At 32.2% G+C, this 72,089-nt stretch overlaps 5 protein-coding genes, 1 long non-coding RNA gene and 1 pseudogene across 6 annotated transcripts in view; 3 read left to right on the forward strand and 4 right to left on the reverse strand.

Moving 5' to 3' along the window:
• The window catches only part of LOC7485269 (probable LRR receptor-like serine/threonine-protein kinase At4g30520), a 4,990-nt gene extending 3,125 nt beyond the window's left edge, over window positions 1-1,865 (forward strand). The window contains exons 10-11 of the mRNA XM_002309336.4: window positions 460-839; window positions 1,227-1,865. Coding sequence (XP_002309372.1) covers window positions 460-839; window positions 1,227-1,625 — 779 coding nt within the window. The 3' untranslated portion in view covers window positions 1,626-1,865. The remainder of the gene's footprint in view (window positions 1-459; window positions 840-1,226) is intronic.
• A 16,930-nt stretch (window positions 1,866-18,795) lies between these two features.
• Window positions 18,796-20,422, forward strand: LOC7465982 (aspartyl protease UND). Its single transcript, XM_024602869.1, has one exon. It carries the CDS (start codon window positions 19,054-19,056, stop codon window positions 20,410-20,412), a length of 1,359 nt encoding a protein of 452 aa, XP_024458637.1. The 5' UTR covers window positions 18,796-19,053; the 3' UTR covers window positions 20,413-20,422.
• Window positions 20,423-22,758: 2,336 nt separating this feature from the next.
• LOC127905501 (uncharacterized) lies at window positions 22,759-24,613 on the reverse strand. The gene is made up of 2 exons (XR_008059601.1): window positions 24,517-24,613; window positions 22,759-23,597 (listed from the first exon to the last, which is right to left on the reverse strand). It is a non-coding gene; the product is annotated as an uncharacterized LOC127905501 (long non-coding RNA).
• A 10,497-nt stretch (window positions 24,614-35,110) lies between these two features.
• On the forward strand, window positions 35,111-36,749 carry LOC7465981 (anthocyanidin-3-O-glucoside rhamnosyltransferase). Its single transcript, XM_002309334.4, has one exon. The coding sequence runs from the start codon at window positions 35,133-35,135 to the stop codon at window positions 36,528-36,530; it is 1,398 nt and encodes a 465-aa protein (XP_002309370.1). The 5' UTR covers window positions 35,111-35,132; the 3' UTR covers window positions 36,531-36,749.
• Window positions 36,750-41,773: 5,024 nt separating this feature from the next.
• Window positions 41,774-42,864, reverse strand: LOC7465980 (NAC domain-containing protein 18). The gene is made up of 3 exons (XM_002308387.2): window positions 42,567-42,864; window positions 42,148-42,425; window positions 41,774-42,043 (listed from the first exon to the last, which is right to left on the reverse strand). The coding sequence occupies exons 1-3, from the start codon at window positions 42,862-42,864 to the stop codon at window positions 41,774-41,776; spliced, it is 846 nt and encodes a 281-aa protein (XP_002308423.2).
• A 3,787-nt stretch (window positions 42,865-46,651) lies between these two features.
• Window positions 46,652-48,881, reverse strand: LOC7485267 (AP2-like ethylene-responsive transcription factor At1g16060; annotated as a pseudogene).
• Window positions 48,882-64,426: 15,545 nt separating this feature from the next.
• Window positions 64,427-72,089, reverse strand: part of LOC7465978 (protein REDUCED CHLOROPLAST COVERAGE 2) — a 12,396-nt gene continuing 4,733 nt past the window's right edge. Inside the window, exons 12-23 of the mRNA XM_002308385.4 lie at window positions 71,753-71,815; window positions 71,562-71,663; window positions 71,098-71,418; window positions 70,910-71,002; window positions 70,736-70,837; window positions 70,537-70,641; window positions 69,237-69,370; window positions 68,432-68,615; window positions 67,535-67,666; window positions 67,327-67,439; window positions 67,114-67,192; window positions 64,427-67,015 (exon numbers count right to left, since the gene is read on the reverse strand). Coding sequence (XP_002308421.4) covers window positions 64,886-67,015; window positions 67,114-67,192; window positions 67,327-67,439; window positions 67,535-67,666; window positions 68,432-68,615; window positions 69,237-69,370; window positions 70,537-70,641; window positions 70,736-70,837; window positions 70,910-71,002; window positions 71,098-71,418; window positions 71,562-71,663; window positions 71,753-71,815 — 3,558 coding nt within the window. The 3' untranslated portion in view covers window positions 64,427-64,885. The remainder of the gene's footprint in view (window positions 67,016-67,113; window positions 67,193-67,326; window positions 67,440-67,534; window positions 67,667-68,431; window positions 68,616-69,236; window positions 69,371-70,536; window positions 70,642-70,735; window positions 70,838-70,909; window positions 71,003-71,097; window positions 71,419-71,561; window positions 71,664-71,752; window positions 71,816-72,089) is intronic.

The raw sequence follows: 72,089 nt of genomic DNA on the forward strand, positions 1-72,089 counted from the left end.
ATTGGCGAGCTTGATTCTAACTTCATGTGCAGGTCTGGAACATGTTAGAGTTGTTCTTATTTCTTTTTTGTTTTCTTATGAATGTTTTATTTGTTCAGGTTGAGACTGAAATGGAGTTTTGATATATTATTTTGTTGGATTGAAAAAGCAAGCTGAATTCCTCAAACATTTATTTCAACAATGGGAACATTAGATAACTCAAATTTTCATGTTTGCAATTTTTTCTAAATTAGCTTGATGTTATTTCTCAAATTACAATGGTCCGTGTCTTCCTATACTCAAATTGGATCTCTTCCCAACCCCACTGTCATTTATGTGGCAAAAGGTTGCAGGACGTGAGTTTTGAATGTATGATTACTGAATTAGATTTTGTTTTTGGTTCGCAATCTATTTATAGAACTACTGTGATTTATATTGGGCTGCTCTGACCGTTCCTGAGATGATGTATTCATCAAACAGGAAAACCTGCACTGGACTGGAACACAAGGAAGAGGATAGCAATTGGAGCTGCCAGGGGTCTTTTGTATCTACACGAGCAATGTGACCCTAAGATAATTCATAGGGATGTAAAGGCTGCTAATGTGCTCCTTGATGAATTCTGTGAGGCTGTAGTCGGTGATTTTGGTCTTGCCAAGCTTCTAGACCATGCAGATTCCCATGTAACCACTGCTGTTCGTGGCACAGTTGGGCACATTGCGCCAGAATACCTCTCCACTGGCCAGTCATCTGAGAAAACTGATGTTTTTGGATTTGGCATTCTCTTAATAGAGCTCATAACTGGAATGAGAGCTCTTGAATTTGGAAAAACTGTCAATCAAAAAGGAGCAATGCTTGAATGGGTAAATGCTCTTCTGCTGCTATATTAACTATAATCCTGAACTGCTTCAACAAATGTTTCATGACTTTCAGATTGTGTGCCATGACATGCCAATTTTGGATTCTAGATCTCTGAAATCTGAATAACTTCAATGGCATCCTAGACTGCATGGAGCACTCTCAGTTATCATAAAGTGTTTGAAAAGGACATCTCATGGATGTTTTTCATGTGGATAATTGCATATGACTGCTATAATCTACTTTCTTTAAAGTGCGGGACATGTCACATAGCCAGGCCCTGCATGCCAACATCTTCAAACAAGTTTCATTTTGTTTGTTTTCATTGCAACTCAATTATAGGAGATTTCAAGCTCATGTCCTAAAATTTTGATTCATGACAATGTTGACAGGTGAAGAAAATACAGCAAGAGAAGAAAGTGGATGAGTTGGTGGACAAAGAACTGGGGAGCAACTATGATTGGATTGAGGTGGAGGAGATGTTACAAGTGGCTCTTCTATGCACTCAATACCTCCCAGCTCACCGTCCCAAAATGTCCGAAGTGGTCCGGATGCTTGAAGGTGATGGTCTTGCCGAGAAATGGGCTGTATCACACAATCATAGTAATCCCACAATGAACCTCTCTCATCCGAAAAACGCTAACAGAAGCACATTTTACCCTACCACTGCTTCAAAGCATGATGAAAGTGGTCATAATCGATCGAGCAGCATGTTTGGAACTACAATGGATGAGGATGATGATGAACGTTCTTTGGATTCCTATGCTATGGAACTCTCTGGTCCAAGATAAACAGGAAAGAAATAAGAAAAACGAGATTTGAACGAATAGGGAAATGGCTTCTTCTTCCTCTTCTTCTTCTTCTTCAAGTAATTCTTTACAAGTAGAAGTTACCTTTATTTAAGAAATGTATAGGTTTAGTTTCTGCTTGTTAACTGTCCTTGTTTGAGTTACTAGCTGTATGGAAATGTAATGTAAATATCCCTTTCCATTTCTAGCCAAACTGAAAGAATCTCGATATGATTTGTAATCTTTTATATCTTAGAAGGAACTTGGTCCCGCGCTTCACTAAATAAAAATAAATTAATTAATCATTAACTTAAAATCTGATAAATATATTTAATAAAATATATTAAAAATTATATGTTGTAATAAATGTCAAAAAATAAATTCAACACTAATTAAAAACTAAGATATGGAGTTGACAAAAATTCAATTTTGGTTCCTCCACTTTTAATATTTTATAAATAATTAAATCTTATTCTTGGTTCCCTCACTTTTAATTTTTTTATAAATAATCAAACCTCAATCTTTTTGCAAAATTAAAAACTAACTTGATGATGTGATTTTTTTAAATCACAAAAACCTAAAAAAAAAAAATCAAAATAAATTATCAAGCATAATCACCAATAAAAAAAATATAAAAAAAATAAAATTTTAAACAAAATCCTACAACTAAAATAAAAGAAATTTAAATACCAATAAAATATAAAAATATTATGTAAATCCATAGTAATTTTACTCAAATCACGATGAAATTAGTTTTTTTCTTTAATTTTAATTTTCAGGGTTTTGTATCATATGATTTAAAGTGGTGTAGTTTAACTGGTCAGGTTCTATATTTGTTTTCTAAATGTCACTAGTTCGAGTCCCATAAATCTCAGGGCTACTGGAGATTTATATAATTATTAATTTCAAGACCCATAAGATTAGTTAAAGTATACATAAATACTAATTAAAAAAAAAGAAAAAAGAAAGATGCTAACGAAATTTTGATTGGTACTTTGATTTTGCCTAGGTGACCTCTACAATGTGCTGTTGCTAGCTCTTTTTCTGGATTTTCTTTTCACTGTCCTTTTCACATGAATCATCTTTTTGGTTATAATTGCTGGAAAATTTGTCATTTCATCAACGGCCTTTGTGTCATTTTCATTGAAATTCATGAAAAAAAAGGCATCAAGATTACTTGTTAAGCATAAGGGTAAATTGGTCATAAAATATGATCTATAATGTGATAATGACATTTTTGTAATAAAGTTAACATATTTTTATTGGAGAGGAGAGAGAGTGATGTAATAACTTCTTTTTTTAATTATATAAAAAATTATCTGATTAGTTAAATAATTTCTGTTTTTATACTAAGTTATATATAATTACATTTTAAATTTTAATTTTAAAAAACTAAAATAATATGTTTTTCATTTAAAAAGATATTTTTATTTATTTATTTTGCATGCAAAAATCTATCTCGCAGTTGTTTTAACCAAACATATTTTTAAAACCAATTTTTTTTAAAAAATAACAACTAAAAGTGTTTATTAAACCAACTTTTTAAATCTTAATCATAAAAGTTACTACAATACAAAATACATACTAAAACGGTGTTTGAGAGTATGATAGTAGTTGTGGTTCAAAATATTTTTTACTTAGAAATGCATCAAAATAATTTTTGATATCAGCACATCAAAATGATATAAATACAACAAAAAAATTTAAATTTTTAAAAAACATGGTGTCAACCGCGTTTCCAAACACTGTCTCATGTGAAAACAAATTTAAATCATAGGGTGTTAAGAAAAATGAATATATAAACTATGTAATTTTTTTTAAAAGTATAGGGTATGCAAGTATTCATTACTAAAATAGCTAAAAACATATGGAGTCGACAAGCATTGCTAAAATAGTTGATCCAGTTTGGTCCGTGAACTAATCAAGCATTGCCTGATGTTTCGACAGTACCATTACTAAAATAGCTAAAAACATATGGAGTCGGCATCGCCGTTCATGGAAAAAGCGATGCTGCTCCATTTTAGTTTCACTTTCTGCTATATTCTTTTCCTTTCAATTGAACTCCTTTTAAGTCTAATCTGATGAGATTATGTTTGAAGTTAGAGTAGAAAGACAAAAATAAAAGGTAGAGGACATAAATATAAATTGCAAAGAAAAATTGTGGCTAGTCTCAAATCCACAACAATTTTATTTTGGTTTATAAGTTTATTTCGTTTATTTTTCAATTTTTTTTAAAAAAAACTCACTGAAAAAAATGATAAAAAAATAAAATTGTTAATTGTCACAATTCTGCAACTCAAAATAATCAAGCTTGGTTTTAAAAGATTATATTCGAACAAGAAGAGTGCAATACTACTCTTGCTAAAAAAGATAAATTCGGGTCCTTTTAGATTTTATGGATTTAATTGTTTTTTTTAGTGATTTTTTTGGGGTTGTTAGGTGTTATGGAGGTTGTTATGTTGTTTTTGAGGTGATTTCAAGTAGTTTTTAGACTCCAAAAATTTAAATCCTGATTTTCCTATCATAAAAAATAATTGAAAATTAAACCAATAGGTGATTGGTTGCCCATTCAAAAAATAAAAAATATAAGTGAACGATGCGTCTTCTGCTTTTAATGGAAAAATAAAAAAACCGAGGTGCGCCTAGGTTTTTGCATCAAACTAGGCATGTGAGCTTAACCCACCAATACTTGACTTTTTTTTGTTTTAATTTTTTACCCTTTATAGTTAAATTGTTTCTATTTAAATATTGATTTATACCTTCCTTTTCATTTCTTTAAAAAATACAGGAATTTTGTTTTTTCACATAATGATTAATTTTTTTTATATATTTTAGTTGCATGATACCTTAAAAATATTTATTTTATTTTATTTTATTATATATTTATCGTTTTATATTTTATATGAATTAGTTGTATTTATATGGGGTTTTTATAAAAATAAAAAACAATTTTTACTACCAACAAAAAATATACATAAAAACATATACATAACATAATGATTTATTTTTTATGTCAAAGATTGACATTAGATCCTACATAAAGTGTAGTGTGAATAACATGTTTGCGTACATGTCATATTTGCGTGTTTTAATTAAAAAAAAAATTATTCTATTTAATTTAAAATGCATTCATAATATTTTTTAAAAAATTTATTACGATGGAAATCAACGTAAAATTCAACCCCAGTGAGGGTGAAAAAACTAGTTGAATAATAAATTATTTGGGTTTCAAGACATTCGGCTTTGACATTCATTACTAAGTAAAGAATACATTTTGGGTGATTGACGAAGTTTTTGTTGAATGATTGTTAAAGTTGTTATGAAGAAACATCCACCATTAAAGTTTTGGTTTGTAGAGTGGTCAAGACCTATTGGAACTCAAAGGATTCCGGGTGCCAGAGTGCTGAAATTAGGTGTTTTTTTTATTTGAAAGTGTCTAAGAAATAAAAATGAACATGAGAAGATTTTTTTATTTTTGCGTTGATTATGAGTTTTGATGCGGTTTTTTTTTTTTTAATGTTTTTAGAGATTATGGATTGATTTAGCAATGTTACGAGGGTGTTTTTTTAGATGTTCTGAATTAAAAATAAGTTTTTAAAAGAAAAAACCAGCTTTTTTTTTTCTGGTCATCATAGTAGCTGAAATCTGGAGATTCCAGATAACGAGTCGTTCATTTTTTAAGCTGAATTGACATGTTATTCATCCCATTAACTTACAAAAATAAAAACTATAAAGGCCAACGCCAGTTCTCATTCTTTTTTATTTATATAATTTTAATTTTTTTAATTTAAACATTTATTATATGTATTTTTTAAAATAATTTTAAGCTTGTATTTTACTTCTCTATTATAGTTTTTTTTGCTTATTTAGTCTTTTTTAAATAATAATAATTTTTTAATTATATTAAATAGGTTTAATTTTTGAAGTGATTAATATAATTAATATGTAATTTTTTATATATATTAAATTTATTTTTTTATAATATTTTTTGTTTTATTTTTTTTTTCCACAACTTTACTCAAGGCAATATTTTTTTTTAAATTCTTTTTTTAATTACAAGTTTATTTTTTATCATATTATTAAATTAATCAAGATTCAACTAAATTTTTCTCACTTTTTTTAAAATATAATTATTTTTTGATTTTTTTTTCAAGCAAAAAAAATTTGATGTGGGGCATGAATCCAGTGATCGATGTTCTCATGAACTGTCCTAGGTATACTTGCGATTAAAAAAGTAGTAAAGCCCATGAACAAAAAGATGCATGCCATCATCATAGATATATCCAACTCAGTGATTTTTCACATCATTGATGGAAGGATAACCGGTCTCAGACTCTCAAGCACTTCACCAACAATAAGATCATAGTGACGTACATCCGAAGTGAGCAGCTTGGATCGCTTACAAGCAAACCCCATATATCAAAAGCTTCTATTTCAACTTTAATGGTAGAATCTGGTAATCTAGTACGTTTCACAGGAGCACATATGGTGATGGTGTTGTTGAATACCTCTTCCATATGCTATCGCATTACTGAACTTCCTCTCATGAAGAAGGGACATGATTTTGTACTCGGCATCCCATAGAAATTAATTCGGTAATATATATTTTTGTAACTTCAACTTGTACGTAATTTTCACTTGGAGTAGAAGCAGCCAGGATCTCAAGTTTGGGAATCCTGGGGATTATAAACTTCTGACTGTAGGAGCTGGTAAGGTTCGGAGGAGGAGCAGGATAAGCAGAATCAAGTGGACAAGCTTGGATGACATGAGATTAAGGTTGAAGAACCTAATAGCCATCCATATCAAGATCTTGAAGATGGCAAAAACTCCATTTTTGTTACGACTGATGATGCTCTTTCTTATGACCATTCTTTCTGATCACGCCAGAATTTAGACTGCCAAATTGTAGCATCCAAGGTTGATAGAAAAGATTTTCAGTTCAGATAATGCTGTCGTTGGGTTGCCAACTTTTGATACCAAGGATGGATACGCCTATGGTGAGTACGTTTTATGCATTAACAAAGCTGAAATCACCAACTGGGATTATCTATGATGATGGACATGTGATTGTTCATGTGGCCAGACGCTTCTTTAAGAGAAAGATCGGCCATAATATTCAGCGAAGGCAAGCACACTACCGGAAATTCGCTTAATTCCAACGACATTACCAACGGAATAATTCTGTCAGTAATTTGCGATCATAATTACCGACGGCATATTTTTCATTTGTAATTCCGTCGGTATATACCAACGAAATTATAGACGGGATATTTAGAATAAAAAAAGGGCGGTTCGATAACGTGGAAGTTTTTGCGGGTGATTTTACCGACGGAATCACCGAGGGATTCAAACCGGCAGCTCCGTACAGTGACGTGACCGATTCACCGTCAGAATTGCCGACGGAATCACCGAGGGATTCAAATCGGGATTTCTGTACAGTGACGTGACCGATTCACCGTCAGAATGGCTGACGGAATCACTGACAGAAGTAGTCCATCGGTGATTCCATCAGCAAAACTTAATATATGATCACTCTTCTGACCCTCTCCTCCCCCATTTCTCCTTCTTCTTCCTCATCCTAACTCTCCCCTACTGCAAACAACCAGCCCCCCCACCCAAAAAAAAAATCTCCCTCTTCTCAGCACAAGTCATATTTCTTTAAGTTTTGTGGTCACAACATCCGTGTTCTGATTTGCCGACGGATTTTATAAGTTTTTGTTAGTAATTCTATCTTTTTAAATTTTAACATTTAAATGTCAATTTTATTGTTTTTTTAGTATATGTATTTTGTTAGTATATGTACATGTTTTATTGTTATTTCTCAAACAAACTTGTAGTATATGAATGTATAATTTTGTACTTGTTATGGTTTGTTTTAGATTTTGTAAATTGTATTTGTTTGTAAATTGTTGAAACTTTATTGAATTACCGAATTACATGTGTTGTTTTGAAATAATTAATAGCTTGTTTAACGGGTCCGTTTTAATTTTTATTAATGTTATTGCAGAGTTGTAATTTCCGTAAATTTATATGTATAAATTTGTATGGACGTTGATAATTGATAATGAATATTTAATATTTATGAGAAGTTGTAATTAGCTTGTTGGATAATCTCGAGGTAAACCAATATTTTTGCAAATTTATTTACCTAACATAGTTAATTAATACATGTTGTCATCATAATTTTATAGAGGTTTGATAGAAGTCATGGATGGTCGTTCATGGATGTATCGAGATTCACCCCAAGGATTGCGGAGGATGGATTATTGTAACGGGCTTCAGGGTTTTATTAATTTCGCAACATCTATTCCCAGAAATTTTACTGGAGGCGGTATTAGGTGTCCATGTAGGAAGTGTCAAAATAAAAAGTATTTACATCCAGATGTTGTAATGATGCATCTTCTACACAAAGGGTTTATGGAGAATTACCGGTGTTGGTATGCACACAGAGAAGTATTTGTTCGTAATAAGAGCATGGGAGAAAGGGTGGTTGGGTCAACTTCTAGTGTTAGCAACGTGCATGAAGCAACAAATGACAACACTAATCCTTACAAGAATATGGTTATGGATGCAATGAGAATGAATCAATGTAATGTCAGTCAATGTCCAATCGTAGAAGAAGAACCTAATGCAGATGCAGCTAGGTTTTTTGATTTGTTGAAAGATTCTGACGAACCATTTTGGAATGGCTACACGAACCACAGTAAATTATCGGCCGTAGCACAGGTGTTCACCATCAAGTTAGATCACGAGTTGAATGAGGCCGGGTATGATAAAATTATTGAATGGACGAGAAGCATTTTACCTGAAGGGAACAGGCTGAAAAAGAACTTTTATGCTGCGAAGTCCATGATGAAACCCCTCGGTTTAGGATACCAGAAAATTAACATGTGCCCTAACTTCTGCATGTTATACCACCTTGAAAATGCTAAGCTGACCGAGTGCATGACATGTGGGCATTCCCGTTACAAACCCAGAACTGGCAGGGAAAGACTCTATGACATATAAAAAACTTAGATACTTCCCAATCACACCTAGACTGCAGAGGTTATTCATGTCACCAAGGATTGCTGAGCATATGACATGGCACCAATCAGGCAATCACATGATGCGACTGATGGTGCATCTTTCTAATGGTGAAACGTGGAAACACTTTAATAGTGTGCATCCTCACTTTTCAGCTGAATTAAGGAACGTGCATCTTGGATTGTGTACAGACGGATTCAACCTATTCGGGTCATTTTCTGCTCCTTATTCTTGTTGGTCGGTCATACTCACGGTTTATAACATGCCACCAGGAATGTGTATGAGGCCGAAGTTCATGTTTTTATTTACTGTCATACCCGGTCCGAGTAGCCCGGGCTGGAATATAAATGTTTGTCTTCGATCGTTGATTGATGAGTTGGCGCAGTTGTGGTCCTCTAGAGCTTTGACTTATGATATATCGAGGAAATAAAATTTTGTTATAAGGGCAGCTTTGATGTGGACTATCAATGATTTTCAAGCTTATGGAATGCTTTCTAGTTGGAGCACGCATGGAAAACTAGCATGTCCATACTGTATGGAAAACAACAAGGCATTCACGCTAACAAATGAAGGTAAAGCTTTTTTTTTTTACTGTCACCGTTGTTTCTTGCCACCGAATCACAGGTACAGAAAGAACAAAAAAGATTTCTTTATTGGCAGAGTTGAAAAGGATGTTGCATCCCCGCGACTTTCTGGTGAAGAATTGCATGATGTTGTATCAGAGTACGATGACATTGTGTTTGGTCTTCAATCAGGTAAGCAGAAGTTTCCTGGTTTTGGTTTGACCCATAATTGGGTAAAGCGAAGTATCTTTTAGGAGCTTCCTTATTGGAAGACCAATCTGCTCCGCCATAACCTTGACGTCATGCACGTTGAAAAGAACGTGTTTGAGAACATTTTCAACACCGTCATGGATGTGAAGGGGAAGAGAAAGGACAACATCAAGGCTAGATTGGATATAGCTTTGTTCTGTAACCGTAAAAATATAGAGTTGGTTTGTGATGGGTCACGGGTCGCAAAACCAAGAGCAAGCTTTGTGTTAGAGAAAAACGGACAACTACTAGTCTACAAATGGCTTAAGAGTTTGCATTTTTTCGATGGACATGCCTTGAACATATCAAGGCTGGTTAATACGGAGGAATGCAGATTGTATGGAATGAAAAGTTATGACTGCCACGTGTTTATGCAAACACTCATCCCATTAGCTTTTCGTGATTTGTTGCCAAAGGGGATATGGGATGCACTCACGGAGATCAGTCATTTCTTTATAGATATATGTTCCAGCAAGTTGAATGTTGATCACATTGAGAGGCTTGAAACGAATATCGTCGAGACACTATGCAAACTTGAGATGATATTCCCTCCATCATTTTTTGACTCAATGGAGCATCTCCCCATTATCTACCGTTCGAGGCAAAAGTTGGAGGACTGGTCCAGTATAGATGGATGTACCCATTCAAACGGTTAGATATTACAGTTGCAATGTAATTTATATATAAAAGTAGTTGCTTTGTTTTTCTTAATTAAAAAATATTTGATTAATTCAATGCATATACTTGTTCAATCTCAAGAAAAAAGGTTAAGAACAAGGTGCATGTTGAGGCTTCGATATGTGAGGCCTATATTGTTGAGGAGATCTCAACATTTATCTCGTACTATTTCGAACCTCATTTGAGAACGAGAATCAATCGCGTTCCACAACATGATGATGGCGGTGAAGTGCTGTAAGATAAAGATATTTATCGGAAATAGAGTTCAGACAAGCACACAATTATGTTCTATTTAACTGTGATGAGTTGAGACCTTTTATTAAGTAAGTATATATATGTGTACTACTAATTAAACTTTGTTAATAATATACTGTTTATATATTGTAATATCATAAACTCATTATCACTTGCAGGCAACATCGACAATATTTGCTGTCCAATAACTCACAGCTGACCGAATCCCAAATCTTTCAATTACAAGATGAACAATTTGCCACGTGGTTCAGAACACATGTAAGTACTATCACAAACTCATTATCATTTGCAAAATTACTGTATGGATGTCATTACGAGATTCTCGTTTACTGTTCATTGATGTACATTACATACAAGGTTTATCAAATGGGAATGAGTGCTGCTAAGTCATTGTCTTCACTAAGCCTAGGCCCTGAAAGAAAAGTTAAGTGCTACAACGAGTATTTTGTCATTGATATGTGTTACATAATGAATAATACAGGCATGGAAAAAAGACATATAACAACGGTGTTTGTGTTAAAGGATCGACTAGTAGTGAGTTAGAAGTTGAGTACTATGGTAGATTAGAAGAGGTCATCGAACTGCAATATCATAGCGAGCAGAATAGAGTGTTTTTATTCAAATGCTATTGGTATGACACGACTGATAGAGGAATCAGAGTTGATCCGCACTATGGTTTGGTCGAAATCAACTCAAAAGCTAGACTCCGCAACGTAAACAATCGATCAAGAGTTGATTGGTTATCCGTTTTAAAAACGAAACCCATGAGTCGCGTTGAGGTTGTTCAGGATGAGAACGAAGACACAAGTGTGCGAGATGAAGTCTTTCAAGTTAGTGAGTTGGTTGAACCATATCGAGTTGCTCTTTCGATTGACTTGGAAGAAAATTCAAATTTTCGTGTTTTCGATGATAGTCTTGTTGATGTTGACGCAGAGGAGTTGAATGTTGTTTTGAGCTCTAGCGGACAAGCAAATGTCGATGAAGATGATGATATCCATATTGAAGATTGCGATGAAGGTGATGACTATTCAATTGACGACGAAGAAGAAGAAAATTCTGACTAACTATCAGAATGAAGCCATGTGTAAAACATTTTTTTTCATGTAATATCTATTATGGATGATATATTTTGTAACACGAAATATTTATTTTATAAGTTTGTACTGTTTAAGCATTGTTGTTATTGTTTTGTGCGATGGACAGTTTATCATTTAAGTGTTTGCAGAAAGGTAAATAGGCAATACAAACATCATCTTTCTTGCACACTACACTATCACCGACGTCCATACCGACGGATTACAGTTCGTCGGCATTTCACAGTAGCGTTACTGGAAATGCCACAACCATCACCAATGACTTTGCGGACGGATTCCAATCCATCGACATTTCACAGTAGCGTCGCTGGAAATGCCACAACCATCACCGACGACTTTGCGGATGGATTTCATTCCGTCGGCATTTCACAGTAGCGTCGCTGGAAATGCCACAACCATCACCGATGACTTTGTGGACAGATTCCAGTCCGTCGGCATTTCACAGTAGCCATTTCATCATAGACGACGTTGCGAATGGATTACAATTCGTCAGCATTTCACAGTAGCCATTTCATCACCGACGACTTTGCAGACGGATTACAGTCCATCGGCATTTCACAGTAATGTCACTGGAAATGCCACAACCATCACCAACGACTTTGCAGATGGATTCCAGTCCGTCGGTATTTTGTCGGCAGGTCACAATTACCGACAAAATCACCGACGGACGGTGCGAATTCCAAAGGGCAGGGCATTTAATGCATCTCTGACTGCGTGTATTTTCCGAGGGAATTATCGACGGACTGCGAAAAATATGGAGGGTAATTAAAAATGATGGTGCGAAACTCAAAAGTTATCGACAAATTTTCGAAACATCACCGACGGAATAATTTAAAATAATATTTTTTTAATGTCAGTCGGTAAAATTGCGTTAGAAATCCCAGTAACCGCCCTATCAATTCATTTTTTCATCTGCTCCATTATTCCCCTTTCATTTTCAATTTTTTCCCTCTCATTTCCTTCAGGACTTTTGTTTGTTTTGCTTGTAATCTCTACTTGAATCTTCAGCAAATTAAAATGTATTTGTTTCCTCTACTTCATTTTACTTCAAGATTTTTTTTTCTTTGTTTTAGCTATTGTTATTTTTGTCATGTTTTTTGTTTTGGTGTATTTTTATAATGTAGATAAAGTCTTGAAATAAACACATTATTAAGGTAAGCATATTTCATTCCTAAAGTCTATAGTTTTTGTTTTTAATTTATTGAATATATTTTATTGTTTTTATTGCCATATTAATTAAATAATTTGTTGAATTGTAATTGTTATTGTTGAATTTACCTTGTAATTTGTAATTGAATATGTTGGAAAAAATTTAATTATATTTTTCTCTCAATTTTACTCAATTATTGCATGATTTGTGTTTAATTATTTCTATTAATTTTAATTGTTAGCCTAGACTAGAGTTTTTTTTAATTTATTGAATATATTTTATTGTTTGTATTGCCATAATAATTGAATAATTTGTTTAATTTTAATTGTTATTGTTGAATTTACCTTGTAATTAGTAATTGAATATGTTGGAATAAATTTAATTATTTTCTCTCAATTTTACTCTATTATTGCATGATTTGTGTTTAATTATTTCCATTAATTTTAATTGTTAGTCTAGAGTTTTTTTTTGAATATATTTAATTGTTTGTATTTCCATTATAATTGAATAATTTGTAGAATTGTAATTGTTATTGTTGAATTTACCTTGTAATTAGTATAGATGATATTTGTATAGATGTTATGTTATATACAAGATTAGTATAGATGGGGTCAATTGGTTGTTGCTATTGTCAATATTTGCAGGTTTGAAAAGTTTGGGTAGTCTCCAGTATAGGGGAGGTGCTGCCAAATTTTTTTTAACATTTGAATTTAATTATATAATTATTCGTATAAAATTGTGTAGATGCGTTGAACAAAATCCACAACTCGTCGCTCACATATGGTCGTAGCTAGTTCTTCTAGTAGTGAGGATGACATATCCTTAGGTGTTGTCAAGAAGATACACCTACGCCGTCACCCGATGCTGCCTCTTCCAGCATGGTTTCACAGCGCAGAGGCGGCGTGCCTTCGCAGCGGAATCAATTCACCCGCAAGTACGAGGCACAGTAGAAGGACGACCTTTCAATGTAAGTTTGTTTTGGTTTTAGTTTTTTTTTATTATAACATAATTTATGAACAACTAATCAATATTTCATTAATTTAATTTATTTTCAGGTTCACAAACATTGAGGTCGCTCGAGTAATATTATCAGCGTTTAAATCGTTGATGGAGATTCCATTATTTCAATGGAGTCAGGTATCCAGACATCCTGAATGGATACCTCAAATCGATACATGGTTTGACAAATTTGAGGTAGGTGTTAGTTTCTAATTTCCAGCTTATTTCTAATAAATTATTAATATAATTGTAAATAAATTATTATTTTTATTTAAAATTAATTATTTATACACAGGAAAAATTCGACTGGGACAGTGCGCATGACACTGTTGTGAAAAGGATGTGGGAAAATCACGCGACAACTAGGTAACTTAAAAAAGGATACAATATTTTTTTAAGAAAAACATTTATGTTTCAAAATCTAATTTCTCGCTATGAAAGTAAATTGCGTGATTTTTGGTATGAAGCACAAAAAATGGCAAAAAAAAAAAAAAACGCGAGAGATAAGGGTCTCCAAGGCTGGAATGACGTGGCGGTTTGGAGGGATTTCAAACATCTATACATCCCGGCAGATATATGGCCACAATATCTTGAGCACGTGATGTCTAAGCGGTTCACACGACGCTCACAGTCCGATGCTGGCAACCGGAACCGGCCAATTCATGGTTCGGTGACAACGCACACTGGCGGCTCCGTTCTGTTTGCTGCACATGCGAAATAGATGGTAAGATTAATTTAAATGAAATATATCGTTAAATAATTTGTTGTTACTTAATTAATTTTTTTCATTACAGGCTACGTCTCTTGGACGTGAGCCGAGCCCAATGGAGCTGTTTGTTGAGACGCACGTGTGGAGTCAAGACCGCCAAAAAGGGGGTGCAACAGTTTGTTGACAACCGCGCTCAACACTTTGTGGTATGTTCGTTCAACCATTTTATTTCATAAGTTATTATTTTTATTGAATTGAATATGATGATGATGATGATGATTTCTTTTTTCATTTTGAAGAGACCTATAATAGCCGGTTGAGGGAGAGATATTGGGACGATCCTTTGACCCATCCAAATTTCGATCCGGATTTGTGGATAGAGGTTGGATCGTCCGGTGGACCCGATAACAATCGGGTGTACGGGCTCTCCAACACTACGACCGAGAACTTGTGGTCGGCCTGTAGTGTCTTAACCATTGGGAGCTCCAAATCAGTATCGAGCACCCAATCTGAGGATATCATGGCCTTGAAACAACACACAGCTAATCTCATCGAGAAATACGAGCAACTCTCGGCGAATTATGAACAACTCCGCCAAATAGTCATGAACATGACTTCACAGAGTGGTGATACATGTCCGCTCCCTTTTTGGCCGTATAACAACCAGCCTCCTTCTCCTCCTCCAGCTCCGTCATTGTGCTAATTTAATATTTTTTTTTGAAACACATTCAATTTGTAATGAATATTATTTAACTTTATTTTTTTGTTCTTAATGTTTAATAAAATTTTATTTGCATAATTTTTGTTCTTAATGTTTAATAAAATTTTATTTGCATAATTGATTTTTTTTACTATTAATTTATATAATTTTATATTATTTATTCTAAATCATTTTTACAAAAAACATTTAAAAATACCTACCGAGGGATTTACCGATGGAGTGTATCACCGACGAATTTACAGACGGATATAATCCATCGGCATTTCACAGTAGCTTGGTGGAAATGCACACTCATCGATGAAGTTTTCGACGGATAACGTCCGTCGGCCTTTCACCAATAGCTAAAAAATATTTACTATATATGCCACTATCACTGACGGAATAAATCCGTCGGTAATGTTCCAGCAGAAAGTTTTTTTTTGACGCGCAATTTTCGTCTGTAAAACCATTGGTAATTTTTTTTTATCGACAACTTTAGCAACGGAATGCGGTGTTACCGACGAACGTTATGCCGATGAAAGTTTTCCATTGACGATTTGGTCGGTAAAAAAATTACCGACAAACTCTAAATCTCATACCGACGGAATATGTCCGTCGGTAAAACTGTGAAATCTTACAGTGGCATAATATATATACATTCTCCGGTAATGTTGCGATTCTAAGTTATATATATTTTTGGCTACTTTAATTAGAAGATAATGGCTTTGTTTTTTAGTATATTAATTTGTTGGAGATGCTGCTATTGTTATTTTTATTTTAGTTGTTTAAGTACTCAGAACTTAAATCAAGTATCTTACTTTGAAAAAATTAGCTCTTGAATCAATAGTTTTTTTTTTCTTTTGTTAAAGTTTGCTCTTAGATTTTTCATAATTTCATCTGCTTAATTACAAAACAAATGTGGGTCGTGCGATAATTATCACGTTAATAACTAGGGCTCAAAACTGAGCATTTTATATGCAGATTCTACTCGTAAGGTGTTTGCAAGTCCACATCTTTAAACTACGATCAACTGGCTGGAAAACAGAACTTTATGAGATTCGCGCCTCGTTTGTTTGAAAAGTTTTTTTTTTTAGAAAATAAATTCCATAAAAAAGAATTAGTTTTTGATATTTGGTAGTGTAATGAAAAATAAGTTGGAAAACACTTTCCAGTGTTTGGTTATGTTATGGGAAATGAGCTGGAAAATAACTTATTAATGTTTTATTTTTTTCAAGTTTATTAAAATAATGAGGAACAAATCTTACAAATTAAAAAGTTGAATGAGAATAAAATTGAAAAAAAAATATAATTTCATAAATTATCTCAAATAAAATAAATAATAATCAAAATAATAGAGATCAAATCTAAAAAATAAAAAAATTGAAAGATGAAGAAATTATAATAATAATAATTAACATTTCATAAATTATTTTAAATAAAATAAGTAATAATCAAAAGAATAAGGACCAATTTTGATAGATAAAAAATTTCAATTAAAAAAGATAAGGAAAAAGCAAATAACAATTATAAAAATGAGGACCAAAATTAATATAAAAATTAAATTATAAAGAATGAAATTGAAAAACAAATATTCAAAACAAAATATATATAACAAACAAAAGTTTAAGGACCAAATTTGATATAATCAACAAATAATATGACATTTCTAAATTTTTCACAACTTCCGGAAAGTGTTTTCTGCCCAAAATAAAAGGAAAACATTTTCCTGGAAACCAAGCCAAATTTTTCTTTGACTGGAAAGTGTTTTCCGTTGACCAACTTTCCTAATAGCAAACAAACACAAGAAAGTTTGGAAACTGGTTTTTTAAAAACTACTTTCCAGAAAACAAGCATAGCTTCAAAAGGAGTAAATACTACATCCATTACTATCATGTTCATGTTTTTTCATATGCTTCTAGTCTCCAGGGGTCTAGACATAAGGTGGTGCCAAGTTAACTTCTCTGCTGAAAGTCTGTCTGCCTGCCATATATCTTGTTTTCGTTCGGGTCCATGATTTGGATTGCCCAGAATTTCGCTACTGTGCCGCGTGTTGTCCTCGGTCATGCTGACAAAAGCACTGAGAGGCAAGAAGCCAACGAGGAGAAAGCAGCAGCTGCAGGAAGGAGCTGGCCTGAACAAAGAATAGCAATTAGCAGGTAACACTGACATGTACAGCTACAGCAACACAAGGAAAGCAAAGACAGGCAATTCTCACTCCGCCTCTAGTAATTATCCTGCCATGCCAAGTGGGTGAGTGTGTTTATTTGTAAGGTTTTTGTTCCCATTTTTTCTAAATTGTTCTTTCATTAATAATTAACATAAAATTCATTAAAAAAATAAGAAAAGTATGAAGCACAAATGAAAAATTATTGACAAATAAATATACAACACAAAATTAAAACAAAATGATATTTTAATGTAGATGTAGACTCCAATGCACTGTTGCTAGGCATTATTGTATGTTGTCCATTAAGAAATTAAGGCAACGTCTTTTTGACATGAAATGGCGTCGTTTTCCTAAAATTTAAATGATTTTTTACATTGTTTTCACTTTAGTCCTTAGAGTTTGATATTCATACTAAATGGTCCCTAAACGTTGCTTGTGTTGAACTTAGGTCCTTGAATATAGAGGTGCATGAGAGAGAGATGTGTGTTGGGAGGGGGGGGGGGGGATCTTTGGCGAGCTTTGAGCAAAAAAAACAAAAAAACTGATTAAACCGAGAAAATCAGAAAAAAATAACTAAAAAAACCGAACCGTGAAAAAAAATCGATCAAAATTTTGAAAAAACCGACCGATTCGGTTCCGGTTTTATAAGCCTAAAACTGAAAAAAACGAACTGAATCCAAACCGAAAAAAACCAGAAAAAAAACCGAGCCAAACCGAAAAAACCGAGCCAAACTGAAAAAACCAAGCCAAACCGGTTTTTGTCCAAAAAAACCGAACCGAACTGAAACCGGTCGATTTGAATCGGTTTTGTTTTTTTTTTAAAAAAAATTTCAGTTTGATTACTTTTTTTGATAAAAACTAAACCGAATAAAAAATAATCACCCATAGTATTCTCTATTAATATTCTTATGTTGCCTGTTTCATGTTACTGCATTAATGTTTTTAATATATTTTTTTATTAGAAATATATTAAAATAATATTTTTTAAATTTTTGTTATTCTTAAATTTTTAAGTAGAAGGGCACGATTGGTTCCCTTCGCTAACCCCCTGTGTGAGATTTCAGTGATTAAAATCAGCATAGCCTACAGTGGCAATCCGTATATAATCCTACATATGAACAAGCTTAAATGGTCAGTTCCTGGAAAACTGGCAAATATTATGATTCATTTTTAGGTAGTTTTGACAGTCATCTACCTAACACAATGGATCTATTAGGAAATTATATGCAGCAGAGAGCGTAATGAAACACTGGGAGACGGTTTTTGAGCTAGAAAAGATGATTAATTTTTTATGCAGCCAAACTGTAAGCTGATTGTGACACAAATACTAAATTGGCAATTTGAGCTACCTTGGGAGTTACTATCAGAGAGGATTCTCATGTTCTTTTGTTATCTCCCCAGATATTATTATCCTATGAATCATACTCTTTCTCCTTCTCCTTTCTCCAACTGCATGAGATTCATGCTATTTTCTTATCCCTGTCTCCTTTTAATTTATTGGACTATTGGAGATTGCTTATTAAAAAGGATCCCTTTTCACTTTCTTTAGCTTCGTCCTTCCCATGGTTTCTCTAGCTTTTTTTTTTCCTATCCTTCAATTCTGAGTCATAATCAGATCAGCACAGCAGACATAGTTGAATCCAAAAAAACTTGATGACAAAAGGTGGCCCTTGTGCACCGATCTCATCCTTTTCTTTTTCCTTCTCCACCATATCCAGGAACAGGGTCTTTTTGTGATAAACCCCCTCGTTTATCGGTTATGCTTTATAAGTTAATCAAGGTGCCATATTTGGATAACAGAAGGAGAACAATACTAACACAAGCATTCAGATTTTACTGCCATGGATACTGTGTTTGTGTTGGTTTCATCACTCCCCTTGATTTTCAGCACCCACTTTGCGTTGACAATTGCAAACAACCTTGAATTCTCTAGTATACAACCTACACGATTGGTCACCAAACTCATTCACCGCGATTCTATTGTCTCCCCATATTACAGGTCCAATGACACAGTTGCAGACCGCACAGAACGCACTATGAAGGCCTCACTTGCTCGTCTATCCTACTTGTATGCAAAAATTGAAAGAGATTTTGACATCAATGATTTGTGGCTCAATCTTCATCCTAGTGCCTCCGAACCCTTGTTCTTAGTAAATTTTTCCATGGGACAGCCACCTGTTCCACAACTCGCAATAATGGACACAGGCAGCAGCCTCTTATGGATACAATGCGCTCCTTGTAAAAGTTGTTCCCAACAGATAATTGGGCCAATGTTCGACCCCTCCATTTCCTCCACGTATGATAGCTTGTCATGCAAAAATATCATATGTCGTTACGCCCCCAGTGGGGAATGTGACTCGTCGAGTCAATGTGTGTATAACCAAACATATGTAGAAGGCCTACCATCAGTGGGAGTCATTGCCACAGAACAACTAATCTTTGGAAGTTCAGATGAAGGCAGAAATGCTGTTAATAATGTGCTCTTTGGGTGCAGTCATAGGAATGGAAATTACAAGGACAGGCGTTTCACCGGAGTCTTCGGACTCGGCAGTGGAATCACATCTGTAGTAAATCAAATGGGATCTAAATTTTCCTATTGCATCGGTAACATAGCGGATCCTGACTACAGTTATAACCAGTTGGTTTTAAGCGAAGGAGTGAACATGGAGGGCTATTCAACACCTTTAGATGTGGTTGATGGCCATTACCAGGTCATTCTAGAAGGAATTAGCGTTGGAGAGACAAGGCTTGTCATCGATCCTAGTGCCTTTAAAAGGACAGAGAAGCAAAGAAGAGTAATAATTGATTCAGGAACAGCACCTACTTGGCTAGCTGAAAACGAATATAGAGCACTTGAAAGGGAGGTTCGCAACCTATTAGATAGATTCTTAACACCATTTATGCGGGAGTCATTCCTATGTTACAAGGGGAAAGTGGGTCAAGACCTTGTTGGGTTTCCAGCAGTGACATTTCACTTTGCTGAGGGTGCAGATTTGGTGGTAGACACTGAAAGTATGTTTTATCAAGCCACACCAAATATATTTTGCATGGCAGTGAGGCAAGCTAGCGTCTATGGCAAAGATTTCAAAGATTTCTCTGTGATTGGGTTAATGGCTCAGCAGTACTACAATGTAGCTTATGACCTTAACAAGCACAAGTTATTCTTCCAGAGAATTGATTGTGAACTTCTTGATGAGTAAATTCCATCATGTGACCTTGAATTTTTATACCATAAATGACAAGCAAGGCAGTTAAAGGGTGCATATAATTCCCGTTACAGGAAAACAGAAAAATGCAGGGGAACATTTTTGCTCTGAATAATCCCATTTTGTGTGATACCTCGTAAAACCATGGAGAACACAATAAGCTAACCAATAAGAACTTGCAAAAGAAAAGGCATCTGTCTACTGCATTGAGAAATATCAAAAGATAACAACCCAGAAGCTAACATATATATGCTGAAAGACAATCACAAAAAAAAAGGTTGCAGAAGCTAAAATCCAAGTTTACACGTAATGTTTTTCTCCTTGGATATTGAATTATTGAGCCTCAAGTTCGTAGCTTAAATTTCAGTTGCATGATTCTCAAATAAACGTTGTGTATCATGTCAGCAGCTTTCCAATATCTGCTCGAAAAGAGTAGATTAATACTTCGGAAGAAAAGCGAGGGGAAAATAAACAAAATTAGGGATACGACCATCCGAGGAACATTGAACTAGGAAATTTATGGGTTCTAAATTATCTATGTGGGATTGTGGTGGCTTTCTTATTGTTGAAAAGGGCTCATTCGCAACAATTTAAAAATCACAAGAAGCTGTAATGTATACAATATTAAGTATGGAATCTTCATACATGTTTTATGGAAATTGGTTTGTTAGCTTGTATGGAACAGATGAGTACTGATGTTACACGAGCATCTGCTCCAAAACCCTGGTTTTCTCCGGTATTTGCATGAACCAGAGCTAGCAGGGAGTCATAAGGTCAGATTAAGCAGATTTTTCGGTACAGGGGAGAAATGATAAGTGTAGATGAAGAAAGTTTTACAAGACGTAAGTCATAACAGACTACCTTTGCCATTCACCTAACGACTACCCATGAGTTCAAATCCTGTTTAATCTACTCTTGACTTAAGCTTTTGGATCAAATGGATCTTTATTAATGTTAAACCAAATGCCAAAAAACATGGATGATATGATCATTGATCCTGGAAGTGCGTTCACCTGACTCCGTGAGTCTATTTGAGCACCAGCGCTAGGTAGATCTTTGGCGAATTCGTGCTCCGAGGATGACACAAACCAAGCTCCAAAGGGCTTTCTGGCAGGCACGTTCAACTTTGCAGAGCCGGCTGATACAGCAATGGGCATTGACAGCATTTTTTTCCGATTAAGAGGTTTTTTTCATTGCTATTTATCCAATTTCTGGCAACAAATGAAAATCTCACAATAATAGTAATAAGGGTTCAACAGTTTTACAAGGTTAAGCTTCTGGATTAATCACATGGATTATTGATTCAGAATGTCAATGTCTGAAATTATTTAGAAAGTCCATAATGATCCTTCTAAATTAGCAACCAACAAAATTCCATGTAAACCAAAAAATCTTAAGCGCGCCCTACATCCCAAAGATGATCTGGTGGCTTGAGATTTCTTCACTAGAAAATCAGAATCCAGTATTATTATGCAGGGTAAATTTTTGTTTGGAACAAGGTTTGCGGTGCCAGAATCGTGCTTGTCCTACTCCTATACTCACCAAGTTGCCAACCCTGAAGAGAGCGCGCATTGTCTGTTTAAGACCAAATAGCTTGCAAACAAAAGATGATTTGGTTTAATGTCAGGGCACATGATGTCTGAGGCTTGCCCCGAGGGTCATTGAAAGCTTGCTTTCTTCTTTGTGCATGAAGCTGCAGTCCCACTAGCTTATTGTACTCAGAGTAACAGAAATAGCAACAATTATACACCACTCAAAAACAGACCAAACGGAGACATTTCCCTTTCTCCAAATGCAAAGACAAACAAGTTCATCCTTGGATAATGTTGAATTCATGTCTCAGAAGCTGCTGACGAAGAAGCTGCTGATGAAGAAACAGCTGATATGGAATCTGCTGATGTGGAAGCTGATATGAGTTTTAGCTTTAATAAAACACTAGCTATTTGAATTTGTCAATTTCTGTTAAGATTGATATAATCCTTTTGTTTAGTCATTATCCTTTAAATTCTGTTACGTAACAGCAGGAGATAATGTTGCTGTTACTTGCCTTTAAAGCTTTACTTTTCAATGTTTTTCATTAAGTCTGCATGATCAATAAAACAGTGAAGTTAAACAAGAAGTCGATATTTGTTCTCTTTTGCATTTTCATTCTGTTAAAATCCAACAAATTGGTATCAGAGCCTGTTTTTTTCTTGAGAGATCTGTGAGACTGAGTGTCACGACCCGAATCCCGGATCCATGACCGGCACATAGGCAAGGTTCCCCTCCAAGGTTCCATACCTATGCGAACCCAAACTTACACACAAACTTATCCTAACTCAATCAGAGTTCAATGCAGCATTAATAACAAAATCAACTTCATAATATAGTTGAATTGTCTTAATACAAGAGTTAATATAATTCATAGTTTTGGAGCACTAACTTGACAAAAAAAAGAATGTACAAATTACAACCAAAAAGCAGGTTTGGAAGGTTCAACAAAAGTAACCTGCTATCAAGTTATAAGCCTGAAAAGAATAATAATGAGAGAGTGAGTTCAACAACTCAGTGAGTAGATAACGTTCAATACACACACACGAGGTAATAAAACAATGAGAAATATATATACAAGTATGGCTCTAGGTTCTTATAGGAAGGTTTCTCAAATAGGCCATAACAAGAATATCATATGGTAAAACTCGTCAGAAAATCAAAATGCAATGAGCATGAGGCTCCATACTGTGGGATGATCAGTCCACACAGGTTGGTGACTCCCCCGACCAACTAGGGTTCAGATACAATGTGCACAAAGACTAACACTACCCTGTTAGCATGGGTATTCTGACTGACATACCATAGGTTCATAATCATAATCAAACAGACATATTCATATCTCAAGGCTCAACTCATGACATCAATCAAATGAGGAGCTATCAATTCAGAAGTCAATTCAAAATATATACTGGTTCATATCAAGAATTCAGATTCAACAATTGATCATGCTTTATCAAAACAAGGATAATAATCAACATATATGTTATCAAGAAGCATGATCCAATTCATATTAACAAATCAAATATTTATAATATTTCTCATGCATATGGAAAATTATCCACTCACCTGACTCGAAAGCAACAAAACTCAAAGCTGATATCGAAGGAAATCCTACTGACATCCCGCCGGTAGAATATCAGGATTATCTGAATACAAATGAGACATATTCAAGAATGACTCAAAAGAACATATAACCTATTTAATACACTTATCTAGGGTGTATTCCATAACCCTATATGTTTTTGAACTAACTAGTTATTTTTCCTAAAAACCCAACATTTAACGGTTTTCCCGAAATCTAATCCATAATAAAACAAATAATAAAATTGGTAATAATTCACTAAATAATCCTTAATTATTCATCAAACCAATCTGAAAAAGCTAATATTACAGCTAGGGACCAATCTGTAATTTATCATAATATTCACCTCCAATCTGTAATATTACAACTTTTGTCAAATTGGAGGACCAAACTAAACATATCATAAATTCATGAATATAGTGGAATTATGTCCATAATTCATCCTCATTTCTGTCCAGATCATCTCATTATAATCCAGGGACCATTCTGGAATTTTACCAAATTTTTAGGGTCAAATTGTAATTTTTGTCAAATTGGAGGACCAAATTGAAAGTGTTAAATTTTCATATCTATACAGTAATTCTGCCCATAATTCATATGTTATTCTGTTCAGAATCTCGGAATATGCTCCAGGGACCAATCTGTAATTTTCCAAAGTTTGGGGACTAAACTGTAATTTTCCAAAATTGAGGGACCAAATTGAATTTTCATCATCTTCAACCTCCAATCCAGAATTTTAACAGAAACCTATTGTTCTCCCCTGATTTTTAACTCAAAATTCACCATTCAAACAAAACTATAACTGAAAATCATCACAATCTTCCATAATCAACTAAATCATCAATTAACCACAACAATCAACCCCTAACATTCAATTTAATTCATCAATTAACTCAAAACACAAATTTCATAACCCTAACATTTATCAAAACCGAAATTAAAGCTAAAGAAAACATATTATACACATTAAAGCATAATCTTACCCCTTTTTACTTATTTCCTCCAACTCCTTTCCTTTTTCCCTTATTTTCCCCTCTTTTCTCTTCTTCTTCTTTCTCACTTCACTCCTGCGGTTCTTTCTAAATTTCAGATCTCTCTCTCTCTTTTTTTTCCTATTTATATTTATCAAGTTTTGTTGAATTACCACTATACCACTTATTCATTTATTCTAACCTTTTAAGCCACCAAGGGCTTTGTTGTATTTTCCAATTCATTAATTCAAAACATTACACTGAGAGAGCTTAAACACTTACCCTAAACACTTACCATTCTTCAAAAAAACCAATCAACACAAAATGAGTTCAGAAGCCTCCGTGAATTTGATGGCACCACCAGTATTTGATGGAACAAACTATCAAGTGTGGGTTGTTCGAATGGAAGCTTACCTTTATGCAAATGATCAGTGGGAAGCTGTTGAAGACACATATGAGGTTCCTCTTTTGCTTGACAATCCAACTATAGCTCAAATGAAAAATCACAAGGAGAGTAAGCAAAAGAAATCAAAGGCAAAAGCTAACTTATTTGCAGCTGTCTCGTCTTCAATCTTCACCAGAATCATGACTCTAAAGACAGCAAATGAGATATGGAACTTTCTAAAAAAGAAATATGAAGGGAATGAACGAGTGAAGGGCATGCAAGTTTTAAACCTCATCAGAGAATTTGAGATGCAAAGAATGAATGAATCAGAAACCATCAAAGGATTACTCTGACAGACTTCTTGACATTGTAAACAAAGTAAGACTTCTTGGCACTGAATTCACTGATTCTAGAATTGTTCAGAAAATTCTTGTTACTGTTCTTGAAAAATTTGAAGCTACAATATCATCAATAGAAAATTCAAAGGATGTATCAAGCATCACTTTCGCAGAGCTACTGAATGCACTGCAGACTCAAGAACATAGAAGACTCATGAGACAAGCAGGTTCTGTGGAAGGTGCTTTTTTTGCAAAATCACAGAACAACATGCAACAAAGAAACAGAAATTACAACAGCAGCAACACAACATTTCCATTGTGTTCTTACTGCAAAAAATCCAACCATCCACAGAGCAGATGCTGGTGGAGGCCGGATATAAAATGTCACAAGTGTGGTCAGCTAGGACATATTGGAAGGGTATGCAAATTTCAACAACAACAGCAGCAACAAGGAGAAGTCAAAATTGTTGTTGAACAACCTGAAGAAGAACAGCTGTTTGTAGCATCATGTTTTGTTGCCAATAACTCAACAGAGAGCTGGCTTATAGACAGTGGTTGTACCAGCCACATGACGTATGATAAAGAGCTTTTCAAAAGGCTTGACAGAACAGCCATTTCTAAAGTGAGAATTGGAAACGGGGCATATCTTGCAGTAAAGGGTAAAGGAACAGTGGCAATCAAAGGCAACACAGGTTTAAAATTAATTTCTGATGTCTTATATGTTCCTGAAATTAATCAAAATCTTTTGAGTGTTGGTCAGTTGCTTGAGAAAGGATATAAGGTGCTGTTTGAAAACAAATTTTGCTTGATTACTGATGCACAAAACAAGGAAGTATTTAAAATTCAGATGCAAAGTAAAAGCTTTGCTTTGAATTTTATAGAAGAAGAACAAGCTGCAGTACATGAAGAAAATAGCAGTACAATGCTTTGGCATAGAAGATTGGGGCATTTTCATCATACAGCTCTACTCTTTATGAAGAAGAACAATCTTGTGAAAGGCCTACCTGATTTAGAAAAAGATCTTCCATTGTGTGCAGCCTGTCAGTATGGGAAGCAGACAAGACTTCCATTTCCACACAATAAAAGCTGGAGAGCTACACAGAAACTACAGCTAGTACACACTAATGTGGGAGGACCTCTGAAAATATCATCATTAAACGGTAGTAAGTATTACATCACTTTCATTGATGATCATACAAGAATGTGCTGGATTTATTTCATGAAGTATAAATCTGAAGTTGCTGACATCTTCTGGAAGTTCAAAGCTTGGGTGGAAAAACAAAGCACACACAAAATGCAGGTGGTCAGATCAGACAATGGAACAGAATATACCTCAGAAAAATTCAACAAGTTCTGTGAAAAGGAAGGCATTGAACATCAGCTGACAACACCTTATACCCCTCAGCAAAATGGGGTTGTTGAGAGAAAAAACAGAACACTCATGGAGATGACAAGATGTTTATTACATGACAAAGGATTGCCAAAGAATTTATGGGCTGAGGCTGCAAATACAACAGTGTTTCTTTTGAACAGATTGCCAACAAAAGCTCTGCAACAGAAAACTCCATTTGAGGCATGGTATGGCTATAAACCAAAGTTGCAAAATTTAAAAACTTTCGGTTGTCTTTGCTTCTCTTACATTTCGCAGGTCAAGAGAGACAAACTTGATAAAAAGGCAGAACCTGGAATCTTTGTAGGCTACAACTTAGTCTCCAAAGCCTACAAGATTTATCTTCCACAAGACAACAAAGTGATTGTTAGCAGAAATATCTAATTCTTTGAGTCAGAAAGCTGGAACTGGGAGAAAAATAAGCTAGAATTTCAAGAGGAGAATGTTGATGTTGATGATGAATCTGTTACAAAAATCAGATTGCTTTCTAATATCTATCAGAGTTGCAATATGGCATTAATTGAACCTGCAGGTTATAAAGAAGCTGCTGCAGATCAACATTGGATGGCTGCAATGAAGGAGGAGCTTATGATGATTGAGAAGAATCAGACTTGGATACTTGTGAACAGACCTGCACATAAAAAGGCCATAGGAGTCAAATGGGTTTATAGAACCAAGTTTAATGCTGACGGTTCTATAAATAAACACAAAGCAAGACTTGTTGTCAAGGGATATGCTCAAATGTTTGGGGTGGATTTCTCTGAAACCTTTGCTCCGATTGCTAGGCTTGATACTATAAGGATGCTGCTTGCTCTTGCTGCTCAAAATGGCTGGACTATACATCAAATGGATGTCAAATCCGCCTTTTTAAATGGATATTTGGAGGAGGAAATATTTGTGGAGCAGCCTGAAGGTTTTGTTATTCAAGGAGAAGAGGAGAAAGTTTATCTGCTGAAAAAGGCTCTCTATGGTTTAAAGCAAGCACCAAGGGCTTGGTACAGCAGGATTGATGCACATTTGTTAGACTTAGGCTTTACAAAAAGTCTAAGTGAATTTACACTCTATCTCAGAAAAATCAATGATGAATTGCTTGTGGTTTCTCTTTATGTGGATGACTTACTTGTGACAGGAAGTAACATGGAGCAGATTGATGTGTTCAAAAGAGAAATGAAAAATGTCTTTGAAATGACTGACTTGGGGAAGATGACATTCTTTCTCGGCATGGAAGTTCAATAAAAGCAGAATGCAATCTTCATATGTCAGCAAAAATATGCCAAAGAGATTTTAAAGAAGTTCAACATGGAAGAGTGCAGATCAACAACAACACCAATGAATCAAAAGGAGAAATTTTGCAAAGAAGATGGAGCTGCAAAGATTGATGAAGCACTCTATAGAACCTTAATAGGATGCTTGATGTATCTTACTGCAACAAGACTGGACATTATGAATGCTACAAGTATACTTTCAAGGTATATGCATTAGAAAGTTAATGGCTGATCTGCAGATGGAGCAAAAGGAAAGCACACAAATACTTGTAGACAATCAAGCTGCAATTGCAATTGCAAAAAATCCTGTGTTTCATGGCAAAACGAAACATTTTAAACTGAAACTCTATTTCCTAAGAGAAGTTCAAAGAGAAGGTGAAATACAGCTGATCTATTGCAAAACAGAAAATCAAAATGCTGATATTCTGACCAAGCCACTTCCTCAAGCTAAGTATGAATTCTTTAGGCAGAGACTTGGAGTATGCAGCTTCAGAGCCAAAGAGGAGTGTTGAATTCATGTCTCAGAAGTTGCTGACGAAGAAGCTGTTGATGAAGAAACAGCTGATGTGGAATCTGCTGATGTGGAAGTTAATATGAGTTTTAGCTTTAATAAAACACTAGCTATTTGAATTTGTCAATTTCTGTTAGGATTGATATAATCCTTTTGTTTAGTCATTATCCTTTGAATTCTGTTACGTAACAGCAGGAGATAATGTTGCTGTTACTTGCCTTTAAAGCTTTACTTTTCAATGTTTTTCATTAAGTCTGCATGATCAATAAAACAGTGAAGTTAAACAAGAAGTCGATATTTGTTCTCTTTTGCATTTTCATTCTGTTAAAATCCAACATATAATCACGAATATCCTCAACTTACACCAGGTTGCCCATCTACTCAAAATGCAAAGACAAACAAGTTCTCCAGTTTTTCCCTCTTCTTGCGGGTTTTTTTCATCCTCAGCACCTTCCTAGTCAACAGAAGATCACAGACAGGGTCATATAGAGAATATAAAACGTTTTTCATGCCTATAAAGATAGCCAACCAAAACAGGATAAGAAAAGATACGTCTGAACCTAGTGATAAAAAACCTCTAGTGAATCCAAAAGATTTGCAGGCTCCAAATGCTGGTGGCATCTGGAAAGAAACATGAAAGAGTAACTTGTGCATGTGCATTGCCTCATCCAAGGATGGTATTCAGTAGATACTTCGATATGGAACCAACATCTCACCGTGTACATAATTGTAAAAGTTATCTCCGTATATATCTTCGAAAACATCTCTAAAACAGAAATAGGTATCTCTTACCGCGGGCCCTAGTTTGACATCATTCTTGTCAAAAACTCACAACAAACCCCAATTCACTTACCCTTCCATACCCCCTGGAAAAAAAAGGAAAGTGAGGGCCAGCCAGCAGCTGTTCCCAATTGGAAAGCCGATGGCTGAATTTACAGGGAGTCTATTCTTCTAAATGACCCTTTAAAATAGCAACTTCCCTTTACATAAAGAGTTGCACATTTCGTCAAAGTATGCAACGAATCAACAATGCAGGTAGGATAAATCACAAAATGCGGCAATGAACTAGCAAAATATATCATATCTTCAACTCAATTTTGAAGTGAATTGTTCAGATCCTATGTTTGTAGACTAGTAAAACTGTACAAACTTTGCTATGAGCTAAAATTTACATTAGAATCTCAAGTAACGTCATCAAACTATTTCAATATTCATACTCTAACGCCATCAGTTTAGCTAAAACTACTGATCACGGAATTCAGCAGTGACAATAACAAACCCAAAACGTATTTGAGAAATACCAAATACATATTTCAGACAAATTTAAGAAACTTATGATGCATATTTAAAATAGAAAAGGTAATGATCATTCACTCTTTCTCAAGAAAAATCCGAAACCAAAGCATGCATGGTGCTTTAACATGCACATATTGATGCAATTATATGAGCAAATTAATCAAGTAAATGGGATCTTACCACCAAGTATGTGTGCCAAAACTTTTCAGAGATGACGGACATGAGTTGCGCAAAGCTTGTAATGTAGATAACATCATGTAGATAGCTACAAGATATTACCACCGTCGGGAGGCAACATCTTATCACAAAAATATATTTTTTGAAGAACACGGTTGTGGTTGTGTAACACCCCCTATTGGATGGGAGTAACTTTTCAATTTTTAGTTATTACATATATCTATTTGAGTATATATAAAATATGTTTTTATTAGATTTCCATTAAATATTTGATCTTTTTTTCACGAATGAAAGAAATTATTAACGAAAGAAATTAAAGTAGGGGCACAATCAAATCTGATGCAATCTTCAACAAAGAGTATAATTTATGGTATATAAACATGTTTCCTATATAAAATTTGTTCTACCTAATCTCAACTGAGCATATTTTATCACTGAATTAGTTTCAAATTAAATCATGATTTCTAGAATTCCTTTCCTTTTAGATGATGCGAATGAAAGCAAACCAGTCTAGGCGTAACACCATTAACGAGGGAGTCATATTTTGCAAATTCATGAGAGCCCAGGATATTTACGTTTTCAACCACTAACTTATCTAAAATCAAAAAATATACAGATATATATATATATATATATATATATATATATATATATATATCTCTATCGTCAAGTCTTGAGTTTATTTCTTATAAGTTACCGGTTTGAGTTTCACAAATTTTAAGGCCACCGGAGACTTACATAGTCATTAACTTCAGAGCTTGTGGGATTAGTCGAGGTACATGCAAACTGACAGGGATACCCACATTAATAAAAAAAAATCACCACATAACTAAAAAATGTTATGCCTGACAATGAAACTAAAAAACAAAAAGGCAGCACCATTAACAAGTAAAGGTGAGCAAAAAATCAAAAAACCGAGAAAACCGGAAAAAAATAACTGAAAAAACTGAACCGTGAAAAAAAACCGATTAAACCGATTAGAATTTTTTAAAAACCGACCGGTTCGGTTTTGGTTTTATAAGCCTGAAACCAAAAAAACCGAACTGAACCCAAACCGAAAAAAAACTAAAAAAACGAGTCAAACCCGAAAAAACAGAGCCAAACCGAAAAATCCGAGCCCAATTGAAAAAACCGAGCCAAACTGGAAAATAACCGATTTTTGTTCTAAAATAACCGAATCGAAACCGGTCGGTTTGAACCAGTTTTGGTTTTTTTTTAAAAAAAACTGGTTTGATTTCTTTTTTGTTGATAAAAATTAAACTAAACTGAAAATAATAATTAACAAGGGAGTCATATTTTACAAATTTATAAGAGCCCCACGATATTTATGCTGTCAACCACCAACTTGTCTAAAATTGATATATATATATATGTTTTGCAACTATTTTTTGTTGTTTTTTTATTTATAATTTAGTCTTTTATTAATATTTAGAGTTGATAATATATTTAAAATATCTTTAATATAGTTATTCCAATATTAAAAAAATATCTCAACAACATTAAAGAACTTGATTTTGTAAGATATTATTTAAATTCTTCTTCTTGTTTTTTTTTTTATTATTATTGAGAGTTAAGGGATTAGAATTAAAGAATAGAAAAATACTGAGGTATGGAGGGGAGAAATGAATAAGACAATAATGAAAATCCAGGCAAAAAGAGAGAGAGAGAAAGATAAAAAAAAAAAAAAAAAAGAGAAAAAGAAAGGAAGGAAGAATTAAGTTCCCAAAGCCACAACGACCCTTCTATTGCCACATGCACCACTTTATAGGGAAAATGATGCCTTTATTATTACAACGACATAAACGAAGACACAAATCAAATCACAGACAAAGTTTCACACGCTACTCAAAGGTCCCACCTTTGTCAAGTTTTGGAGCGAACACTTATTTATTTATTTATTTATTTAGTCTCTCGATTTTTAAAATCTCTTCAATTCAATCTCTTATTTTTTAATTGTTTTTTTTTTAATTTTTTTTTTTAATTTCATCATTTAGATTGATTAGAAATTAAATATTATATTTTATTTCTTTTCATTAAACATTTCTATAAAATTATTATGTATCAAACAAACATCCTAACATTGAGATGATGAATGATTTTGTGATCATTTATTTTTTTAATATTTTTTAAATAAAAATAGTTTTGAAAACAACCCAAATTATTAAACTTTATTGAGTTAATGACTCGGTTAGAGGATTTAGTGGGGTAACTCAGGTTATCCCGATTCACTAGTTTGGCTAAGTATCTTTTTTTTTTTTTTTTCTAATTGAACTCAATTTTATGATCGTCTATTTTTTTTATCATATAGTTAAAAAAAAGTTAGTTTGGAGAAAAAACCATGTTACTAACTCATTTCAAAGTTCAGTATATAAATAGTAGAATAATGTTTTATTTTTTCAATGTCAGATTTGAAGCTCTTTAGTATATATACTATATGTTCATAAGAAAAAAAGTTATGTTTTTTTAATATGGAATAATAAATTTTTTTGGTTTGAATACTTCAACTTAAAAGAATAAGATAGTAACTTTTCAATGTGGGATAAAAAAACTTTTGAAATAATCTTTTAAACTTAATTATTTACAACATATATAGTCTATATTCATATGGATTGTTTCTTAATTTTTTCATATAAAATATTAAAATATCAAATATATATTTTTAAGTTTTTTGGGAGACCCGAGCCTTGACCGGGTCTGTTTCATTCAAAATTCAAGCCTACAATTGGCCCGGAGTAACCCGTAACTCTGGTGACCCGATAAAAATCTAGTAGAGACCCTTTTTTTTTTTAAATGTGTTTTTTCTCGTACCTAGAGTCCCTTTTTCATATATATATATATTTTGAGTTAGTTACTAACTCATTTCAAAGTTCACTATATAAACAGTAGAATAATGTTTTATTTTTTCAATATGGGATAAAAAAGCTTTTGAAATAGTCTTTTAAACTTAATTATGTACAACATGTATAGCTTATATCCAAATGGATTGTTTCTTAATTTTTTTCATATAAAATATTTTTTAAAATTTTTTTTGGGTGACCCGGGGCCTTGGCTGGGTCTCTTTCATTCAAAATCTAGGCCATGTATACCCTTTTTTTTTTTCAAATGTGTTTTTCTCCTACCCAGGGAGCCCTTTTTTCATATTTTTCAGTTGATTGATTAATAACTCATTTCAAAGTTCACTATATAAATACTCGAAGAATGTTTTATTTTTTCAATGTGGGATTTGAAGTCCTTTAGTATATATAGCCTATGTTCACAAGAAAAAGTTATGTGTTTTATAATGTGGGATTAAAAAAATCTTTTTGCTTTAAATATTTCAACTTAGAAGAATAAAATAATATCTTTCCAATGTGGGATAAAAAAACATTTTGAAATAATATTTTAGACCTAATTGTTTACAACATGTATAATTAACATATATCCACACGGATTGTTTTTTAATTTTTTCATATAAAATATTAAAACTCAAATATTTTTTTTCAATTTTTCCGAGTTGACCCGAGTCAACTCATGTAACCCGGGACCTGACCTCGTGGCTAGGTCAACCCCCAGGCCGGGTTTGATAACTATGGTTCTCATGAAAATATAACTTTAAAGAATGCAATTAAAAAGAAATAAAGTGATGTAACTGGTTATAAAACTAAAAACCGAAAAAAAAAGACAAAACCTCTCTTTTATTTTGTTCTGGGCTCTCTTTTAAAAATTATTGATTTTTTTGTTATGCATTTAATTTTCAGAGTGATTTTTTTTGTTCATCTATGATTTTGTTTTTATCTTTTATATAGATAAACTATGTTTTTTTAAAATAAAAAATATATATTTTTGGATGATATTTTTAATATGTGTAGCCTTACATGTTATTCCTTTTTTTATATATATTTTATTCAATTAATTTAATATTTTATTTTTCAAGATTCAATATCTTGATCTACATTTGTCTCTTGTTTTTTCAAGTTTTGTTTTTAAGTGTCATTAATAAGTTTTTATTGATTTATTAATGCACATAATTCTTAGTTTATTTGATTACATGTGTGCACAAACATTTTAATTTGTTATATTTTTTGAACTACCAAAATGTATTGAAAAAACCTGCATTGATAAATAAAAATATTTGACCAGCGATTGAGCACGGGTCACATAGCTATTGGGTTTGGCTTTTAGCTAGACCCAAATATATCTAATTTTATTTTTTTTTTTTTTAGATTTTTTTTTTTTTTTTCATACAGTAAATAGAAAATGAATTGATGAGACTTTTTTATATTGTATAAAAGTTGGGTGATGATAATGTTTTTCATTTAAAGTTGGGTTGGTTGAATTTTTTTTCTTTTAGCGTTGGGTCCTATTGCCTAGAAAGATTTAATAGCATTGGGTTCTGATATCAGCAGGACGCAATAGAGTTGAGTTCTTGTCAAACCCAAAACACTTAATATATTTTTTTATTTTTTATATATATTTTTTTACATTTTATATTTTTTTTTATTATTGATCACCGCAGTGAACTGCCAACATTACACCACATAACGTGGTGACACTGTACATTACCACAGTGGGCTGCACCACCTCTTCCCCTGACAATAACAATCAATGCATGCAGAAAGGTACCGAACCTGTTTGGGTTGTCTTGGACCACGAACTAAACGGTGGTTGGAGCTGGGGTCTCGCGTTTAATGGTGGCTGGCAGAGACTAGTGGTTGTTGGGTTCCATTAACTTTTCTAGGGGTGTTTGTGTTTGGGAGCACATTCATACGTGCTTTATAAAAATTTTAATTTTTTTAATTTAATTTTTTAATATCATTTTAATTTACTTATATTAAAAAATTAAAAAAATAAAATATATTATTTTAATATATTTTTAAAAAATACTTTTAAAAATAATATCTGCAAGCTCTCTACCTTGTAAACAAAGCGAACCACCAAAGAATGCACAAGACCGACCCATGGCTATTGTTGAATGGTAAATGGTCACTGGTCCTTCGGTTTTTAATAACAGGATCCAGCTGATAAAAAAAACTAAAATTTTATTTTATAGGTAACTTGATTGAAGATGGCAGTGAATTAGAAATGTATTAAAATAATTTTTTTTATTTTAAAAAATTATTTTTAATATTAATATAATTTAAAAATATATAAAAAAATTATTTTAAATAAAAACAAAAAAAAATTAAAATTTAAAAAAAGAAACAATTCTCAAGCACACCCTGAGTTTATATATAAAGACTGTATTGGACATCGAAAACCAAAAAAGAAGAACAACACCTAAAAAACCATGTCTAGTGAATCATCATCCGAGCTTCATGTTGTGATGTTTCCATTCTTTGCATTTGGTCACATATGCCCATTTGTGCAACTCTCTAACAAGCTTTCCCTCCATGGAGTTCGAATCTCTTTCTTGTCAGCTCCTGGTAACATTGCACGCATCAAGTCCTCTCTTCTTGCCACTCCCACCACCCAAATCATCTCTCTTCCAATCCCTGTGGTTGAGGGCCTCCCTCCGGGGCATAACAGCACCGCAGAGACAACACCGGCTGTGGCTGGTCTCCTCAAGAAAGCTCTAGACCTCATGCAGCCTCAAATCAAGACCATATTGGCAGAACTCAAACCCCATTTTGTGTTCTTCGATCTCTTACAGCACTGGCTTCCAAAGCTAGCTTCCCAGATTGGCATTAAAACAATAAGCTACACTGTTTTCTCTGCCACTTCAACTTCATACCTTACTGTCCCTGCCAGAATAGGTGAAGAAGGAGAAAGCCCCTCGATTGGGGATCTCATGAAACCTCCAAATGGGTATCCTTCATCATCCATTACTTCTGTAAAAGCCTTTCAGGCTCGAGACTTCTCGATTGTATATAAGAGCTTTGATGGTGGTCCTACTATATGCGATAGAGCTGTCGGTAGTCGTCTTGGTTGCACTGCAATGCTCTTGAAGACATGTCAAGAAATGGAAGGACCGTACGTGGATTTTATAAAAACACAGTTTAAAAAACCTGTACTTTTAACTGGTCCTCTAGTCCCTGATCCACCTTCTGGAGTACTCGATGAGAAATGGGCTAATTGGTTGGGTCAATTTCCTGCCAAATCTGTGATTTTTTGCTCATTTGGCAGCGAAACATTCTTGAACCATGACCAAATAAAAGAGCTTGTTCTTGGTTTGGAACTCACTGGTTTACCATTTTTCCTTGTTTTGAACTTTCCTGCAGAGCTCGACAGCCAAACCGAGTTAAACCAGGCTTTACCATCGAGTTTCTTAGAGAGGGTCAAGGGGAGAGGAGTTCTGCACACAGGATGGGTTCAGCAACAGCTTATACTCGCACATAGTAGTGTAGGGTGTTATGTCTGTCACTCAGGGTTTAGCTCTCTGATTGAAGCATTGGTGAATGACTGTCAATTGGCCATGCTACCACTGAAGGGTGACCAGTTCTTGAACACCAAGCTCATAGCTGGAGACCTGAAGGCTGGGGTGGAGATAAATAGGAGAGATGAGGATGGGTATTTTGGAAAGGATGATATTTGTGAAGCTGTCAAAACTGTCATGCTGGATGTAGACAAGGAGCCTGGCAAGTCTATGAGGGAAAATCACAAAAAATGGAGGGAATTTCTGTTGAACGCACAGATTCAGAACCAGTACATTGTAGAGTTGATTGAGGAACTGAAAGCCATGGCTTAGAATCGTATTTGTCGATCATGCTACATATTCAAGCATCTATTGAGTCCGCTTGCAGTCTGTCTCTCCTTTAATTTGTAGCCACACCGTACTGCCCTCCTTTTTCTAAAGGAAAAAAATAATTTCTTGTTGCAGCACCTGCTTTTAGATGGATTTCTCTTGAAAAAAATAATAAAAAAAGGAGATATATTAATGACGATGAACTTCTTTTTCGAGTCCTCAGTATGATTTGCACTGCTCCTTTTGGCATTTTTGGACTTTCAGTATTTTTTTTCCCTTTTTGAAAATAGACTGAAATGAAGTGGTTATTGAAGTTTAACATGTTATTAGTTAAAATTATTAAAAAAAAATCATTATATCACCTCTTTATCAACATTACATCATCTCTATCGTTTCATCACCTCTTCAAAAACAATGCCAGGAAAATGTTTAATACTGCTGTTATGCATCAACTACCACCATTGTTTTGAACATCATTGTCATTATTATCACCTTCACTTTAAATGATCTATCAAAATCTATCAAGAGAAAATAATTCAGTTTCAGGAAAATGTTTTCTAAAATATATTTTTACAAAACAAAGGCACCTTATTTGCACACACAAATTAAAGAGATGGAAATTCTAAAAAATCTAAAATTAGATTAAAAACAAAAAACTAGGGCTAGGTATTGCAGCACATTGCTCTATGAATGGCACTGTGCATTTTTCAATAATTTATTTTGATTCTTTTATGTGATTTTTTATTAGGGTGCCGTTTAAATAAAATACTTAACATAATGTTTAAATTATTATTCAATTCTTTCATAGTTCTTAAATAATATTACATGTTTTTACAGGAATGTTCATAATTTTGTTTTCAATGAAAATGAATATTTTTGTGTTATTTTTAATAGAATTTTTACATTATTTTATAACATTAATTAAGTTTTTTTTATTTTTTTTTTACTTTCAATCACATATAAAATATTAAGACATTATTTTAATATTTTTTTATTAAAACTTGCTTTTGAGATCATGATAGTTTATTTATCTATAAAATAGTGCTTTCAATTAAAAAACTTGCGTTTGTTAAAACAATAAAGATATGCATTAATAAGGCAATGTAGTTTAGATTGAAAAAATATATTTTTCTATCTATTTCAAATGATTAAATTTTTTAACAAATTTCTATTTTAATTCTCGTTGCTTTTTATTAAAAAAAATGTGTTTCTAATGAAAATCATGTTATTTTTTTTAATATAATATTAGGCCTTTTATGATCATATCATTGATTTCTTTTATGAATAATTATGTGTTAGCATGATATGCATAATTCTTGAAATGATTTTGTTATTAATATTATATGAGACTAATATATCTATTTTTTTAGTTTTTATTATTAATTTTTATATGATTTAAAAAAAATTGTTGTTCTGATTTTTTTTTATGTACGTGCGTAAAAATGATATATTCTCAAATTTTTAAGTTTTTATTATCGTAATAAGTCTTTGCTTAAACCAAAATGCTTCTCATAAACAAAATATGCTTTCATAAAAATAAAAATGAAATGCATGAATGGAAAAATTAGGGTTTTGATAAAAAAAAATATACAATTTTTCCTTTTTAGTTACAATCATTGTAGTTTTATCAAACTTTTTTTTAATGTTGTTGGTTTTTATTCAATGAACTATATATGTTGCTAATAAAAACTATTATGTTGTAAAAAACATTACATGAATGAAAAAAGACAATCTTAATGAAACTATTTCTCTATTGTATGATCTACAAATGTCTAATTTTATTATTGTAATATTAAATAAAAAAATATTAAAAAAAAAACTTATTAAAAGATTCCAAAAATCCATTAAAAATATATAGTCATTTCAATTATTTTATAAAAATATATTAAATAAGCACTGCAATTTTTTTTTTAAAAAAAAGTCAAATAAGATTTTATGTAATTGACCAAATTTTGATGCATTTTCTAAGTTGATTCCGTTGCATCAAATTAATTTTAATTTAATTTAATTTAATTTAAAATCTAGCACAAGACAAATATGTTGGCCACCGACACCGTATTGACTCGTAGAGCTGGGCAAGTATACTAATACTAGTAAAAGGTTACCCATGAAAACGCACAAAGCAACAAACTAGTTAATACTATTTTACAATATACAGAATTATTTTAAAAATCAGGTTCAATACGTTTATGAACTTAAACTTGCATCTAACAATCAAAGAATCTAAAGATTAAATGCAATATATATACCCATTGCTAAATATGCGTAATTCTTCAAATAATAACTTAAAAATAAAATAACTTAAAGAATTAACTAAACTATTATTTACAAGAATTAGTTTAGGAGGGGAAAATCAATGTTCCCCTCCTCACATGTTACTGTTCAATGAACAATAACATGTTTTTTTTTTTTCATTTTTCCTTTTTTTCCCTAATTCCTTTTTTCCTTTTTCTTTTTGATTTTTTGCTTTTGCTTTTTTTTTGTTCTCTTTAATTTTCATATTTTTGGATTTATTGAGAATTAGACTTTATTATTTATTTTGATTTTCTTTATATGAGGATATCATGGTCTTGAAAAATCATCCCGACATTGGGTTAGTACTCGATTTTTTTAGCATCTATTATTTAATCATATTATTAAATAAAAAATGATTATGGAAAAAACATAATTATTGAGAATTAGATTTCATGATTTATTTTGATTTACTTTTTATGAAATTATCATGGTTTTAGAAAAATATCTCAGTATTGAGTTGATGCTCAATTTTGCAAGCGTCTATTTTTTATCACATAATTAATTTAAATATTTTTTTAAACTAAAGTTATTAAACTCAATGGAGTTTATAACTGAGATCACGAGTTTGGTTAGTTAACGTAGGTAAAATCAAGTTTAGTTTATCCAATGTGTCACCGTCTCAATATTTTTTTTTAAGAAAAGATGTCATCTTGAAAATATTTTTAAATCCAAACTATGTTTTTACCAATTCTCCGAATTTACTTTAACTCGTCAAGTTTATTAGAAGACGTAAGGGCAATTCTTATATAATTTAATTTGAAACTCAAGCTAGAAAAATAATATAGTTAAAAGGTTTCAAGTTTGACCCGCTGAGTTAGGTTTAATAACAATATCAAAAAATTTTCCTTAATCTAGACATAACTATTTTACATGTAAAAATTTCTTGGTCCCACCATAAACATAGTGCATTTAATTATCTAGTTACAATCCATTAGTTAAAGGTTCAAATCCCATTAATATCTTAGATCGACATTAATATTTACTTTTCACACCATTTAATATTTATAATCAATTTATTGACAATTTGAATTTATTATAATTTCTTATATAATTATTAACAAAAACTTTATAAGTGTGGTGTTTTCACTTTAACATGTATTGTAGTACATGAGAGAAAGCACTATGAATTGTAATAATGTTTTTTTTTATATTTTTAATTTTTTTAGTTCGGTCATTGAACTTTTTCTTTTTTAATTTTATTATTCCACAATGCATTAAATGAAAATTAAATTTTATAATTTATTTTTATTTATTTTATATTGAATTATCACGATGTAAAAAAAAAAATTCCCAATATGATATTAAAATTAGGCTTTTCTAAGACCAAGAGGACGGAGCCCAATTTTCCTGTAACGTAAGGTGGTTTAAGCTGAACTAGGAAGTGACATGTCATCTGCACTTGCAGATGATGATCCACCTGTTTATTTTTTTAAAAAATTAGACGAACTTATTGTCTACTCATTTCAGGTACAAGAAAAGATGAAGTTAATGGGCTAGCTTTGGGCTTGCCCTAGCAGCCACCACTTGCCCTTATTTTTTAAGGTATAGGCGTGTTGGCCCATCTACGCCAAGTGCCTTAATGTTTTTTAGTTTTTTTTTTTTAAAATTTAAATTCATTAAAATAAATTTATTATAGATTTTTATCAACATTGTTTTATTAAATTTCATTCAATGTTTGATTTGTTTTCAAATTTGGTTATAATATTCTTTTAATAACACTTACAAATGCTCTTTTTATATAGCCCTTTGCAATGATTTTTTCTTCTTAAATTTTATTTGTTCACTTTCTTGCACGATACCAATTTTTATATATTATCATATATATAATTAAATTCAATTAAGTTCATGGCTCAGGTTATGGTTTTGACGAGCTAAATTAATCCGAGTCAATCCAAAATATTATTATCTTCATATATATATAAAAATAACGGGTTAAGTGACGATATCTTGAAACTTATTTCTTGAAATCAAATCGGATTTTAACCAGTTTGCATTTGAACCTGCTATATTATAGCAGACTGAGTCACCTCAAGTTAGTTCTCATCCGATCTAATTTCAAACCCAAGTCAATCAAGGAGCAAATCTCTTTGGATATGTGTTTTGATTCCTTATTTTTATTAAACTAGGTTTTTTTTTTTGTAGAAATAAAAAATATTACTAAGAAAAGGAAGGATTATACTAGAAAATTATTTTAGTTCAATAGTATTTAAATTATTACTCTTTTAATAAAAAAATATTTATAATTAAATAAAAAAATTAAATATCTGAATTTATATATATTTCTCAGTCTCCTAACTTAATCTTCTGTTAGGATTCACAACTTTTTTGTTTTTAATATTTATCAAGCCGGGTTGAGAAGGAAGAGAGAAAACTTCCTCATTTTAGAAGGCTATATTAACGGAGCCTGTTAAGGTCGAGGGCCGAGGAGGCTCGCTACCATGCTAACCCCTTTCCTTGGCTAATTAACTTGATTTTGCTTGTTTCGTGTCTGGTATGACGCATTTAATCCTCGAGTAATTTTATTAAATGTACAATCTATATTATTAAACATTAAAAAAAATACTTTGATATGAGCTAGAACGGAGCCTGAACTAATTAGCTAGTAAAATAAAATATCATTAATATGGGTATAAGACATTATATGAACTAAAGTTCCAGTAGTATGTAACAAGTACTTGTGTGGTTATATTATGATCATTAAAATTGTAAAATTAATTCTCAAAGTGCGTTAAAATTTTGACTATAAAATTTCTTTGCTGTTGTTTTCATCACCAACATTTAATAAAGAATTAAGAACAAAATAAATATAAAGATACTTAATAACAAAAGGATATTTTTTTCGTAAGAAAAAGATTCATATTCAAAGGGATTCTAATTCAACGAAGAAAAGAACTTATATACAGAAAACTTTACATCAAATGGAAATACTTATTGGAGAAGAATATGCTGATCTAGGAAAAATTTGTGATTGAATTACTATTTGAAGTTGAAGTCCCACCAATATCTTGAGCATATTTACGCTTTCTATGGCTCGGCTCCATGGAATGGTTTTCCTTGTTATCGGACAGAACTTGATCGTGGCAACGTTTTGGTTCTGAGTTAAATTCATCAAAACCTATAGTGTGTGCCACATAATCATGTGACCATCTGTTTTTATTGGTAGCAGTATCCAGTCTATCCTCTTTGGACCTATAAACCACTGCTAGCACACAGTGGTCCAACTGTGTTATTTCCAAAAGAAAAGCAAGTAATTGTCAGCATGCTAAACACAAGACCCTGTTTTTTTTTTTTTATAAAAAAAAACCAAGCAAAACATTTTACAGACCATGCCTTCATTTTCAATGGTTTGTGTGGGAGGATCTACAAGCCTGAATTCATACATAAGCCAACGTGTCTTCCTTTTATCCTTATCGAAGAAGACAAGAGATGACCTGGTACCAATTGTTTGTCCATCGTTATTTTCGATAATGGGAATGGGAGATGAATTCATCTTCCAATGTCCATTCGGGGTGTTTCGTTTACCCTTCCTCGCTCCATTTATATGGAGTTTGTAAATAGGAGTAAAAATATACATCCTGCCATTACAATGGCGATGCACTTTATCTGTTCATTAAAAAACTAACTCACACTATTAGCGCAAATCAAATAATCTTCTCTCTCTCAATATATATTTCTTTAACTATGAACTTGTTTATTGAAAGAAAATCTTTGTTTATTCAAAGAAAAACATGAAGCGTGACCTACCTTGTGGTAAGTTTTGAGGATCATATTTATAGAGATCAAAGTCACCAAAAATACCTTCACAAATTGCACCACCACCATATTTTCTTGCACGTAAATAATAATCAAGCAATTCTATGTCACTAGGGTTAAATCTCCAACCAACTGGTCCAAACTTGAACCAATCCATCCAATTGGCTGATGTAGATAAGCTTCTAAACGCTTCCCTTACTTGATCGTGACGCCTCGGTTCACCATCACTTTGCATCGCACGATCTACATCCCAGTTCTTCTCTGAGGTTTCTGAGATTGGTGTGCTCATCAAACTCTTGTCCGCCGTTTTTTGTTCTTTGAGGTTGTCCCTTCGATGTTTTTTTCTCCAGAAGAAAAGAGGAAAGGAAAGTTTAACCTCTAGTGATTCGGAAAGGTTTAGGGCGTAAGTGTATTTATAGTAGAGTGGGAGACAATGTTTCACCGGGTCTTTCAAACCCTACTTCGTAAAGGATTTTGTAGCATATATAATTCATCACTAATGCTATTTCTTGAGATATTCACAAACACAAATAAACAATTAGATTAATAAATCCAGTAGAAGGTTTTAAAATTATTTATTAAAACTATTAGATTATGTATCTATGCCTCTTAAATCTTCCTAAAATTATTTATTTATTAAAACTTAGTCCTTATAGTTTAATGAAAGTAGTTAATTAGCCTTTTTAGTGTTAGACATATATTTAATCCCTCTGTTTAAAATCCGATCAAGTTCAACTTACTATGTCCCTCAGCCAATTACATCTTCTTTTTTAATATTTTAATTAAAACAAAATACGCGTGCGCACGCATATATATATATATATATATATATATATATATATATATATATATATATATATATATATAAAAGATAGGGAGATTTTATTAGGAAAGTTGGTATCTTTTTCGAAACAAAAGGATAATAAATTGAGAATGTGGTCAAAAAATTATTTATAATCAATTAGTAAAATATTATTGGCTCACCCTACACCATAGGTCATATCAATTTTTTTTAACGTCCAAAAAATATTCATGTATTGCTAATGTTTTTCTAGCAAAAGAATTAAATAATGTAGAGGTTGACTTGATATGATCTGATTGACTTAATGAGTATAACCTGGGTTAAAAAAAGTAGTTTGATTAAAACATAATAGTTCAAGACGATATCTTCTTAAAAAAATTAAGAAGAAAATATATTAGATCGACCCGGGCTAACCTGAGTTAACTTGTTAAATCTGCAACCCTAATCATGAGACCATGATAACCAAACAAAAAGAAATTTGAAACCCAATTCTCAATCAAATCAATGTTGAAAGATGAAATTAAAAAGAAAATCAATTAAAAAAAATAACTATGGCCAACCCAGATTAACCTTCCAAAACCGCAACCTAGATCATGAGACTGAGATAACACTATAGAAAGTAAATAAAAATAAATTATGAAACTCAATTCTCAATTAATCAAATGTTGAAGGTTGAAATTAAAAACAAATCATTTAAAAAAGTCACAAAAACAACCTGAATTGAATCGGTTTAATACATCAAACTCATGATCCGGGTTATGAGACCGGAATACCTCACAGAAAGCAAATTAAAAAATAACCCGAGTCAACCCGAGTTAACCTATCATACCCTCAAGTTTGAGATGGGGGATCAAGTATACCTAAAGATCACACATTGAAAGCATATTATATGGTTTGGAAATGAAAGGTGTGTCAGCTCTTATGTATATCCGTCCTTTAAGATAGTTCAAATATTAGGTGCAGTTACATATAGATTGACCTTACCACTGTCCTTGTCAAGGATACATGACGTATTATATGTATAATTACTTAGAAAGGCTCAGATGGATGTAGATACTACCCCAAGTTCCACTAGAACTTAAGGAATATTTGACCTTGGAAGCACAACCATTTAGAATTTTGGAATGGAGTGAGAAGGAACTAAGAAATAATAGGATTCTAATGGTAAAGACACATTAGAAAAGCTCTCAATTTGAGGAGGTAACTATATGTATATATAGTTAGATGAAACTACTGGTATAAAGTTATATCGGGATTTATGAAAGGTTACCTGAAATAAAAGAAGTAATGGAATAAGAAAGGGTAAATAAGTAATTAATTAAAAAAATTTCACCTCTCTCTCACCTGTTAAGCCGACGGTATAGCAAGAGAAGGATCGAGAGACAAAAAAGTTTTCTTTCTTTCTTCCTTTCCTCCACCATTGAAGGGTAAGAGAAGTGTAAAAGGAGTGAAAATAGAGAGTTTTGAGAGAGAAGAACACACCCATACCAAAATCAAGAGAGATTAAAGAGGGGGGAGATTGGGTTAGAGTGAAAAAGTGAAGAAAGATACGGAAAAAGAGAGAAGTCTTGAGAAATTTCAACTAATTAATTTTTGAAATACATTTTGAAACCAAGCAAGATGTTTGGAACTTCTCTATATCAATTTAAACAAAAATTAATTGACTTTCAGAAAACTTTAGCAAAAAATGAATTAGAGTTTTTAAAATAAAAATTGGGGAAAAAGGGATTTCTTAGAAATTAAGTTTCTAGAATTATTGCAGGTTGTTATAGGAGTAAAATCATGGAAAAATAATGAAGAAAAATGATAGATAGAAAGAACAATAGGGCTGACCACATAGAGAATAAAAAGGGAAAATTATGCATTTATGATATTGTTCATTGATTGTGTTATAAATATGTGTATGATGATTTTAATTGAGTTGAATTAATCAAATGATGAAATGTTAAGTAATTGAATGATTGGGCTTATTAATTAGGATGACATTAAAAAAAATTATAGAATTTTTAAATTGTATAGAATTATGTAAAACTGACATGGTTGACATGAGATGGATTGGAATTTTTCAAATAATGGATAATAAAAATAAATAATCATAGGGTAATGAGGAATGTTAGTGTCAACCTAAGTGAAAAAAATGGGAAAGAATTTGAAAGTTTAGGAACTTGTTGACAAATTATAATGTGAAAATATATATGAATGAATCATTACTCATCAGGAAACCAAAGAATGATAAAAATGGTTTCCATCATATAAGCACATCCTCATGTTTTTCTCCTTTATTTATTCTTTTTTTTTTCATGTTGGATAAATCTTTGGTAACAATCTGGTTCCAGATTTTGTTACTGAACGAGTATAGATATGATAAGCAAACTTTTCAACATGACTAATTAAGAACAGATGAGAAGCAATTTTGTCAAAGTGATTGAATTCCAAACTTATATCATATGGATATTACCACTTTAATTTTTCCCTTTCAAAGGAATCGGTGCAGCAGCTTAAGACACTGTTTGTTTTTGCATTTCAAAACGTTTTTGAAAAAAAATTAATTTTTTTTAATTTTTTATTTACTTCAAATTAATATTTTTTTTGTGTTTTTAAATTATTTTGTTGTGCTGATATTAAAAATAATTTTAAAAAATAAAAAAATTATTATTTTGATATATTTCTGAGTGAAAAATACTTTAAAAAACAACCACAATCATATTCTTAAACCGGCTAAGTAACCAATGAGGGAAGATACCAGTGAATGAAGAAGGCAACAGATATATACAGTAAGTGGTTATATGATATATGCCACCATATTTAGAAAAACTAAATTGAAAAAAGTATATTCACAAAAAATAAATAACTGCTAGGTACATTTATTCAATATGTAGACTTTTTATTGCTGAACAAAATGAAAATTACATCTGTTTCATGGACTTTTTAACGATAGAAAATGATACATCTTATTCATACAAAAAAAAAAAAAAACAAAATTGATGATAAATCTATTGTTTATTTGCCCCTAATTATCGCTCTACAAACAAATGAACCAAATAATAAATAGCCCATTAGCAATATCTGAAATCAGATTTCCAAGCTATCAATATCTTCTCCTCGTTCTACAAATTTTCTTATTCAAGGAAATCTCAACCCTAAAGAGCTGCCAACCAAGTGATCTGGGAGAATCAAAGACCAAATGATCTCGTATTCACAAAGAACCTTCTAATTTAATATTATATAGAATGAATATACTAACAAATTAAATCACCTGAATTAATCCCTATGTTTAGAAATCGGAGTGAAACATGGGTGGCATAAACGAGTTGTAGTCACCGAAAATCATATCATCTCCTTGATCTCCATAGCTACTTGAATATTGGCACTCAAAATATGTTTGTACGTCTTCAGGGAAGCTACACGGTGTCAGTTCTAAGTCTGACGATGAGGTTGGTGGGCAGTCTGTCACTGCTGTCATTTCCATCATTTCCTTGAACTTGGATGATTGAAGTAAGAGCCCTAGGGCTGATGTGGGATTCGCAGCAGCTGGCCTTAGTGGAATTAATGTAGTTTCACTAGGTTGGTAGGTTTGTTCGTTGTGAAGGAATGGTGGTCCGAGTTCTTGATTAGGGTTACGATGAGTTGAGTTATCAGTGCCTATGATCATAGGGTTAGGAAGATTCAGATCATTGCTGCCGTTACTGTTATTTTGATTGGGTTTCAGCCACTTGATGTACCGGCTAAGATCAGCGTTCAGGCCCCGGTGCTCTATACCATATGCGGCCGCAGCTTCTTCTTGAGTAGCTGCGAGAACTCAATGAGATCAATTGATTGAAGTTAGGATCAATCCGTTTTGCGTCATGTAAGGTAAGAATTAGGTTACAATAAGTGTTGGTGGATGGTTTTGCAATAAAAAAATAGCTTTGATTAATGTCAGGATTGATTTTGCATGTAAGAGTATGGTTGGAATTAAAGAAATCTCATAAGTAAAAAACTTCATGGAGAAATTGTTAAAGAACTAATTCAACACAATAATTTAAGCTAATAGGTAAAGTTCTAATTTATATTATTATCTAACATACCCTTCCAAGTAACTTTTATAGATTTATATTATCTTATGCTTAAATTTTATTAAATAAATAGGCTGATTATTTGGTTTTCAAAACTCTGATACCATATTAAAGAATCAATTTAACCTAATAATTTAAATTATTAGATGAGATTCTAAAATATCATTTATATTATTCTCTAATAGAAATTACCATATGTCCCAGGATACAAGTACTTGTTGCCAAACACTCTGCCAATCCGAGCTTCCCAACCTCCATTGTGATGATGCCTGAAATTGAAGTTAATTCAAATTTAAAAATTGAAGTTATAAAGTGTATATAATTGAAGAACAAGGTTTCCGTACGTAGAGTACCTAGAAACTCCTCGATATTTTGGAACCCCACGACTGCTTTTCCTATAAATTTGATTGTCAAAATGAATCAATTTGCAGTATAAATTAATTCATCAATTTAGCAATTCCTTATGCAGGGATTCATTTCCACAACCATTGATGCAAGAAGCTTAATTACCTTCTCAATGATCCGATGTACTCTTCTCTAGACCTACCCTCCATTTCTTTCAGCTGGTTTTGGTATGTCGATAACTACCATTAATAAGAAGAAGAAGAAGAAGAAGAAACAGCAAATTCCTTCGTTAATTCTACATCCTGAAGACTATAGAGCTAAATCATCCAAATATTTTTTTCTCATATCAATGAAATACTGATATAAAATTACCGGAAAATTAAGGATTGTCTCAGGACCCCAGTATTTCAATGCCGCTAAGTCATAGGCATGTGCTGCAACTTCTTCGTCATCATAGGCACCTGATCAATAGCAGTCATCACAAAAGCCATAGAACTACCACTCGATCTCAAATTTCTTTTTTTCCAATTCTTATATAACTCTCCATTGGTTTTATAAAGAAAATGCATGGATTAAACATGTACACGTACCAAGGTAGACTGCATTATCCAAGCATGGTCAAAAATCCACCAGCCAGAGCCACGAAAAGACAACGAAAAGTTCACATTAATACAATAAATTGTTCCATGATCATTTATATTGAGCTACAACTTGAAAAAAAAAAAAAAAACTAAAGCTAATGTAGGTGGTGAAATGAACCTTGTCGTCCTTTCTTGTTTTGTGATTCATTCCAGCAATTCTTATCCCACAAATGAGCTTCATATCGGCCGGTCCATCGATGCCTGAAACAATAAGTTATACAATGGTATCATTTTAGTACTAAGGAAAAAGGAAGACAAATTAAGAAGGAAATTAAAAAAATTGATCAAGCAAATGAAGGCAAATGATTGATGACCTAGTAACACCACGATAAATGGAGCTACGTTGAGGAGGAGAGTCTCTTGGCACACTTCTCCTTGTTCGTTTCACCTTGGTAACACCATTAGTCGTATTATTTCTGTTAATTGCTGTGTTTTTTGTGTTCTGCTGTGATAATTTCGCCATGAAACTGAGCTGTACGTTCAATATAGCTAGTAGCTAGAATAATGTGAGATAAAAACTGAGAGATATGACGACCGAGTCCTCCAATGAGGAGGCTTTAAAAGGAATGATAGGGGAGAATAGGGTTATAGAAGTGTGTGCTGTCATAGAAGAAATGGCCGGCTAGTGAGCGAACTGCTATGGAGGCCGTCTTCAACCGGCTCTTGTGGTTTTTCTCTCTTGTTTCTTACCTATATTTCTATGTGCTGTTTCAATCAGATTGGCAAATCGAAGCTTTTCGCTCAGTAATTTGTTGGTTAATCCACTTTTCAGCTATTGTTTTTTTTTTTTTTCTGTTTGATAATACACTAATATTTAATAATAATATACTTTGCAATATGTTGATGTAATTATGTTTAATATGATTGGTTTAGATGGTGAAGAGAGGGCTTATTAGGATAAAAACAATGTCATTCTTCCGCTCACTACAATAAAATTAGTTTTTATTTGCATTTGTCTAAAAACTTGCTCAAATGAATGCTACAATAATTATAAACTAGTTTTAAAACCCGTGTAACGTTGCGAGTGTAATTCCAAATTAAAATTTAAAATTATAGAAAAATGTATCAATATAACTAATTGATAAATATTAATTATATTTAATAAATATAGTTGAATATAGTTGAATTGATTAGTTGTAAAAGAGTTCTTAGAATGTTATTTAGATGACTATGCAAATATTTAATATACTCACTTTGCTTTAGAATTTATGTCTTTTTTTATTATTTTAGAAGTTATTTTTTCTCATCAAGAACAAATTATTTTTTTACATACATAATCATCAAAATATAGTTTATTCATATCAAATATATAAAAAATACAAATATAAATTACAATAATCTCTTTGAAACATTATAAAAATACAGATAATTAAAAAATGATAACTACTATTTAAAAAAAACAAAACAATTTTTTTTTAAAATAAGATAGTTAAAGCATTAATTTAAATTGAAAAAAATAATTAATATAAACTAAATCACACATACAAAAGAGGAAGGATGACATTAATTAAAGTTTTTGCAAAATACACATGTTGCTTGTACATCTAGGTGCACAAATTGTATAGTATCATAAATAGTTATTTTGAGTATTATCTAACTATTAGAAAAGTTGATTAATAAATACAAATCTTTAAATCTATTTTTTGTAATAAGATATACTATAAGAATGATAAGTCGATTTGAAATCTTACTATTAATATTTTGACCTAAATAATAATCTTTGTTGATAAAAACAGTATTAGGATCAAACTCTTGAGAATGACAAATCCACATTTTGATGAATATAATTGATCAAAAATTATGAGAAAAAAGTAGAATCAATATGTAGATTCTATTTAACAAATAACAAAAGGGTTTTTCCTTTATTTTTCAAGAAAGATAGGGTTTTTACCCATTTACATATAAATAAAAAAATTCATTAAATTTATCAAACTAACTTCTCTTTGATGTATTCTTTCATCAAGATCTAATTGATGGATTGTAAAATATATTCTTAATAAAATAATATATTAATAATATTTTAAACTAATTATTTTTTATATGTAAATTTAAATCGATGAAAAACCAAGTAAAAAAATAAAAATAAATCAAGCATGTGGGTCAGGCTTGAATTAAAAAGTTGAGGCATGCTCATGCTTTTTAGTTTTTATCTAAGGAGCATATGACAACTTTTTTTTTTAATTATGTAGGCAATATGTCGCTTGCTTTGCCCAAAATCAGATCACCAATGTGGTAGCCAAAAAACAAGGTATAATGAATTTTTCTTTCTCTAAATTTTTTTTTTCCAACCCATTTTCATTCAAAAACACCTCCAAAACATCATAAAAACCAATAAAAACCATCCAACATCTCGCAATATATAAAACCCAAAATGACTTAGAAAAATGAAAATAAAATGAATTCCTATAATAAAAACCAAACCTGATTTGCCTATCTCGCCATGTTTAGAAGAGAAAATCACCACCTTCAAACTTTTTTCTTCGAATGAAACTTTTAAACACCAATATTGGATATTTTTGTTGTCAAAATCGCAACAACCGATAACTTCTCTCTGTTCTGTTATTTTTCAATAAGTTTTTCTTTCCTCTCGTTTACCTAGAAACTGAAAAGTAAACAAAATGAATTTTTGGATAGAAATAAAAATTATCGTGAATTTGGGATGAGACATATTTTCTCCATGTTTTATATTTCAATTCTCTACATTTTAATTTGGTATTTTTTTTATGATAATTTAGAATCTAATTATGCTGTAAAAGGATTCAATTGAAATAAAAAAAAGTTTAAAAATAAAAAACTAGGCCATCTGTTTTACTGTATATATAAACAATGAAGCACATACATTTCACCCTAATTTGTTTTAGTATATGGTATAATTATAGCGGCATTTCATAATTTTCATTATATATATATATTCTTTTATTGAAGTAACTCTATACTATTTGATGCCAATCTTGAGTAAACCCTTGTTTGGTATTTGCTATTGCGTTCCAAACAGGGATTGGGAAAATTAAAAAAAAAATTATAATATTTTATATGTTTTTAGATAATTTTGATATGCTGGTATCAACAATAATTTTTTAAAAATAAAAAATATTATTTTGATGTATTTTTGAGTAAAAAATACTTTGAAAAATAACTATTATTAGACTCTCAAACACCTCTAAATGTAACAAATCTAAATTTTCAAACAAAAAAAATTAAAACAAATAACATTCAAATAATATTCTCCGCACAAGGAGATGTTGACACATATGGAGTCATTAGAATAGCTCGAGGGGCGCAGACGAGAATTTCAATGTACTGTCATTTGTCATATGGGAAGAGTTTGCTTCTCAAATTAAGAGTTTGCTTATTTGGCATGAATACATGAATAATTGAAGGTAAAGATTTCGATTTATTATTTTTTATATGCAGGTGATAGAGATGATTTGTCCAGTTAGTATGATCCCTAACTCCAAATAAAATAATTACTAGCTAGGGAAGAAGTTGCATGGGACGGGAGATTCTTGTTAACACGTTTGGTTTCATTCAAGTGGACTCCAAATAAAATTATTTTATATTTCAATTTAAATTAAATTTATTTGTGTTAATGTATTCTTATTTATATCCAGTAAAAAAATAAAAGTGATTCGTCTCAATTATATATATATATATATATATATATATATATATATATATATATATATATATATATTTGCAATAAGTGAACCAAACGTTTTTTTTTTTTTTGTAAGATTTTATCTTTTATTAAATTATTTATTATTAATCTTTCAACAATGAGTAGATTTCAATTTGCCTCAAAGATTTATATATTTTCTCAATTTTATCTAAATTTTTCATTTAACTTCCCAAATCTTTCACTCTTGCTCCAATTTCCTCTATTTTGTCCATTTCCATCAATAATAGTAACAAAATTTCATCTATGAAATTTATGAAATATCTCATAGTTTTAGTAAAATAAAACTTGAGATTCTATTAACTTTGGAGATCAAATTAAAATTACACAATTCTAGTACTATTTTTAGTAGAAAAGGATGGAAATGAAGAGTAACATGGGGAACTTTCTTCATCAATATTCTATGCATATTAATGTTTATTGTATTATTTTATTAATGATTAAGATTTTCTAGGTTTTAAGGAGTTTGCAAAGAGTCTGAGACGCAATTTAGTAAATGAAACATAATTTTTAATTTAATCATTAGATCGAGTAGAAATTCTAACATAATATTCTAAAGACCTTGGTTTCTATTGGGTTACATTATCGCAGATAAAAAAAAAATGCCTTCAAAATAAGACTTGAAAGTTACTATATGAGATTATCTCTATATTTACATTGTTGTATTTTGAATTTTTTTCTTACTTAGCTTAGGAATTTTCATTTAAATAGTATTTATTATTTAGGAATCCTAATACTAGATGGATTATATTAGTTAGGTAAATTTTAAATAGAAATCCTTTCCTATAAAGGATTTTAGTTTTAATGAGAAATCATTTCCAAGATTTTAGATCTAACTAATACAAATATGGATTCTAGTTTATTTTGAAAATATTTAGATTTATATTATAATTTAATTTTTTATTATAAAATATATATTAGAGATTTTCTCTATTCCTCTACATTGTTTAGGATTGTAACCTTAGGGTTTGAGAATCCTAGATTTTATCAACACTATACGCTGTGTCAAAAAGTGAAATAAATATAAAGATACACAACATAATTGAAACAAACCAAAAATTTTAAATGAAATCGAGATAAAACATAAACCTTGAAAGGTAAATTAAAATTTATCCTCAAGAATTGCTCACATGTACCGAACTAAAAGGAGATAGTGTGAGGAACTATTCCTAAATCACGATGGACTAGCAGTGGTTTATGGGAGTCCAAAAGAACCCAATAAATACCTTAAACTACCAGCGTCAACCTACATTTATAAATAGTTTTAGCATCTCTAATCTCTTGGTTCAATTTCTTGTGAAGCTTCGCTATATCAAGTAAGCAAACCTACCAATTTCTTTTATACTCCATTTATGTTTTAGGTCAATTTATTTAAATTTTTTTCATAGTATTTATAGTTTGTTTACATATTTAAGTGTTTTACCTCTTTTTCAGAGAATCTTATTGTATTAATGTATGGTTTATATGTTAGGGTTTGTTTGAGATTTTGAAGGAAATTGATTTTATTTGTTATTTGATTAATTTGAGTTTGATTTTATAACTTAAGTGTGTTATAATTGAAGAAATTATGATTTATTTAATGGGTACCAATTATATTTTGTCAATTTTATTATCAAATTGAAATTTAAAGAAATTTGGAGAAATTGATTTTTTATAGAATTGATAATAATTAAAAGGTATTAATTTAAATTGAATAAATCTGAATTGAAAAAAATGATGTATAATTAGTTGGGTACTGATTATTTGTTGTTAGTTTTTTTTTTTTAACTCATCTCACTTTTTGATACAAAATTGAATTTATGTAGAAATAATAATTAGTTATTGGATTGTGAATTCATTTTTAATAAAAAAAATTGAATTTTGAGTTGCTAGTTACATTATTAATAAATCTTGTTATAAATATTCGATATAGGTTTCATAAGTAATGGATGATTGTTTTTGGATATATCAAGATTTTTCTGAAGGGTTGTTATGCAAAACTGTCTCAAAGGGTTGAGGATTTTATTAATTTTATACTTTCTAATCTGAAGAATATTATTGAATGTGAAATTAGATGTCCATGTGTGAAGTATAAGAATAAAAAGTTCCACCATAAAGATGTTGTGATGATGCATCTACTTAAAAAAGAGTTTGTCGATAAATACTTCTGTTGAGTGCCCCATGTTCCTTACAAAATCATGTTTGAAAGGATGGTTGACTTAACTTCTAGTTCTAGCAATATACATGAGTTTGCATATGATAATAGTAATCCTTATAGAAGTTTGGTGATGGATGCAATGAGAATGAATCAGAATTATTCATGTGAAGGTTCACGTAACATCCCTTTAGATGAAGAACTAAATGTAGATACAACTATGTTTTTTGAACTTTTAAAAGATTTTAATGAACCATTATGGGATGGATGTATAAATTACAGTAAATTATTGGTCATTGCACAATTATTTACCATCAAGTGAAATTATAGGTTGGATAAGGTTGATTATGATAGGATCCTTGAATGGGCAAAAAGTATGTAACCTCAAGGGAATAGGATAAAAAATAACTTTTATGTTGAATAAATGATGAAACCTATTGTCTTATAATACCAAAAAAATTGATATGATCCAAATTTTTGCATGTTCTACTACGGTGAATATGCAAATTTTATCGAGTGCAGAAGAACCTTTCTGCATACTCCATATAAACTTAATAGTACTAGAGGAATGACACTTATCGTATATAAAAATTTGAAACTTTCCAACCATTCTTATGTTGTAAAGGTTATTTATGTCTTTAAAAACAACCGAGCACATGACATGATATCATTCATATAATGAAGTGAATGGAGTCATAGTGCACATTTCCAATGGTGAAACTTGCAAGTAATTTAATAGGATGTATCCTCAATTTTTAATAAAATCACATAACGTACATCTTGACTTGTGTACAAATGGATTTAATCCATTTGAATCCTTTGTTGCACCATATTCTTGTTGATCAGCCATACTAACTTACTCCCAAGGATATGTAGGAAACCAAAATTCATGTTTTTATCTATAGGCATACTTGCTCCTTATAATCCAATGAGGATTATAGATATTTGTCTTTAATTGTTGATTGATGAGTTGAATTAGTTATGGTCAATTGGGGCTTTAACATATGATGTTTCAAGAAAATAGAATTTTTAAATGAAAACAATTTTGATGTGGACTATAAATAATTTTTCTATAAATACGACGGTTTCAAGTTGAAGCAAACATGGAAAAATGGCTTTTCCATATTATATGGATACTAATAAGCCTTTTTTCCTTAATCAATTACGGTAAAACTTTTTTTTTATTACCATAGAAGGTTATTGCCAAGCCATCATCTATATTTATAATTGTTGGATAATTTTGTTTATGTTTTTTTTTTTTAGATTTGTTCATTGTTACAATAATTGCACAAGTTTTTTTTTTTTTTGTGGTTGTGGATTTAATGTGAGAAATTGTTGGTTTGAATATGCTTGTTGTTGTTGTTGTTGTTGTTGTTGTTGTATGCTTAGGTTGGCAGGGGTATTGTAATAACTATCCCAAAAAAATATTAAAATTACCGATGAAAATACAATTTTCATTGGTTATTCCATCGATAATGCACACATATTTTATTAGAAAATTATAGAAGGTTTAGGGATTGTCGACGTCATCAACGGAAAGATAGTAGTACGTCAAAAATTAAGGTTCTTATTTATGATGGAATAGGCAACGAACCACCTATTTTGTTGGAAATTTATAAAAGGTTTAGGGATTGCCAATGGCATTAGCTACAGAATAGTCCATTGAAATTGAGCTTCTTGTTTTCAAAAAAATCAATGATGGACCACCCACTTTGTTAGAAAGTTACGAAAGGTTTAGGGATTGTCAACAAAATCAATAATGAAATAATTTGTCAAAAATTAAGCTTCTTATTGCTGATGAAATCAACGATTCAATAAAAACTCATCAATTATGTTGGCATTAATGACGTGTTAAAATTTCTAATGGAATTACTGATGGAAATTCTATCAGCTATTTTAAAATGAATTAAAATCTGACAAACCCTCTCCTCTCCTATTTTTTATTTTAAAAAAATTGAAATCTATAATTGACCAACAGTTCCTCTCCATCAACAGCTCTCTCTTGTTGATTTCCCTCTCCACTAGAACCTCTATCTCTCATTGACCACCCAATTAGCCTTATATTTTTTAGATAATTAATGTTAAGTCCATCCAATTTCTGAAATTCCAAGAAAAAATAATTTTGGTCAAAAACTTTAATTTTTCTTTTAAGCCTTTGGTTTGAGAGAGAAGAGAGAGTCGATAGATTCTAGCAAAGAGAGAAAATCATCAGTTAACAGTGATTTTTGCCACCAAAATAGTCAATCTTAGCATCAACAAATTCCATTTGATAATGAGAGTTTCACTTAAATGATTTTTCACCTTCAATTTGTCTAAGAAAGTAAATTTGACATCGAGATTTGCCTTTTATTTCTGGTTGACTTTTAGTTTTTGGACCTATTTTTTGGGTTGTTTAATGCCATATTTGGGTTTATTAAAGCGTGTATGGTATTTTCATGGTGATTTAGGTCAAAAATAGGTTGAAAATAGAATTTTTAGGCAAAACAACTAAGGTACGAGTTTCCAGTGACCTCTAGTTGTCAAAAACTGGATACGAAGAAGAAGCGTCGCCTGCAATTTTTTTTTTATAAAAAAACAAATGGCGGATTATGACTTGTACGCCTTTAATATAAAAAAGTCAATAGGCCTGGTGCATGACATGTTAAAATTTCTAATGGAATTACTGATGGAAATTCTATCAGCTATTTTGAAATCAATTAAAATCTGACAAACCTTCTCCTCCCCTATTTTTTATTTTAAAAAAATTGAAATCTATAATTGACCAACAGTTCCTCTCCATCAACAGCTTTCTCTTGTTGATTTCTCTCTCCACTAGAACCTCTATCTCTCATTGACCACCCAATTAACCTTATATTTTTTAGATAATTAATGTTAAGTCCATCCAATTTCTGAAATTTCAAGAAAAAATAATTTTGGTCAAAAACTTTATTTTTTCTTTTAAGCTTTTGGTTTGAGAGAGAAGAGAGAGTCGATAGATTCTAGCAAAGAGAGAAAATCATCAGTTAACAGTGATTTTTGCCACCAAAATAGTCAATCTTAGCATCAACAAATTCCATTTGATAATGAGAGTTTCACTTAAATGGTTTTTCACCTTCAATTTGTCTAAGAAAGTAGATTTGACATTGGGAAGTGCCTTTTATTTCTGGTTGACTTTGAGTTGTTGGACCTAATTTTTAGGTTGTTTAATGCCATATATGGATTTATTAAGGTGTGTATGGTATTTTCATTGTGATTTAGGTCAAACATAGGTTGAAAATAGAATTTTTGGGCAAAACAACTAAGGTACGAGTTTCCAGTGACCTCTAGTTGTCAAAAACTAGTTACGAAGAAGAAACGTCGTCTGCAATATTTTTTTTAAAAAAACAAATGACGGATTATGACTTGTACGCCTTTAATATAAAAAAGTCAATAGGCCTGGTGCATGGGCCAGACCTCTTTAAAATGGGCTTGGTGATATGTCTGCACGCATCTGGCTTGTTTTGTTTATTGTTTTTTAGTTTTCCCTTATTAATTTTTCATTTTTCATGCATATTACACTTTAGTCCATTTAGATAGATTGACTAGAAAATAATTTGAATTGTTTTTATTAGATACCATTGAAATTTTAATATTTTTATGAAATCATAGATTTTTTATATATTAGCGAGTGTTCTTTTTGTATAAACCTTCATGATTATTTTTCCTAGATTTAATTTGGCCGCTAATATTTTTTTTGTTTGGTTAAATACTGTTCATTCTTTTGTTTTTTTCATCAATATTTATAGTATTATTTTTATAACATTAGCCAGCATTTTCTTTAAGATCTCCACAATCGTTTTTACCATAGTCATTAAACTTGGCCCGGGGGTTGACTCGGCCAAGAGGCCGGGTCACAGGTCAACCAAGAAAAATTAAAAAAATATTTAAGGTTTTAATATTTCATATGAAAAAGTTAAAAAAAAAAAAAACAATCCATGTAGATGTAGGGTATATATGTTATAAATAATAAAATTTAAAATATTATTTTAAAAGGTTTTTTTTATCTCACATCAGAAAGATATTATCTTATCATTTTAAGTTTAAGTATTTAAACGAAAAATATTTTTTATCTAACATTAAAAAAAACACAATTTTTTTCTTGTGAACTATACTAATGAGGTTCCAATCCTACATTAAAAAAATAAAATATTCTTTTAGTATTTATATAGTACGCAAACTTTATTATAAATTTGTAACTATTAATAAAATAATAGTAGACTTATGTATATAATATGGGACCAAAAAACCCTTTAATTCCTTCAACAGGCTCGAGGGAACGCCCATGCTTTCCATACCTATGTTTTATTTTTGCAAGATAATGAGTAAATATATACTGGATTATTATCAATGCGAATGGCCTTTGAAAGAAGCATTTTTCAGCGTCTTTTCTTGGCATAATGAAACTCTAGATGTCTGGACATAGGTATTTAATTATTATTTAGTGATCAAATAATATTAATTTATTCCATCAGTTTCTCCAGGGTTTTTTTTTTTTTTTTTTTGTGTGTGTATATATATATATATATATATATTATTGGTTTAATGAGGAAATGATTTTCTCCAGGGTTCACAAGTTTCTGGACGGACGATGACACAGACGATGATGAAGAATCAAGACTTTAACGTCTGTGATGATGTTAAGTTTCCTGCAAGTTCTTTTCTGAAGATGATGTTAAGCAATGACAGATAGGCTGCTGGGACAGCTAGCATCGTGTGATTTTTTACTCTCAAAACCATGTAATGCACTGCTTGTATGGTATATTTAAATTTTCCTTTTTGAAATGTTGTAAAAGATAAGTAATTGAAGGCTTCCATTTTTCTATTTTTTTTTAAAATATTTTACTGTGAAATTGCTGCTATCTTGCGAGAAGTAACTGGAAATTTCAAGTTCTTGGTTTTTGATAGTACTATATATTATAATACTTGTATGGTATGGACTGTGGACATCACATGTGAAATCTCTGTTGCAAACGGGGTGGTGTTGATAATGTATGAATTTGTCTTGTAAAAGTTTTCATAAGGAAAAGAGAGATTCCTTCCTTCTTAATTTCTTGCCAGCCATCAGCAGCTGCTGCTTCACTATTGCCACGAATAGTAGAGGGGAAACAGCTTAGCACCTTGGCATTCTCTTCTTTCTCAAATCTTTGCATGTTTGAGCTTCCCATAGTTATTTGCAAGGGAAATTCTTTCTGATTGTAGAAAGGGATCGAAATATTCCAATGAAGGAGTGATATTACTTAAGAAGGGAGACGAGTAACTGACATAAGTCCACGGCCTGGATGTGTTGTTTAAGAATACAACAAATATGCTAAAAGGGAATGTGATTTTCCTCTAGTTATATGTTAGGTTTGTGGAATATATACACACGGTAAAAATTGTAAATTTAAAATTTTTTCGGGAGTCTTAAATATCTTGTTGGATAGATCTAGAGTTGTTTAGGTTCTATACAAAGATTATTTAAAGATCAAATGTTCTTTATAGCTTTAAATAATTGTTTTAAGGTTGATTTGTCATAAACCACCAGTCGTCCAAGTGTTTGACCTCTAACAGTAATCTACATAAACTACTAATGAGAAATCTCCTAAATCATTTTAGGAAAGATCAGAGATTGATATACCTTAGAGTGCTAATTCTTTTCTTTTATGTTTTAAGTATTCAAGTATTGTACTCTACTCACCTTTTTTATCATCCAAAAAAATAAAAAAGTATAACTTTCTATTTATAAGGAAACCTAAAAACCCTATAAAATAGATTATTATCAATACCCTTAAATAATAACAAGTATATTATTTTAGGCTAATTTTATAAATTTATTCAATTAAATCCCTACTTGATTTTTCTAGGTTTAGAATTGTAATTCTTTGTATAAATTACACTTTAGTCCTCAATTTCTAAAACTTATTTATAATCAAGTCACACTTGATTAATCACCCCATTTTAATTTCTAACCAATGGTTCTTATGTGTGTGCCTATTAGGTTCCCTAATAAGTTGGCCCAAATATAAATTACAATCCTAAATAAAATTGAATTAAATAAATTAATTTATTGTCAATTCAACAATTGATTGATTTATATTTGAAGATCAAGTACAATATTTAACAACCTGCCATGATTCCCCAAATATTAGAAAAATCAAAAGTGGTTTGACTTAACATTTTAGTGGTCAATTCAATTACTCAGTGTAATTATTATCCCTTCATAAAAAAAATATTATGATTTAAATATTATAGCATGAAGTATGTTTACTATGTCAAATCATGTTTGTTTTTAATATCATAGTCATTGATTCTTTGAATAAGATTTGAAGTTTTTTACAAATCTCATTTCATCTTGTGAAAGGATTTATAATCAATATTATTTAAGAACAAATAAAACATTTTTCATAATTCATCAAGGATGATGAATCCTTTCTTGATTACTTAATTGTCTTCATATAGTTCACGTTATACCCAATATATGCTCATTTGTTACCTTTGATTAGAACAACGTGTAGCAAGATCAAAACATAACACTCCCTATATAAGATAACTTAGTGATCTCAAGTCTAAGGATCACTTACACAACCGTCACATGAGTATATCCATAGACACATGTGATTTCTCTATAAGAAATTCTCATATGAGTCAATTAAGTAAACATGTCATCTGATAAGTACCTACAAATTAGTTCTAGGTATCTTCTATACCTCAACTTATGAGAACAATTATTTCCTTTCATAAATAAAAAAAACATAATATCTATCAGTCTCAAGTCTAAGGATCACTATATAAGATAACTTAGTTATTTCAATCTAAGAATCACTTACACAACTGTCACATGTATATCCATTGACACATGTGATTTCTCTATAAGAAATTCTCATGTGAGTCAATTAAGTGAACATTTCATCTGATAAGCACCTATAAATTAGTTATAGGTATCCTCTATACCTCAACTTATGAGAACAATTATTTCCTTTCATAAATAAAAGAACATAATATCTATCAGTCTTAATAGTTTTAATTAATATCTAGTCTTAATAGAGTATTGACTACGAATATTTTAAAAACAATACTCTGATGCAATAAGAATCCTATAATTATAATAACTTCATAATTTCTTTTGCAAAGCATTTTTGTTCCAAGTACTTTATCTTTACTCCAGACTCATTAATCAAATATTTAATTCATTAATCAAATATTTGATGAATGTTAAATATAAATAAGTCTTTTATTAATAAATTATATATATTTGCATGAACAAAATCAATGTCATGTGTAACCAATCGGTTGACTATAAGAGATATACACTAATAAAAGACACACTTCACCATTCACTACAATAGTTGATTGACATCTACGATCTTGGCTAAAAAAATTGGTTGCCTTAGAACCAGGGGTGTCTTGGTATTTTCACATGATGCATTAGTCATTATTGATTTTTTTAGGGTGTTTTCATCTATTCAACATTTTAATGAACATTAAAATAACCAAAATATCCCTAAGAGTCAAAAAAATCAATTGTTTTGGGTAGAAGTATTTAGGTATGTTTTTTTTTAATACACATTACAATTACACATGGACCCTTACATCCAAGAAATTTAATTTATTGGGGTTAGGGGTATTAGGATCTTTTTGTCTTTTTTTTTTTTTGTTAATTGTTAGTTTGGTTGAGGGTAGTGATGTATTTAACATTCAAATAATATTTTTTAATTGGAAAAAGCTGATGGCGCATAGGAGCATTTGTGTACTTTGGGTAGCATGTGGGAAGGTTCTCGTTTGTAAAAAAATGGGCTTTCACTATATCATTTTATTCCTCATCATCTTCTCTTCCATAATAAGTGACGTGTGTAGTCTAAATATTATCGATTTATTACCAGTGATGTTTTTTTTTTTCTCCTTCGTTTATCTCTCCTATCCCCAAAAACACGCTATAGTCCTCATTTTTATTGGTATTTAAAATTCAGTCTTTTTAGTTTTAGTTTTTGTATTTTTTTTGTTTTTCCTTTTATTGAAGTTTTATTTGTTTTCAATCTAACCCTTAGTTTCTAATTTATATATATAATATGTCTTGATTCATTCCTTCTGCTTTTAATTTTTTTTTCCTTTTTCCTTTTTGTCAATGTTTTTATTGCTTTCAATTTTATCCTTCAAATCAAGTTTATGATTATTTTTTTCAATGAGAATAATAATAATTTCAAATTGGCCCCTCTTCTTTTTATTTCTTATTGTTTTCCTTAGCTCTTTTGTCAATGGTTTTATAATTTTTAATTCTATCCTTCAAATCAAGTTCAAGGTTTTTATTTTTCAACAATAATAATAATAGTTATTATTATAATAATATCCTTCAAATAATAATAATAATAATAGTGGTAGTGGTAGTAGTAGTGGTAGTAATAATAATAATAATGGTGGTGGTGGTGGTGGTTTGTTATAATGATAATAGTGGTGGTGGTGATAGTAATAATGGTAGCAATAATAAAAATTATGGTTATGACATTAGTAATAATAGTAGTAATAAGAAGAAGAGGAGGAGGAGGAGTGATGACAATAAAAGTAATAGCAGTAGTGATGATGATAGTGGTTATAGTTATTAAAATAGTAATAATACTAATGATAATGTTAATGTTAATGAATGCTACTGTTATTATTAATAATGATAATGCTAGCAATAATTGTTGTGATGATGATGATGGTAATAATGATAATAGTAGTGGTAGTAACAGCAGCAACAGTAGTAATGATAGTGATAATGACAACAATAATAGTAATAATAATGGTAGTAATTTTAATAATAATAGAAATAGTAATAGTGATAATAATGATAATGATAATATTACTTATTAATGATAGAAGTAATATTAATTTTGATCTTTATTTTTTAGATTGATATTTTTTTCAATCCTTTTATATGACTGAATTTTTTTTTTTTAATTTTATCTTTTAATATTTAATTTATTGGTAATTGAACTTCATGATTTTTCTAAATTATATGTTTCAAATCTAATGACTTGGGTCACAAATTTAAAAAGTTAACATATTTTTTTTAAAAAAAACTTTATGTTTCTCTTTATTTTTTTATCGGGTTGTTGCAATTACATAATCTGAGCTGCAAGTTTGGCAAAATATCTCGTATTGGCTTAGTTATAATTAACATCGTTACACATTTGTCATGAATAATTTTCTATGTTTTTTTTAAACCCCATTTCAATACCTAAATGTTATTTTTTGTATAAAAAAATAATTCGGCCTTGCGAGGAGAAATGCGGGCAACAAGGCTAGTTATTAACTATTATGTTATTCAATTCTCATTTTAGGATAAAATAAAAATTTAGTCCTTAAAGATTATGCAATGTTACAACACTCCAGGCCTTTATATGTTTTTTCTTTAAATTTGTTCAGTGTATGGTCCTCTATTACAAGGAATTTGAATGCTTGTTTCCAGGATTCGGACTTGATGAGGCACACACAGTTCAGAGCAATCAGTCTTCCATAAACAGGATGGTTCTGGTGATGGTATTCCTAGATGGCCATGGTTCGTTTTCTTAACTGGGACGATGGTGTGCCTGGTCTGCAGCTCCCTCTCTCACCTCCTTGCTTGCCATTCCAAACGTTACAATTTGTTCTTTTGGCGCCTAGATTATGCTGGCATCTCCCTTGTGATAGTTTCTTCATTCCTTGCTCCCATCTATTATACCTTCTATTGCAACCCCAATCCACCGTTCTTTTATCTAACCTCCATATTGGTGCATTTGACATTGCAGGGCACACCCATCAGATTTTTCATGTGTTTATTGTTCAAGCAGCACTTTCTCACTCTGCTGCCACACTAGTTATGATGAGATCACCAGCCTGCGCGCATGTCATGTAGGCATTTTGCACTAAGCTAGCTAATTGTTGACAGCATGTTTTTTCATGAATTTCCTCCCTCATGTTGCAAGACTTTCATTGTATTATTGTAAATAAGTATCTTCAATTCTATTCAAAATAGAGAATAGTTACCTTACCAGAGAATAGTGTTTCAATTCGACTTCGTGAACACATAATTACATGTATAAGCTTTGCAGCGGGGCAAGTAATTTCCGTAGCTTTTTACGAAACTAACTTGTGTTGATCTCCTGCAAGATTTTAATGCACTTGTGAGGAATCCTATTATGATAATCGGATGACATGACAAGACATAACATCTAGGGCGATACTGTAACACATGCAAGTTACTTGGGACTTCATTTCTGAAGAACTTTGATAGTGTCTATCTATCATCCCTAAGAAGATACATCCAGGAAAGTATAAATCCTCCGAGGTTATTGTGTTTGAATTTCACAACCAACAAAGAGATATAACACGGAAATTAGCCAAAAAAAAATATAACAAGTGTCATGAGCTCTCCTCAAAGTAACTGAGATCGTTCAATGGTCATGGTATGTCTTTCCCATGCCAGTCTATCAGACCGATTCTCTCTCCTCCCTCGCTGCAATAAAACCAAACGTTATCAGAAAATATACAGATTCCCGAGACAGATGATTATGTCAGACTCAGCAACATTGCTCTTCCCCACTCATTACAGGGGCCTCCAGTTGTTGCTTATTGCTTCTCTCCTCTCTTTCATTACAAGCAGATTTCTTTCCAGTTTCCAACTTTGAAAAGTTCAGGATATTTTTCAACTTGCAACCTCAACAATATCAGCTTCATTATCGCTGTAATCCGCCCAACACTTGCTTGGTTTCTCCTCAATTGGCAAGCTATCACAAGTTTCTATTGCTACAACAGTATCACTGGTCTCTGGGAGCTCGGCAGGATTTTCTTTTATTTCGGGATTTACATCTTCTTCTTGATGTTCTTTCTCACCTGACTGGTCTTCAACTCCTACTTCAATTGCAGAAGTTTCAACACCATTCTCTGCTTCAGCTTCACTCTTGTTTTCAACACGAACATCAACAGAAACTAACATGGGTCTTTCTACTGAACTGACTGGAGAGGCTGGAAACTCATTTTGAGTTGCTTGAATACCGTTCAATAATGCTGGATAACCATTTGGTGACACAGGAATACCGGTTGGGGAAATGGGGAAGCCATTTGGAGATACTGGCATACCATTCGTGGTAGCCATATAACCATTTTGCAGTATTGAATAGCCATCGGGAACCCAAGGTTGGCCAGGCACAAATTCAGCTGCATGTGGGTTCATTATTCTAGGAGGGCTGAAATGATTCCCATCCCCTGTATGCTCACCATTGTTGAAGCTCGGCTTGTTACGTGGAACGCGATTTCCAGATCTGTTAAAACCACCAGACAGCCTCGGACCATATGGAACCCTAGCTGTTGCTGACTGATGAGGTGATCTGCGAACAGGATTGACAGTAAGCATTGGAGGAATATTCACTGGTGAAGGAAGAAGTCCTCCATGATCTTTGAATCCTGGAATGGTAACTGAGCCAAAAACTGGAATTATTATGGATGGGTTAAATGGTGGTGCAGCTGCAGAAAGTTTCTTGGCTGTCTCCTTGCCAGTTTCTGTTTCATCTTGCTTTCCTCCTTCAGTCGACAATGCCTTAGCATTTGTATTGTCACTAGATGGATCCAGAGTATTCTCATCTTCTACCCCTTCATTTGAGATTGAAGCATCTTTTTCCATCAAACCAGAATTTTCAGTTGAAGTAGATTGAGGTTCCATATCAGGGGAAGCTGCTGGGAAACCGTCTGATACTTGTGTTTCTGGCACTTCAGTTGGGGAAGAGATGGTATTTGAATCCTTGGAAGTATCCAAATTCTCATTACCCAAGAATGAAATGTTTCCAGCTTCTGAGGTATTAACTTTAACAGCAACTATTTTAATTTCAGCACCATTGTCTTCTTTATCAGTGCGATCCTCAACAGCAGACTTCTTTCCTTCGAGTTGCTCTGTCGCCACCAAACCCCCTTCTTCTGTTTCTTTCTTTTGATCGACAGGACTTTTCATTCCCTCTGAAGCCGGAAGATGTTTCACTGCTTCAGGTTTCAGAAAGTTGTCTACCTCTGCAGCTTTTAATGTTGTCACCTCTCCTGATGTGACATCAGTTGCAGATGCCTCATTGCTACCCTGAGTACTTGGTTCCATTGGAAGATTTCCTTTCGGCAACTGTTCTGCTACTGCCTTCACAATTGTCCCAGGAGGAGCCAAAGCAACTTCTTTATAGGAAAAGATTTTTCCAGCTGACTGAACGCTGATTGGACTTGCTGTTGGGGCTGCTTTGGCAACTTGTTCAGTTGAGGCAGGGGTAGCTGGGGCTGATTTAGGGGTACTTGATTTCTCTGCTCCACCAGTAGAGGCACCAGAGTTATTTACTTTTGTACTGAAGCTGGCACTCTTGGCAAACTTTTTAGGAACAGGAACTGTCAGTCCAGTGGAAGCAGCAGGATCATTCGGTGATGTTTTAGGGGATGCAAAATTGTTAGGCTTTCCTCGGAATCTTGATGACTGGGGTAAATTCATGAAGTTGGTATTCAATTTGGCTAGGCTTGGCCTCCTTGAACCAGAAGATTTGCGACTTGTCGGTGAACGACCTTTAGGAACAGCTTCTTGCCATCCTTCATCTGAGTCTTCCTCTTGGGTCTTATCATCAGTCTTCAACAATGACTGATCTGGAAGACCAGAATCAGATTTTTCATTCCCAGGCTCTGCAAATTGAGTTTCAGATTTGTTTTCCTTGTCACTTGAATTTTCTACAATAGGATAAGTTGGTGACAATATTTCATCCTTTTGGTATTCATCTGAGACTGTCTCCCCATTTTGGCCTGGTTTGCCTTTAACCTGCATGATGAAAAGAAAACTTCAGCCATTATTTCAGAAAAGAGAAAAGTTAATACCAGTAGCATAAGCAAAAATATGCAGGTACAAGAGTTTATGACCTTTGCACGAGCTTTCTTTTGTGCTTCTCTTGCTTTCATATCTGCATCTGGTGTTATATAATCCAAAAGATCTGATACACTGATCCAATACAAGAAAATATTGCATAAAGTTGTTATTAACACATGATATCAATGAATTCAGTAGAAAAAGAAAAGAAAACTTGCTACCATGGACCAATATAAAGCACATATTTGATGTCTGCTGATTGTTACCTTAAATGACCTTTACTGGAGATCGAGGCATCTGGCTTTGGAGTACCGTTGCGCGCAGCTTCTTGCTGCTCCAGAGCCTTTGACTCAAAATATTCAAGCCATGCAGCTGCATCCTGTAAAAGCCATCGTGTACAGATATAAGGAACAAGAATCACAGGAAAATATGAGATTTGACTATTGAAAATTGAAATATTAAACTTCATACTACCTGAGTGCGTAGATCCTCAGGTCCAAGTTTGGCCTGCAGTATTTGCAGAGTAGTCTGTTCATGCTGAACACTTAAGGAGTAAACTTCCATCAATGACAGAGCAATTGCTATGGCATGGTAGCTGGCAGCAGTCTGAAGAAGCCAGAAATGTGTTAAAGACATGACAATGCAAGCTATTACCTTCATTAAAAAGTGGACATGTGCATACATGCACACACGCAATTGTCAAGTGGTTGGATTCAAGAAGCAGGATTTCTGGATTTGTATATTCAATGTTTAATCTAGACATACCTTTTGAAATGTTATTGGTTTTTCAAACGAGTAAATCTGTTTTAGTCATAGATCCACTACTGCCTCTCAAGTCTCAGCCCTTCTAGTAGCCCCACTTCATAATTCTTGATTGTTTAATTTGGTTGCATCTAAAGATATCCAAATCAACTAAGGATATCAAAGTTGAGAGAATAGCGAGTACAATGATGGTAATATCATTTATTGAAATTCTAACTCTAACCAGGCCTTAACATTTTTAGCACAACTATTGAATCAGTTTTAACCTTCTTGTTTCATTTTCTAGGTATTAATTATTTTGAGTAGTGAAGGCTATCTGTAAATCACCGAAGAAAGACCATAATAACTTATGCTGTGTAAAGAAAACAAATATTTTCTAGACCAAACCTTGAAATTCAGCCAAAAAGTAAGAAGCAGCCAATATAAGGAAGAGCTGGCTTGCCAACAGTAACTGGTGTGTAAAGTACAAATTGGAGAGGATGATTATGCATTTCAGATTTTGTAGTCTATAATTACTGTTTTCTATTTTGTGCTTCTGATTGAAGGCTGTATGAATAACCGAACTGTTAAAGTTTTCTTATTAATAGAGAGGGGGGGGAAAGAACTTGCCTGTATATGATCCGCTCCAAGAAGTCTCTGGTTACACTTTAGAGCCTCGTGAAGGTACCTCAGAGCAACATGCACGTTCCCTAATCCTTCTTCCATCATTGCTACATTGATATACGTCGCAGCAGTATTTGGATGAGATGGCCCGCACGTTAGATGCAAAAGATACAGTGCACGATTGACATACCTGGAAAAGCAAAAAGGTAGCCATTAGGGCATTTCCCTTGATACTGGTTATAACTCCTGAAAGAATTAACTATATTTCATTCTTATAGATGCACTGCCTGCCCCACTCCAGCACCATAATATTTTATTTTATTTGTATCACAGGGTTGGCATCAGATTCTTTGTTTTTCCAGCTCAGTGTGCGTGAAAAATTCCTAAAATTCCTTTCTAAGACCCCCTTTTGGATGTGAAAGCTTTTTTCTCGATGTTGGTGTTTTGGTTTTTCCTGAGAGCATTCAGAAAACTCCAATGAGATGGTTAATTTTAACTAGTAAGGAATAATGGAAGCCCCAAATAACATAATCTTTTAATTGACAATTATATTTTCTTTCCACGATTTAAATAGATAAAGTCCCTCTTGCCTTTAACTAAGGAGTTTATCTATTGTCCTACCAGTGAATAAAGTGAGACAAGCCTGAATTCTATACGCTAAGAGCCTCAATAAAAGTTTATACTCGTCACATAGCACCATACAGTAGCCCATAGCACCACATAAAGCTATGAAAAAGTAGAGAGGATAGCCACTGTGGGGCCAGAGTCAGGTAGAAAATTATTTTTTGGTTAGGAAAATATGAAAACGTACTTCAAGGCCAATTCCGTATGTTGAAGACGATAGTAGAAGACAGCTAGATCCCCGTAACTTTTCATTGTATCAGGATGATCAAGTCCAAGCTCCCTCTCATTAATATCCAATGCTTTTTGTTGATAAATGGTAGCCTAAATAAAGTGGAGGAGGTCAGTACAGAAAATCACTACACTACACCAATTAGATGACAAGCAGAAATATATTAAAACATGTAATGGTGCGCTTGAATCTCTTGAAGGTAACACTTCAAAAAAAGTACAGCATACTCTATTTGTTATGGAAACTGCTCCCTTTACAAGTATTACCTCACATATGAAACTGCTACTTTACTTGATTCAGATTGTACTTAAGATACAAAAGAATTTCGAACTTTAATTGCTTTCTCCTTTTGGATTTCATGGACTTGATGCAAGTTGTCTTCTTTATTTATATTACTGTTTCAACTTCCCCCCTCAGTAGCTAGGATAATCATGCAAAGAAGTATGGGAGTAAATTCTCCCTTTATCTTTGTGATTCCCCATAAACAACATAGAATACCTAAAGAAGAACATGGAAACGCACACCAGTATAGAACTATAGATAGAGTATTAGAGATCAGTATAGAACTCGGAGGTTCTTGATTTTTGGTAATTGCATAATGAAACACATTAACCTCATAATAAAAAACCAATCACATAAAAGCATAAAGTATTTACCAAACCTTCAGGAATGGAATGGCAATCCAGTTCTTTTACATACTGTAAACACTCTAAATTGTTTATATTCAAGCTCTTTAGGACTCATAGCTACGCTAAGATCTTTTTCAAAGTCAAATTCAGAATATCATGTCAAGACAGGCATCACGAGGTGAGGTATCTATGACAACTAAACATGTATTAAGATTTCTAACCAAACTTAACTCTCAACAGTTCTTCTTTCTCAGAGTTTAATTTGTATCCTTCTATTATTTCTTTTGATTATCATCTTGAATCCATTTGTTTATGCAAATAAAATTCAATATCCTTGATATCTGTAGAAAAGCCAAGTGACAAGATAGTCCTTCCACGTATAACAAAACTGAGCAAAATTGTGCTCATTCTTAAACATGTGATTATCAACGATACCAAACAAACCAAACCGATTAAAAAGGAGAAAATTGATGTTCAAATCATTTTGAGAAAGACAAAAAAGACATTAACTATAAATTCCACCATCTTGAGTTTCCCAAAAGTTTAAATAACTAGATACATGCTGCTGCTACTTATTGCTTGGCATGCAGTGGATGTATAGAAGTTTTAAAACATATTAAAGCACATACCTGATTAAAATCCCCAGTATGGTAGAGTACTACAGCCAGAAGACTGTATGCTCCCGCAGTCATTCGATGGTAAGGGCCACAGACTGACACGAGTTTTGACAGTGCCTTCAAAATTCAATATCACATATATGTTAACATTACCGGTTTTACAAATCGATAAGAGTAAGAAGTCATCTCCACAAGAAAAGTTATAATGTACCTTAGTTCCATAGTTTACAGCATCCTCCAATTTACCTTTATCTAAGGAAGTTTTGGATGATTCTAGCAGGGTACGTCCATCCGCAGATGAACATGCAACATGCTATAGGAGAAGTATATTGTCAGATACTACAAGAAAAATGAAAGTTTTTAAACGAGTTACTAGTATCTTTACCTTGTATACAGGGACCATGCTTATAATATCAGACCTCTTGAAAGGAAAAGCATTGTCCATATCATAGTCCCTGGGAAGAAGCTCAAGGCCAACCTGACAGAAGATGACTTCACTTATAAACTTAAGATGGATTATTATACACACTGTGAGGCTTCTCAAGCAGTAGCAGAAGGGTCATATATTCAAACCTTGTGGGACAGTCCACGAAGAATGGCAAACTTTCTTAGATCCTGGTAGCTCTCATGCTTCCACTGCCACCCAAACCTCTTTCCAACGAATGTTTCCACCCACTTACACTTTAGTTTCTCATCATTTATGATATCCGAGTCCTCAGTTTCAGTTGAAGGCGTTCCTAACAACATATTTAGACATGATGCAATGCAAGCAGCCAAGTCAGCAACGTCATTAACTGATGCCACAACAGCTTGTAAAATGTGCTTGTAGGCTCGGACAATCATTTCATGTATACATAGTGATTGCACGTGAGGGAGCTTGTCTGCAAGTTCAACCTAGAATGATAGAAGAAAAGAAAAAAATAATAAAGCTTCTGAATCCAGCTATATAGATAAGCCAACTCTGATAGCATTAACAAAAGATTTTCTTGTTTGGAATAGAAAATAACAAGACAGAACTTTCACAAAAGGTAAATTACCACACGCCCCAAAGAACACATCTGCAAACCCCGTGTATGCATAAAATCTGTCAATGTTCTTCCATCAACTGGTGAAAGTTCCAGGGAGCCAAAATCTGCCACCTAAGATATTGAAGCCACATGAATCACTCATATTAACACCGAAACATCTTAGGATTCAAAAAAGAAATGTCGATTATCAAAAAACTAACCAGTTTTGGAAGAGCAGTGTCAGCATAGTATTTATATGCCATTTCAATCAACTCATCAGGTGTCTGCAAAATCAACATAACCACAGAAAATATGAATTTGAATATGATTGATTGATAAAATCAGAATACTGGGGGTTCCTCTTCTCAACAAGATAAATAAGCAATTATCACAATGATAATTATAAATAACTAATGTTAAATATTTAGCATTAAGTATAAGCAAGTAAATATAGAAGGTCAAGACTCCCTGAAGATCAACTCTTGAAGAAATGAGTTAGTTGTTTAAGTCTAGAAAAATACACAGAACAAATTTAAGCAGATAGATGTTCTCCTTGGA

The sequence above is a fragment of the Populus trichocarpa genome, chromosome 6, assembly GCF_000002775.5.
Source record: "Populus trichocarpa isolate Nisqually-1 chromosome 6, P.trichocarpa_v4.1, whole genome shotgun sequence".
Taxonomy (NCBI): Eukaryota; Viridiplantae; Streptophyta; class Magnoliopsida; order Malpighiales; family Salicaceae; genus Populus; species Populus trichocarpa.

What these genes read in the sequence shown, in the direction of transcription:
- LOC7465982 (XM_024602869.1), top strand. Translation starts at nt 19,054, where the DNA reads ATGGATACTGTGTTTGTGTTGGTTTCATCACTCCCCTTGATTTTCAGC.
- LOC7465981 (XM_002309334.4), top strand. Translation starts at nt 35,133, where the DNA reads ATGTCTAGTGAATCATCATCCGAGCTTCATGTTGTGATGTTTCCATTC.
- LOC7465980 (XM_002308387.2), bottom strand. Translation starts at nt 42,864, where the DNA reads ATGAGCACACCAATCTCAGAAACCTCAGAGAAGAACTGGGATGTAGAT. An exon ending in TCCTCAAAACTTACCACAAG is followed by an intron (nt 42,426 to 42,566) that starts GTAGGTCACGCT and finishes TTTAATGAACAG; the next exon opens with ATAAAGTGCATCGCCATTGT. An exon ending in CCATTGAAAATGAAGGCATG is followed by an intron (nt 42,044 to 42,147) that starts GTCTGTAAAATG and finishes GAAATAACACAG; the next exon opens with TTGGACCACTGTGTGCTAGC.